This window comes from Pantherophis guttatus, chromosome 3, assembly GCF_059756535.1.
Source record: "Pantherophis guttatus breed Tessera chromosome 3, ASM5975653v1, whole genome shotgun sequence".
NCBI classification, from domain to species: domain Eukaryota; kingdom Metazoa; phylum Chordata; class Lepidosauria; order Squamata; family Colubridae; genus Pantherophis; species Pantherophis guttatus.
The window spans coordinates 155,958,234-156,030,322 of record NC_142065.1 but is presented as its reverse complement, the minus strand read 5'-3'; the positions used below and the strand labels follow the sequence as shown (position 1 = coordinate 156,030,322).

General features: G+C 37.6%; 1 long non-coding RNA gene across 1 annotated transcript; it reads left to right on the top strand.

Moving 5' to 3' along the window:
- Window positions 1-24,845: 24,845 nt before the first annotated feature.
- On the top strand, window positions 24,846-48,555 carry LOC117672360 (uncharacterized). The gene is made up of 3 exons (XR_004593194.2): window positions 24,846-24,993; window positions 27,654-27,700; window positions 47,055-48,555. It is a non-coding gene; the product is annotated as an uncharacterized LOC117672360 (long non-coding RNA).
- Window positions 48,556-72,089: the final 23,534 nt, after the last annotated feature.

The window sequence follows — 72,089 nt, the reverse complement described above, 5'->3', positions numbered from 1 at the left end:
AGATTTTCATCAGGTAGAACCTGATGAATAATATCCATTTTCAATTGCTGATCTCCAGTACCTGGTAATCCAAATTAAAGACAGACAAAGTTTTCAATATCTGAATTTAGAACAGAGAAACTTCAACTGAATTTATTTAAAGGATATTTGTGTAGAGGACTCATTCAGGACTAACTGTTAAGATTACTTCAAGTCACCTCTCCTTTTTCCCTGCCTGGAATTTATTTACACTGAAGAAATGATACATTCCAGGTTCTAATGCCTGAGATTTTGCTATAATGTTCACAGGAACTCCCCCAAATCTCAGATGGAGAACTTTTGTTATTGGATGGTGTATAAATCAGATGGCTAAATGGATGGCTGAATGGATCCATTTCGGTAATAATTCTATAGGGTGTTGGCTTCATCTCAAAATGTATCTGAAGGGATAATTTTGGAAATCCAATAGCCAGTACTCCCTTTTTTGGATTTTAACTTATTTCAAGACCCAAGAAAGTGTGCAAAGTGGTGGAGTTAACACTTTATATGGTAATCTAATTATTTTAAATTCTTTACCGGTGGCTATTACTTAACTTTGGCAGCACTTCCTTTCTCCCAGGAGCTTCTCAATCCTCACTTCATATTACTCAGGGATGCTTTCCAGAAATGTTTTGAAAGGCTCAGATGGGGAGAAAATAAACACTTTTCTCCTCCATAAGACTGCAGCCCCAATCATCAGTGGGATAGCATTCCACAAGTTATGTAACTTAGTACATTTGCCATTGAAAGAGGTTTTCAACCTCAGTGAGGGTAATGTAATATTTGGTCCACCTTTCTACAATAGCAGCCTCCAAGATCAACTATTCAAAATTCTGAAAACTTTTCAGTGGGAAATAGAGAGGAAAAGACCAAATAAAGGGCAACCTACAGCATAATAAAATTTTCTTCATCGACATGTAATTTTTCCAGAGATGTTTGGTGCAGACAAAGGCCAATTGCTGATGTTCTCTAGCTACTGGACAGCAGATTTTCTTAGCAATCGCATCAATCTTTCCCCTTTTGCTAAGTTTTCTGAAAATAGCGGTAACCAATAGGCACTTTTTGAACAATCATCAATGCTTTCTGCAAAGGTTTGGATAGTCCTTTGATAATTCTCTCAGGCACCTGACTGCCAGCAATGAAATTCGCGAACTGAACAAAATCAGGGTATAAGGTGGGTATACATGTCAGACTTTAAATTATTTGCCAGAGATGTGGAAAGGAATGATTTGACTCTGATTGACAAATTTAGAGAAGAACCTGCTGATGAACTGAGAGATAAATTGCTAAGATAAGACACCACAGATAATTTGGAAGAGCAGTTGCAAAGTTGCATTGTAACAAATGGCTGATTGGAAATGTTGAGATAGGAGAGAAATGTCAAGAGGAAGAGATTTTACAGATCTTTCTTCACTTATGACCTCTGCTGATGGTTTCTTTGGAATCTAGTGCCAGAGAACCCATGCATGTTGGAGCCATTAAAAGATCTTTGTTCTCAGGGGAGAAACAGAGAAGCAGAGAACTACATTTATTTGTTTTATTTTACTTATTTTTGTTTAGATAATTTATATGGCTACTTGAAATAAATGTCCAAATTCTGGAGACGAGACAATATCTCTTGTCTATTTAAGAGTTAGTCATCATAAAAGAATTTCTGGATAAAAATGTGAATAAAGGTTTATTCTTATATCTCCAATATCTGCACTCACAATATTCATCTATAAGAGGGATGAGATTCTGTCAGGACCATTCATGGTTATAGACTTCAAAGCCAGGAGCGACTTCTTAGAAGGTGATGTCCACTCAATACATTTGCACATAGACAACAACAATTTAGTTCTGCGGAAAGTGTAGTCCCTAACTCCTTGACAGTTCAGTTGGGCACATTTCCCCCCATTTTATCATATTTTCCTGGTTTACAGAACAAGCTTCCAGATGCTTTGTCATGTATACCTGAATACAATAGTCTTTGCTCAACTTCCTGGCCTCAACTGAACAAGAAGTCCTAATCAGGCAGAAAACACACATCTCTATGTTATAAAATATCATTTCTATTTCATATTTTTAAGCATGTATGTCACACCAAAAATTTATAAAGTGATTTTGTAAACTAAATTGACTGCTTATAGTAATCTTCAATATGACAGTTTCCCATTCCCAATAGAGAAGGTATAACAGCAACTTACTTTGATTAGTCTGAAAAATGAAGAATTGGATGGATGTTTTTTTTCCCCCCATACTGTGTTTATTATTTATATAATATGAAATAGGCTTCATCACTAATCTCCTGGTTTGGATAAATTTAATAAAGTTTATTCAGCTATGTACAATGCCTTATTTCCCATCAATCTATAGATAAATCAACATCCTTTGAATATTTTTATGCCTTCTTTCTACAGAACCAGTGATAATTCAGTTTACATCTCTGCTATAGAAACTAAAACAACTTTAAAAAAATCTAATATGAATTAACATCTCAAAAAAAAAATGACAGAAAATATTACGTGTGTATTAGGAGACCTTTATGTACTAAATTATATAATTTAGGAAGAATCACTATATTTTTAAAAAGTACATTAATGAAAAGTGCATGCAAAAGCATTTATACCTAGGAGAAATATGCCAAAAAGGTGTATAGATTTTCTTGTATGTTGCTTGAATTCACAGACTGAAGCAGAAACAGCTGAAGTGCTACAATCCAGAAAATGAGAAAGTGAATGATACTGAAATTGACAGATTTGTCTATCTCTAAGGATAAGATGCAATGTTGGTGTGATAAATTCCATGACACATCATATCTCCTTTTGTGCTTTGTGTCAGACCACAACTGCTTTGAGAGCACATCTGTGAACATCTAACTTTATGGTTGGAAGAGATACTTTAATTCAGGGGTGTCCAACCTTGGCAACTTTAAGACTTCTGGATTTCAACTCCCAAATTCCCCACTGGGAATTTTCCACTGAATTATCTGCTGAAGAGTTCTGGGAGTTGAAGTCCACAAGTTGTCAAGGTTGGACTTTCCTGCTTTAAATGCAAAACACTGAGTCATGTGGCATTCACTAAAGTATGCTAAATAAAATGTTTCTACATCAGTGAGGATTGAAGGAGAAAAAGAAAAAAATTGATTTTCTTGAAGTAGAAGGTCTCTATTTTAATCTCTTCTAATCTCCCAGGTGGTTAGAGTCTCATGGGCTGAGAGCAAAGTTGAACATGTTAGTTCTGCTGTTTTATCTCTGTCACACTGCTTTCCCATGAGCGTGAGCAGGTATATGAGTAGAAATTCTGTATATGTCATGATTCCAGGTCATGCAGGAAAATTACCAAGAAAAAAAGAGAGATTGCCTGTAGATCCTAAAGACAGGTGATGGGGATATTCATGAAGAGAAGGAGGTGGCAATATAACTGGAACACTTGTTTCTAAGAATAAAATTCTCAACTTGTGTGTGATCGTGTGTGTGTGTATGTGTGTGAGTGTGTGTGGTGGGGTGATCAGAACTACTGACTATAATCTGCAGTTTAAATGTTTCTCTTATTCCATAACTCACAACACCTAAAACAAAAATCCAGCTAAAGATGCTTGCTCCAGAAACAGAAATCAGTTCTTAGTCTAGTTTCAATAACAGTGTTTTGAGCTTAACCTAGACTTTTTTTTATTACCTAAATTATCACTGAAGACTCTTATCCAAGGATATTTTGTTTGAGATATTTATTCTTGCCCTCAATATTTCAGATAGGTCTAGCTAGATGTGAAAAAAATAAATAAATTAGAAATCATGTTACCACCACAAATGTTATGGGTTATTTTAATGGACATATTGCTTTCAACGGAGTTTTCACCATCTGTTCTACTCTTAATTTTGAATGTAGAATGAGTATATTTCATAATTACATCTGTATATAATTAGATAGGCATTTTAAATACACATATATGTTCTCATAGTGCAACAAGCATCTGGGATTTTTCCTCTCCCATACATTTCAAGCAGAAAATGAAAGGAGTCCCATGAAAGCCTCTGCTTTTATAAGGCAAATTTCTCTGCATTCCAGCAAGCATTTTCTAAACAAACAAGGGCTTCCGATAAATTCACTTTTGTATACCTAGGAGGAGTTGAAGCTTAGCTCAGTAAACGATATCAGAAAGTCATTTTTACTGTGTTTTCCTTGTCTTCATCCCAATTCTCCCCTAGCTTGAATGCCAGTTTGGCAAATGCAAGGTATTGGACAGATTTATTTTCAGTTCGATAGATAAGCTGCATAGGACAAGCTGCATTATTTTCTTCTTAGTTTATTGCTATCCTCTTATATTGTTTCTTAATTTGTTGCTTTCTCTAATTCTATTTGGGTGTACCTGACCCCAACCCACTCGGTTATTGTCCTAAGCCAACAGTGTCCAAGCTTGGAAAACTTTAAGACTTGTACACTTCAACTCCCAGAATTCCTCATGGCAGGCCACAAGTCTTAAAGTTGCCAAGTTTGGAGACCCCTGTTCTAAGCGATTCTGCTTTAAAAGTAGTCTTCTCCTACACCAGGGATGTCAAACTGGATTTCATTGAGGGCCGCATCAGGATTGTATTTGATTTCAGGGGGGCCAGGGTGGGCATGGCCAGCTCAACATCATCCGTGTTGGGGGCACCTTTGGTGGCCCGAGTGCTCTGCCAGTGAAAACAGGCTCCCAAGCTCTGTTTTCAGCTGCGACGGCTTCCTGCAACCCTCTGCCAGCAAAAACAGAGCATGGGAGGGCCATGTGAGCTCCGTTTTCAGCTGCAACAGTCTCCTGCAACTCTTTGCCAGTGAAAATGGAGGGGAGGCAGCCACAGCTCTCCCTGGCCATCCTGGAACATCCTGAATGACTGGCCGGGAAGGGTGGTCCTGTAAAAGATGACTGGCACTAAAGGCTGACTGGCAGCAAAGGAAGTGGAGGACCAGTCCTCCTTAAAAACTTACCGACAGCAGAGGAGGAGGAAAAAGAAGGCTGAAATTAAGGCGGATGCTGGCTTCTTCACATGTATGAAGCCAGGGTCATGTGGGAGGGTCCTGCACACGTGAGTGGGTAGATGGTGCTTATCGTTTAAAAGGTGGTGGGGAGCACGTGTGGTTAGCCTTAACAAGAAGTTCCTTTTGCAATTGTCAGTGAGTGCCAAAAAAAAGAAGTAAATCAGGCAGCAACAAACCAGGTTTGTGTTTGGCTGTGTTTCTTTCTTTTTCTTTTTTCTTTTTGGAACCTGACACTTCGCTGTTTACAGGGCAGCCGCATGGGCCAGATCTAAGCACCCCGCAGGCCAGATCCAGCCCCTGCAGGCCGGATCCAGCCCCTGGGCCTTAGTTTGACACCCCTGTCTGCACCAATCATGGAAGACATCAGATGTACTCCTATAAAAACTGTAGCCTCTCGCCTGCTAATCAGTTCCCCGTGTGATCTGGCCAGCATTGTTGAATTAGAGTTAGTAATATTTTAATACTTTACCAAACTGGCATTGAGTAATATAGAATTGTACTTGCTTAACAATTAAGCGCTTCTTGCAATTCTTGCTGCCTTGAATAATTACAGTTTGGTATTCCAGTTCTTACCAGTTTTGCTTCTTCTTTCTCCCTACTTCTGTGTAAATTGCATCCTTACCACTTCTATCCCTCTGCCCCCATCATCCACAATATTGTTGCTGAATTGTACTTATAGCTGGTCATTGATTGTGATAGAATTTCAAATTGAATTGAAATTTGAACATAGGGATTCTAGGGAGCTAGGGAGTTGAAACTAAGGAGAAGTGAGCCATTGCTTTAGTTTTCATTTTAATATAAGTCTACTTGATTTGCATTTCTTGAAACTGTTCAGGAATTGGAACACAGATCTAGGTAAAAATCTGTAGTGTGCTTAAATTAGGACATAATAATGTAATGTTAAGGATGAATATTAAATATATACTAATCTGTGTGTAAAGGGAAGATGCTCAAACCATGATATTAATGAAATTTTGCAATGGAAAATGAAAATGGGAATGTTATCTAATTGCATACAAAAATCTCTAGCAATAAATATACATGAACATATAACAAATATATGTCAGGATTTAGAAAAACTATAACAATGAGTCAAAAATCTTGAAGAAATATGGTAAATTAGAAATTGATTGAAACCAACCTGATATTAATAATATTGATTTTCCTCCCTCCCTCCCTTCCTTCTTCCCTCCCATCTGCCTTCCTTCCTTCCTTCCTTCCTTCCTTCCTTCCTTCGTTCCTTCCTTCCTTCCTTCCTTCCTTCCTTCCTTCCTTCCTTCCTTCCTTCCTTCCGCAACAGGGAGCAGCTAAGGCTGCAATGGTCAAAACATTAATATCACCAAGTGAATGAACAGAGATTTCAGATATTTGGGGAATAGGATTATGTGGAAAAGAGCCACATTTTCAGATATATTAAATGTAAATAAAGGTCTATATTTTCTGTTCCTTCCCACTGCAAACAGGCAATTGCACACTTACTTCTTGGTAATTTACAGCTATAATTTGGCAATTTGCAGTAGTGACAACAGTAAAGAATTCAGAGACTCATTTTATCACAGAGCTTAGCATTCTTTCTACTGATTGTGGTCAGGAAGTTAATAGATTTTCATCAGATAGAACCTGATGAATAATATCCATTTTCAATTGCTGATCTTCAGTACCTGGTAATCCAAATTAAAGACAGACAAAGTTTTCAATATCTGATTTAGATCAGATAAACCTCAACTGAATTAATTTAAAGGATATTTGTGTAGAGGACTCATTCAGGACTAACTGTTAAGATTACTTCAAGTCACCTCTCCTTTTTCCCTGCCTGGAATTTATTTACACTGAAGAAATGATACATTCCAGGTTCTAATGCCTGAGATTTTGCTATAATGTTCACAGGAACTCCCCCAAATCTCAGATGGAGAACTTTTGTTATTGGATGGTATATAAATCAGATGGCTAAATGGATGGCTGAATGGATCCATTTCGGTAATAATTCTATAGGGTGTTGGCTTCATCTCAAAATGTATCTGAAGGGATAATTTTGGAAATCCATAGCCAGTACTCCCTTTTTGGATTTTAACTTATTTCAAGACCCAAGAAAGTGTGCAAAGTGGTGGAGTTAACACTTTATATGGTAATCTAATTATTTTAAATTCTTTACCAGTGGCTATTACTTAACTTTGGCAGCACTTCCTTTCCCCCAGGAGCTTCTCAATCCTCACTTCATATTGCTCAGGGATGCTTTCCAGAAATGTTTTGAGAGGCTCAGATGGCTCTTGTGGAGAAGAAATAAGAACTTTTCTCCTCTGCAAGGCTGCAGCCCTAATCATCTGTGGGATAGCATTCCACAAGTCATGTAATGTACTATATGTCTATGGAGATTCTCAGTCATCCAGGTCATGGTTGTCCCAAAGGTGCTTTTTCAAGAGGCAATGGAACTTTCTGGTTTTTCTTTGAAGACATTTCACTTCTCATCCAAGAAGCTTCTTTGCTTGAAAAAACACCTTTGGGGTAATGTACGATATTTGCCATTGAAAGAGAATTTCAACTTCAGTGAGGAAAATTTAATATTTGGTCCATCTTTCTACAAGATAACAGAATAACAGAGTTGGAAGGGATCTTGAAGGTCTTCTAGTCCAACTCCCTTCTCCAAGACCAACTGTTGAAAAACTGGAAACTTTCATATAGGAATGCTAAGAAATTATCTATTAGGGGTTGAGTAGAGTGGGAGGATTTGGGGCCCAAAGAACCCAGATCAAGATAATATTTAGACTATTGTAATAGTATACAAATATAGGGGAGCAGGCTAATATAAAGTGATGGCTCAATTATACATTTCTCTCTTCTCTAAGTTCAGAATCCCAGACTGTAACAAACAGATAGTATAATAATACAGAGGAATTCCCTACTTAAAGTTTAAATTCATTTATATTACAGGTAGTCCTCGCTTAATAGCCATTTGTTCAAGTTATGGCAGCACTGAACAAATGCTACTTATGCTCAGTCCCTGAAATTATATCCATTGCAGTGTCACCATCATCACCTGATCAAGATTTAGGCACTTGTCATTTCTTTCCTTTTGGCTGCCCTGTATAGCAGTACATCTCAGTGATGGTACTACTAGAACTAAAGTATAGGCCTAGGGCCTTCAGCAGTTTCAATTGGCCGCCATTGCTCTGGGTCTCTACATCAGCGCCAGTGCAACAATAACTGAGGATTGCCATCTCAACCCCTGTGCTATGACCAGCCACCTCTGTGTCACAGTGTAAAGCCCCAGCAAAATACCTTTGCTATTTTCTATTGCTGACAGGGTGCACCCAGCCTGGCCCTATGCAAGGCAGCTGATGCTCATGCCAGGCCTTCTTTCTGAGGCTGCTCACACCATTCTCCAAATAGCACTTGTCCTCCAAATAATGTATGCCATCCTCACAATGCCTTGCAAAATCTTTGGAATGTTTCTGAAGTCTTCTGAAACCTCATGAGAAAGCCACACCCACAGTTCTCCAAATCGTGTGTACAGGGCATGGCTAGTCTAATGAAGAGAAGGACTAGGGGAGACATGATAGCAGTATTCCAATATTTGAGGGGCTGTCACTGAGAGGAGGGGATTAAGCTATTTTCCAAAGCACCTGAAGGCCAGGTAAGGAATAATGGATGGAAACAGAACAAGAAGAGGTTCAACCTGGAAATAAGGAGAAATTTTCTGATAGTGAGAACAATCAACCAAGGGAACAGATTGCCTTCAGAAGTTGTGAGAGCTTCATCACTGGAACTTTCAAGAAGAAACTGCCATCCATCAGAAATGATGTAGGGTCTCCTGCTTGGGTTGGGGGTTGGACTAGATGACTTACAAGATCCCTTCCAACTTTATTATTCAGTTAATTCTATTCTTGTTGTGATGCTTTGGAAAGCCACTGCTGAGGAGTGCCACTGTGTATGGCAGTCAAAAGGGCAGACATGGAAGTGGCAGAGATAAGCTGGGGTGAGGAGTTGAAGAGGAGTTGAAGAGTTCCCTTATCATACTAAGGCTCTGGGCTGGGATGAATTAAGCTGGAGTTGGCTGGAATGGGTACTCACCTAACAACCAGTGGAATTTGATTAACAAAGATAACAGGTACTACCAAGACTGTCATTGCTAAGCAGTGCAGTCATGTGACATCATACTTATGACTGCATTGGAATCCACTTAGTAATGAAAATTTCAATACAAATTAGGGTCATAAATTGAGGATTACTATAAAGCCCAAGTCTTTATGTTTCATCGTTCTCATATATTTTAATGACAAAGGACTTTGTTGAGATAAACAATTTTGTAAAGAAAACAGTAAATATAACTAGAGCTGATTCTTAGATTCGAAAATGCACATTATGTTTAATCAGTAAAAATGTGTATCAAAAACACTTAAAATCATTACTCTTCTTTGAACCAAATAATTGTTAATTTGTTCTAACTGATTCGGTGTAACAGACACCAGACAAAAATGGTTAAAAACATTCTTGCTTATATATTTTTTTCCATTAAATAAATGTAGAAGGTAAAGACAGACGGGGCAGCTTTAGGAAAGTCTGAAGCCATATGGACAATTGTATATTGATATTTTCCTTAGGGAACAATCTATTTTGAAATAAGTTCTGCTTAACAAATTATTCTATCCGTGCCATGTTGCAAATGAGGGAATGGTTTAGCATCTCATCAAACATGTACAACAGCCAGTCAAAATATAACTGTCTGGTTGGGTTATGTCACAAAAAGAAATAGCTGAAGGCACAGCAGTTTAGTCTATTTCAACATTCTGTGGGACCAACACAAGAGATCATTGTCAAACCAGTCAAAATGCCAGCGGATATCCTTACAAAGAAATGTGATATTACCAGCTCTGTTGGCATTGATGCACTAACTGATGGTTAAGAGAGATGCCAGTCATTTGCAAGAGTGGACTGAATGTGCCATCTAAACTACGAGCACCAGCAACTGTGTTGTGTCATAACCAATACACAATGAAAACCATGAATGCAAAATTGTGATGTGACACGGAGTTTGGCCCACAACTTGTTAACCTCTCCTGAAAGTCACTTAAAGTTGTTGCATCAGATGGAAAGATACCATGTGTTAATTAGCAGTTTGAAATTGTTCTTTTAAAAATTAAAATTAGTAAAAAAAAAAAAACCTATTAAACAATTAGAAACAAGTAAAGTACAGGGGTCTAAAAGGAAGACAAAGAATGTAAGAGAGACATGAACAAAGAAAAACATGAAAATTTATGGCCAAAAGGATTTTTCCTACATTTCTAGGTCTGATCTTTCAAGCTTCAAATCTTGGAATAGCTATGAAATAACCTGAATAAAATATAAACATTATAGTTAAGAATGGCTTTATTATAGTAGGTTTAAAGTGAATGGTAAGGGAAGCCACTGACTTTCCAGGTGGTGCCTGTGTCCACTGAAGAGCACATCTTTCCCATTCTCAAAAGAACGTATGAGTCTGATGTACAACAGCGCAAAAATTGATTTTTTTGTTGTTCCAAAAGGGACAACTTCAGAAGTGACAGCTGGTTTGTTGGTTTGCACCCATGAAGTTCATTGGTCAATCTAATTCCAGTTGCTGACGTTGTGTGAGCAGCATAGCCAAGAACAGCTCAGTGCATGCTCTGTGCATTAACCCATTAATGGCTATGGCTCACCTTTAAAAATAAATATTTGGATAGGACAAGGATCTATCAGTGGTGTGTTGGCCTGATTGCTTCTTGTAGTCAGAAAAAGAATAGAAGCAGAAACTGAGCCAGACCCTAAATCCTGCTTGTCAGGAAAGCAATGCAATAGAAATGATCTCCCAGTGGTAGGGCACTGCACCACACAGTAGATGATGTTACTCTGAAGAGCAACCAACTTCGCCTACAGATTCTGCAGCTCAGTGTTTGTAAGCCAATGAAGACAGAGTATTTCAAGGCAGCGATGAATTACTCTTCAGAGGGAAGAGAACAGCTGTACTCCTTAGTGGGAAACCTTCTGGCATATTTCCCATACCTATTTTCTGGGCTGTATCTAAGCTGGCATTAGCTTTCTTGGTAAAAGAAAGGGAATATAATAATGACATCCATTAAAAAAAAAATCAGGAGAGGGAGAGGTCAAAGGAATTAAAAACGGAAAGGAAATTGCACTCAAAAGAAATTGTAATTACAAATAAAAAATATAGAGAAAAGACAGTAGACAAGCAATTGGCAATGATACCTGGTGCAGTGCAAAATAATCTGTGCCATATGCAAGTTTACTGCTGAATTGGGAGTCACAATCAGGACTGCAAGAGTCTGGGGTAATTGCCTTAGTTTGCTAATTAAACAGGCATTCTGAGCATCTAATATAAGTATGTCATGCTACAACAGAAAGGAAAAAGAAATTGTCAGGGCAAATCCTTTGCTCAGCGAGACTGACACAGAAAGTAGATAGTCAAATAGACAGATATTATTCTGCTTATAAAAACCAAAACTAAAAACAGCAGTATGAATATTTTGACACTGGATCCAAATGGTTGTGGACCTTCATTGGACGTATTCATGCAAGGGCTTGATAGCCTAGGATTCTGTCAATTGTTTCCTGAACTTAGTAAGGGTAGGACATGATGGCTTTAGTGCCCTTTAACTACATGGCTTTATTTATATACTGGTGATCAAAATTCCCATGTAAACCTTTTTGAGTTCCTGGAGGGGAAAAAATATAAATTACATTTTAAAAATTAAATAAAATAATATATGTGGAACATCACATTTTATAACTGGAATAGTTCTTTAGTTTCCTTCCAATAGTTATTGCAAATGTACTTTAAGATAAGGAGGCACAATGGCTCAGTGGTTAAAAATGCTGGAAAGCTGACAGTGCAGGTTCAAGATCTGAGCACTGTGTGACAGGGTGAGTTCCCATGCCCCAGCTCCTGCCTATCTAGCAGTTCAAAAGCATGCAAATGCAAGTAGATAAATAGATACCACTTCAGTGGAAAGGTAACAATGTTCCATGTGCCTTTGGTGTGTAGTATGCTGGCACATGACCACAGAAGTGTCTTCAGAAAATGCTGGCTTCCTCAGTTATGAAATGGAGTTGGTTGGTTAAAATCTGGTTGGTTAAGATCTCTGGAGAGATAGCACATGTTTGGATCCAAGCAGTGATAAATCCATCCTTAAATGGCAGCTGTCCTTGCTTAAGGAGGTGATGGTCTGTTCCCCTTCCCAAAAAACCATTTCTGGGTCCAATGTATGGGACAATTTTACCCTGTCTCCAACTTTCCCTTTTGAGGTCTGGAAGGCAGGTGATGGTGTATTCATCCTTGCCATCCTTAATCTTTCAGCAGCCTTCTATATAATTGATTATGTTATCTTTCTGGGATGGCTTAGGATTTTAGGAGTGGAGGCACCATGGGGCGATTCCTCCAGGACCATTTCTAGACAGTGCTGGTAGAAAGATGAAAGTCTAACATCAAGGCCCTGTTTTATGAGGTTCCTCCCTCCCCACTCTTAATAATATCCACATGAAGTCATTGAAAGGTTATCCACTACTACAGAGTCTGATAGAGGTACAGTATGCTGCTATCACCCAATAATATGGTGCTCTCAATGTTCTTTCTCATCATCTGGAGGCTGGTGGGGAAGAAGATTTGGGTTTAGCCTTAACAAGACTGAGTAGCAATTCTCTTGAATGTAAAAGGAAGTGGCAGCTATAGCCAGGAGGGCCTTTGCACAAATTTATCTTGTGGGACACTTTTATCCATTCCTTATAGAGGAAGCTCTTTTCATACTCACTTACCTTCTGTTTGTAGTGTCTGGTATATAGGGCTGACCTTGAGGATCACTCAGAAGTTGTAACTAGTCCAGAATATGGCAGTGCAAGTGGTTATGGAGGCACCATGGTACATCAATGTAACACCACACTGGCACCCAAGAAGGCTTAATTCAAAGTGCTGGCTATCATTTACAAAGCTCTTAGTGAATTAGGACCAGACTATTTGTAGGATACTATTATTTCAACCTGTTCCACAGTCTGATAAACCGGACATAGTCCATTCTCTTTGATGGAATCCAGGAGAGATGCCTAGTCTTTTGAAGTGCTTGCCTTGTGAAATAGCAGGTCTGGATGGTCCTCATTCTGCCAGCCTTTCAAAAGGCATTAAAGACCCGATTCTTTACTCTAGCATTGGGCTGGTAATTTGTTTCATGATTATTGTATTACTGGAGAATTTATCTTACTATAATTGTACGTTGCTGGTTATAAGCTGCCTTAAGTCAAATGATTGAAGCAGAATAAAACATTCCTAATAAACAAATTTACTATCCAACTGGCTCTTAAAGTCTGAAAATCTTACCACTGAAAAAACCATCTATCTACTGTGAAAATTTGAAGCAAAGTCTTGGGGACTCAGTCTGCTCTACTGAACAAAATCATAGTCTTAAATAGCTTGTTTTTCAAAATTACCTTTTCCTGCATGATGCATATTTTCTTAGAGAAACTTCTTAACGTGTTATAAGATTTAACTTCTTCACATGGATTCAGACTATTTTCTTTCTTTTTAAAAAATATTTTTATTATACAGTTTTCTTAATTTTACATCTACAGTTTCAAACTATGCAACAGCGATATACCGGTATATATCCTCTTCTATTATATATTCTATTAAGTTCTTAATATACAGTATCATATTCGTTTTATTTTACATTTTTATAACATCCTATCTTAATATTATTTACAATAAATATTCTGTCTATCATTATACTTATATTTATTTCTAAGTTCTAGTCCGTTGATTGTCTTTCATTGTTTGATTCATTCAGACTATTTTCAAGAGCCCTGCTCCCTGTAGAGTAATAGTAGAGGTATACATTGTGAAAGCTGGTACTGTATCAAAGAACTGTAGTGTTTTACATAATTTTGCCTTTTGAATCCAAACTGCCTGAGCCTTTTTTTTTTTTAACTATCTCTCTAGGGAGTAACGGGAAAACTAATTTTGCTCATGCTCTTTGTGATTTTCCAAGGGGAACAATTACTGTCAACTTTAATTTCTTTAGGTGTAAACTTAGGATCATTTCTCCTTGTCACACAAGTAAAGAACTGTTAGATTTCCTTTATCCAATCCAAAATTCTGCCTATCAAAGTCACAGTTTGATGTAGAAAAACTGGGGTCTGCCCATCCCATGACAACTTTCTTAGTAATTTATCAAAAGAGAGTTTCCACAGTTCAGACTCCGCCCCTGGCGACTGCCCTTCAGTGATTGAGATTCATCATTAAAAGGGAACGAAAAATCTAGATAGATAGAATAGATAGAATTCTTTATTGACCAAGTATGATTGGACACAGAAGGAATTTGTCTCTGGTGCATAAGCTCTCAGTGTATATACAAGCGATAAATCATGATCATTACAAAACTAGCCCTTCATTTCAAAGCTTTATATGAGGTCATTTATTAAGTCCTATCATCACCAGCCAATGTCTTCAACTTTTGTAGCTTCTCCTTTTGCTTCTTCTTCTATGATGAAAAAAATGGGATACAAACAAGGATAGCAGATGCTGATCAGCAGGCTTGGAAAAAAGAACTGTAACTTTTTTTTTAAAAAAAATAAGGAAACAGAACAGAAAAGGGGTAAATTAAAAAAAGGGACAAAGGAACTTATAAGACCATATATATTTTCTTGCATTTTCACAAGATAAATGTCAGCTATGTCATGTAATGTTTACTTTTGCAATTGGATATTCAAATCTGTACATCCTGAAGAATTAGGGAACAAAAACTATGTCACACTCTTCATGATCATGAAATTCCTACATAATTTAATTTTACCAATTAATCATTTAGATATGTTCTTTTCAGAGCTGAAAAGACTGCATCCATTCCACAGTATTTGATACTAGGCGAGAGTTTAAAATATGTAAAAATTTATCCATGTTAAAAATTAATAGTAAAATATTACCTGCCAGTCTCTGATTATCAACTGACAGCCATTAGAATTATTTACCCCAGTTTTTTTAATTTAATATCCTCCAGTTATGAGTGAGTTTAATTCTCAATAATACAATCAGACTTACTGCCATTACGTTTAGTTTTTAAATAATCATAATGTAAGAAATATAGTCAACATATATTTCCAGTTTAACCTGAGGTAGAATTCTAAGAGAAAGTAGACAACCTGTGATTTATTGGGTTATCGTTTCAGAGATATCTTTTTTACCTAAACAGAGAAACAGAATGACTAAGGGCAAAAAAGCAGTGGGCATGGAAGCAAGTTCTAACTTCCTACCAACTTGACCATGCTTGACTGCCCACTAGCAGCTGAAGTAAGACCTGGTCTACCATGCCTCTGGAGGGCTAAGGTGAGACTCATCTACAGAACTTCTAAGTGGTGGCAACTTTGCTAAATGTCAATCTCATGACAGTCACGGATCCCGAATTTTCAATGGATTCTCTAAGTTAGCCCGTTTGAGGTTCCTTGATTCAAAAATTGTTGCCTTATGATGCACTGTTAAAGATTATAGATACAAAAGTTTTAGTAGTATGCAGATGAACTTAGAAACAAATGGAACCCAGAGACTAGTGTAATTGAATTCAAATTTTAAGAAGAGAAACTTCCATGATTAGGAAACTGTCCCTTGTGATCCAACTTTTGTAATTTAGAAGTGACCACTGGGGGGAAATCATCCTTTCAAATGTCTCTATAAATGAGTTAAAGTTTTAATATCTTAATATTCACATTCTCAACGGAGATTATATGTTTTTTAGTCTTATGACTAATTTTTTTGATTTTTTGTGACTGTGGCTAAATGCATTTTAATTTCTGTTCAACTATTTGTGGGTAAGTTTTATAGTGTGTAATTACCAAAACTGTGTTTTTATTAGATTTTGGGGTTTTAAATTAATGTTCATTGTTCAATCATTTTTTTGAAAGTGTTTTGTTATACAATGACTATAAAAATGCACTAATACGTACAGAAACAAATATTATCACTCAAAAACTTTTAAAAAAAATTTATTTGCAGTTATAAAATTGTAGAGCAAAATAAGAACATGTAATCTTTTAGCAATTCTTGACCTCCATTTCCCAAAATGTCTCCACTGGATGTGCTGGTTGGAGTAGTGGAGAATTATTCAGCAGCATCTGGTGTAGGGGAATATAGGTTCTCAAATCTATATACAGAAAAAAAAATATAAACCACCAAATTGTTGAGTCAGATCCTGCTATCCATTATAATTGTAGGAAAATTTATCACTGAATTGCACATTGGATAAAGAGACAATGTGTGTTTTACTGTAACTGCTATTAAAAAATAAAAGGATATTTGGGATTCTCATGGCTTTTCATCATTGAGACTCACTAAGTACAGGTCAGGATGTTGAGTAGTACTTGAAGAATAGCAGTTTAGAAGATTGAGATACATTAATTCTTCCATTCAGCACAATAAAGATCAAGAAGCTGAAGGACTGAACAACTCAGCAATAAGAGCTGATTAACTGAATGTTTAAACAGTGAATTGCTTTCTTTGCCATAAGATCCTTTGCCATTACTGTTGTCTGAAATCCAAATAAGCGTGCTTTTTAAAATTATTATTATTATTTTTTGTTGAATCACTATTAGAATTGGTTTCTGACTGAATCTTTGTGGTTTGGATCCACCTTTTAAATCAGAGGTGGAAAATGATGGTCCCTTTATGACTTGTGGATTTCAACTCCTGGAATTCCTGAGCCAGCATGGAGTTCAATATGAAATACTCTCAAATTCCTGCTCCTCTGAACCAAACAAATGACATTTTGATAAGCTGTGATTTATTTAAACTATGGTTTCTTGAATGAACCAAAGTCTCTAGCTTTCCATTTCATTTCCAGTCATATTGTGCTTTGTTTGGTTCTGGATTGGTGTGAATCAACATGTAAGGTTTCAATTAAAGGTGTGTTAAGCCAAATGCATAATCTTCTATCACTTTATCTTGACTCTGAGAGGAGATTTTGAACTTGGATATATTTTTCTATTTGTTTCTTTGTTTTTTATCCTGTTTTTCCTCTAGTTGCTCAGTGTAGTTTACCTGGCCAACTCCCTGAATGCATATGGCTACAGCATAAACCCCACAAAATGAGTTAGTCTGAATAAAAAATTATTGCCCAAATAGCAATAGCACTTAGACTTATATACCACTTCCTTGTGCTTTTACAGCCCTCTCTAAGTGGTTTACAGAGTCAGCATATTGCCCCCAACAATCTGAGCCCTCATTTTACCGACCTCGGAAGGATAGGAGGCTGAGTCAACTTTGAGCTGGTGGGATTTAAACTGCCGAACTGCAGCTAGCAGCCAGCTGAAGTAGCCTGCAGTGCTGCACTCTAACCACTGTGCGCTCTTGCTGCAACTTTCCATGATGCAACTTTCCATTGTTGCGGATAGATTTCAACTTGATCTCCCTATTCTAGACCAAGAGCTTAGCCCAGGGGTGTCAAACTTCCGTCGCGCTCTCAAGACCTTTCTATTTCATCAAGCTGGCCTGGTCTAATCTTTTCCCCTTTTTTCTTTTTAATGTAAATTTTAATCTGTTTTAAATTACTGGGGTGTTTTAAATCTGTCTTGGGCCAAATTGTTTAATTCGGTTTTATTCTGCTTTTAAATTTTTGTATTTATGTGTTTTATTTTGTGGCTGTTCACCGCCCTGAGTCCTTCGGGAGTAGGGCGGTATATAAATCCTAATATATATATATATATATATAACTCAATCCCATCGCAGGCCAGATTAGGATTCTGTTTGCCCTTGGGGAGGGGGGCATGGGGTGTGGCCAACGTTATCACAGCCAACTGGGTAGGCAGGGCCAGGGTGGGCCAGGGCAGCAAAGGCTGATCCCTTACTATCTCTGGGATGGCCCCACGGGACAACTCTGGGCTTATTGCAGGCTGTATCCGGCCACTTGTTTGACACCCCTGGTTTAGCACCTCTGGCTTTTTAGGTGTTGCATCATCCTTTATTAAACTGAATGCTCATCTACTGCATTTATCTGAGAGAGGGAAACAAACAAATGCCTAGTCAAGCAAGAATTTGTAAAAAGGAGGACAATTTATCTTCTACTGTGATCTTTAACATCTTTCACAGTGTTGTATATAGCTAAAGAACTAAGTTAATATAATAGTAGATACAATATTGGGTTCAGAACTCCCCTCATCTGTAAAGTCTGTGCAAATCTAGTTTGAGCGGAAAACAGTTCTGGATCTATTTGAAATAAACAAATTTTTGTCCAATTAATTGCCATGGTGACATTGATTCTGTTCCTATCACCACCATGTTTTCTTATTCTTTTGCTAAAAACAAACCATGATGTCCTCCCTACCTCTTCTGACAGCTGAGGGGATTGAAAAAATGATTGATACTTAAGTGACACACTTATTCTGGATTATGTGCTGCTGGAAAACAGAGGTGAGTCTGTTTAACAGAGTCAATCATATCCTGGGATGTCTGGCTGGCCAATTTGTAAAATGGTAGCATTCTTTTTTTTTCTTTTTTAAGTTACTCTTTCTTTATTTGTTATACTTCCCTGTGGTCATCAATATTGAACATTTTAACAATAAGTAGTTTAGACAACAGTCAGGGTTTGTGAAGTAAATATTCTAAAAAAATATATATCCAGAAATGCCAATAAATTATTTCCTAACACTATGAAACATTTTTCTGACTTTTTTAGAGTCACCTGTATCACAAATTTAGTAAGGGAATAAATTTATAACAATAGCTCATATTTGGCTTCAAGTTTTTGTTTCTCTCAGAATCAGAAGACTTAAGCATTTTTCCATTGCATGACATCCATTTAATCATGTTCTGCTCTGTATTAGTCTTGCAGGAAGCAGATGGTAGCATTCTTAAAACCAATGGCCCATTATTATTTGTCTTGAAGGTTATACTTTAAAATTATATTTTTCAGCATTCAACCCGGGTGGACAGTTTATGTTTAATGTTAATTTTAGTGATATATTTGCTATTTGTTGTACATTTTATTACTTTTATATTTTGGTTGTTTTGTTGTTTTGTTTGCCGTTAATGTCGTCTTCTTTTTTTTTCTTTTGTATTTTCACTTTGGAGATAAATTAAAAATTCATTAAAAAAAAAAGAAAAGAAAACCATACTTGCCATTATTTCTGCATAGAGAAGAACTTTTTTCCCTAAGAGGATTGCTATGTATGTGAAAAAAAAAATAATATTTTCTGCATTGCTAGTCAAAAACACAAAACATGGCGGGAATTCCAAAAGTACAGCTTTCTCTCCCCCTTTTCAAATATTGTCTCCAGTTTCAAGTCTTCCATCTATGCATGACTCAGAGATGCTGAAAGAAAAATTGCTCAGTTATGCCAGGAGAACATAAATATTATGTTTCACTTGGTATTATAATTAACTGCATGTTTCAAATATTTCTTGCTTGTTTGCTTTCACAATGTATAGTATAATTTACCAGTAATAGGATTAAGATGTCTGCTTTTGAAAAAATAAATAGTTGATTGGCTTGAGAATATTTTCTCTTTTTCTTACTGATACCTATTTACTAAATGCCCAATGTATTTCAGTATAGTGAATAATGAAAATAATAGCTAACTATAGATAATTTGTAAAGCTTAGAATATAAATTGCTTATTTTTCTCAACTTCTCCTTGCCGGGAATGTCGTAACTACCAACACATATGCAAGCAAGAGTGGATTTGAGAGATTGAGATATTTTTTTAAAATATATAAAAAGCTCTAACAGTTAAAATTATACCGTTTATTAAAATTCAGAGGAGGGTGTATTGCAGATTGATTACAGATCTCATACACTGGAGAACTGATGTTATTGAAAAAAAATCTTTTTTTCAAGTCATCTTTTTGAAATTTGGTAATAAACAGAAAGGGACTATCACTTTAAGATAAATCAGACTTAATATTTCGCCATATGCTTATTGCTGTGACACTCAAAGGCGACTGCAGAACGCATCCAACTTCAGCAACTTGTTAAAAATCACTGAACTTGTGAAACAATTTAAGAGGAGAGAGAGAGGGAGAGAGAGAGAGAGAGAGAGAGAATGAATGGGAATACAATGAGAAACTAAAACAAATCCTCATCATCACTGGCCAAAGTTTCACTAACTGCTAGAATGGCAAAGCCCATTAAAAATCAAGCAGATGTATGCAGCGGAGTATTCCTGCTATAGTGCTTCCCAAATGCTGGAGTTGGTCTTGTGCCAGATTTTTTTTCTCCCAGATTTGCATCTGGCCCGGCTTTGGGATGGCTCCCTCAGCTACAGCCATATGTTCCCTTCTCTTTCTCATTGATGTCACAAATTTTCTTCTGCTGTAGTAAGAGGAGGATAATAGAACAGGGGTGGCGGCTGTTATTTCCTGCATCCAGACATCCAAATAGCGTTGGGTAGGATGTGGGTGTATGTCTGCTTTTTTTTTTTTTTAAATAACTGCTGGAACCTACTGTTAATAAATCTTGAAGGTATCAAACTGGCCTTTGTAACACTGCCACAGACATTAAATAGGTTTGCTAATTTGGAGGGTGGGTGTTCTTTCTCTTGCATAATTATCTGCTGTACCTCTGTAGCATTTCAGAGAAGATACACTGGCCTTGGTGACATTGATTCTGTTCCTATCACCACCATGTTTTTCTTTTCTTTTGTTAAAAATAAATCAGGACAACCTCCCTACTTCTTCTCTTCCGGCAGCTGTATCTGTATCTACAGAGAAGATACACTGGGGAGTCCATTCCTTGCAAGTGACATTTCAGTTCCTCAGGTATGGATAACTAAATCGCTTGAACTGGCAGGACACAGAGCCTAACCTTCTCAGTTTTTGACCTGGTTCCATTCACGGGGAAATAATTGGGCAAGGGCATTATGGGATAAAGGATCAAATTATCCAGCAGATAGGAAGGCCTTGTGCTGTAACCCGGTCTGGAAATCTGGCAGTGATGCTTCAAGATATGTTGCTGTCTTCAGAGCAATGAAAATTCATCCCTCCCATTGAGCTCAACACTTTAACAAGTTTGTTCTCCTTCAAGGATTTGCTACGAAGGTCAATCTTGCTGAGACTTTAACCTGTAATATAGAACTGGGTGGGAACTTGCTGGAGGAAGGGTAGGCGTGACAGGAAGAAAGGGTGGCAAAACACATGCAGTGGAGCAGGCCACAATGTCTGGATGTGTTTAAATTGCTAACCGCACCATTCAGTTTATTGTATATATTAGAAGGGAAGTCTTCCAATCTTTCTTTTTCCTATTTTTACAATTCGTAGAAAATGTCACAACCATTTACATTTGCTATCATCCATAACATATGGAGATTTTGTACACATCTTCTAATTTACATAACTGTTTGGTCAAATTGCCCAAGAGATTTTTTAAAAATGCAAATGATCTTGCTTTCATTCATTAACATGTAAATGTCAGTGGTGTAGGCTTTTTTAAATGCAATTTTCCTAATGCAATTCTTAAATGTAATTACTACTGTTTGTATGCAACTTTCAATAGTATACTTTTTATATTGAGAAGTCTCTTTTTTTTCCCCCAAACAGATTTTTGGCTGGGAGACAGATTAATGTTGCTGCATTTTGATGCCAGTATGTAGTTTATTCTGGAATTTGAAGTGAGTCAAATACTTTTCCCAAATCTTTATCCAAAGGAATTCTTCCTAGAATGTTTATAGCTATATCTCCCAGCATAGGAGGAATTACAGTGACTGCTCCAACATGAACTTAGGGGAAAAGATCTATTTTATATTTCTCTATTTTTCCAATGCTGTTGTTTTTTTTTATACTGAGAAGAATAAAATTAATTAACTTTAAATAGTTATGCTACTGGAAGAATGCTTTTGTACTTCTATAACGTAAATGTGTGCATACCTAAAAACACACCTTGTTGTGTGGGTATCCTTGAAGTTATTTGTTAGTTTCTGAGAGCTGCTTGAAAGCAATGTGGTCTTCTCGCTGCAGCACAAAGAATTTGGCATAAACATTTGGATGTATTCACTTAACTGCTTTTCCATCTACTAAAGTTTCATTAGGGAGCCATGTGCCTTTGCAAGGGATGAATGGTTTCATTAGCACTGAGACTAATAAACTTATAAAAGTTAATAATGTGAATATGTTTGATTTGTAATTATGCACTCAGACATTAAAAACCACAAAAAATCTCTTTCATAATAACCCGCATTCTCTAGACTTGTTCAGGTAGGTGAGAGGGCGAATTGCTTGGAGAAATAATAGCTAGCAAAAGGCACCAATTTCTTTGTTTCTCAGTCTGTATTTCAGGACTTTTAATATTCAGAACAGATTTGAAAGCCAGAGATAGTCTATAAACTTTAACCATTTGCTAACTCACAATGTCACTGAGATTTGAAATTCAAGCCTTGGAAATATGACTCTCAGGGCTCATAATACTTGATTCAAATAACACATTAGAGTAAGCCTTGTGAAAACTACATTTCCCAGGGGTTGTTTTAGGCTGGTGTGCAACCATGCAGAGTAGCAAATCACACTGGGAAGGTGGATAGGAGACCTCCCTACCACTTCAACATTATGTTAGTACCACTAATGTCAGATCATCACACGCATTGGGGTGATCAGAGTAATAATTTCAGAGAAGAGAATAATTGATTTATACCACATCCAGATTTTTTTTTTTTTTAGAAATAGTAATCTTACTTCCAAACTGATCTGAAATTATTATAAGGGCAAAGAATTTCTGCTGTTGGAGTTCGTTGAATGGTTACTTCACCAATGTGAAGTAACACCCCCCCCTCCAATAAGGCAAAAAATAAGCAAAGGATTACAATCTATATTCATAGTTCCTAGGAAAAATAGTTTATTTATTTAGAGTACTTGTAGACTGTGTTCCAAAGCAGTTTTCCAAATAATAAATGCCTACTGTACATTTAAAAACATTAAACTCAGGAAAAGTATTAACCAGCAGCAATGGAATTGGTTCTAGCTATTTCTTTATAAACCACCAAGAATCTTTAGGGATTCAGTAGTATATAAATGTTATTTACAATAATAAAAAAACTCTATTCTGTTAGAGTATAATAATAAAATAATTCACACTAATTCCTCAATTTGAAAAAAAAAGTCCATATTTTATAGAAACTTTTCTTTAGCAAGCTTAATAGTGATATATTTCTATCTGGAATAGAGTTCTATATCTTTTTGGCTGCTATCAGTACAGCTTAATTATTTGTCCAGATGTGCATACCCACAGTGAGGAGATATGGATGGAGATTTCTTGGGTAAGAAATACAGAAAAATGTTTAATAAGTATGATCACATGATTTGACTGCTTATCTTATCCCTTGAGGATAATTCAAGTGGTTAGGTTTCCAGGCAGCTCCATTTTGAATCATGTGGATATCATTAATGCATAGATACCTCTTCCAGGTATCTTTACAGGTCTTGATGTTTGGAAGTTGGGTCATGGCAGCTAGACTTCTTTTCTTTTTGTTTGAAATGTTTCGCTACTTATCCAAGGAGCTTCTTCAGTCTGAGAAGCCTGATGACTAAGAATTTTCATCGACATCATCTCTTGATATGCTTACAGTTGGCATATCAGCTGAAGCTGGTAAGTTACTCCTAATCATTGTTACCAGTTGAGTTTCTTGGTTAGTATTGAATTCAGGAGAGCTGTATATCATCTATCAGAGAGAACAGAGCCTCATCAAAGATTCCTGTCCTCTCTGGTTAAGTTTTAGCTTGTTCATTCATCATCATCATCATTTATCCACAATGTGCCTCCAGGCATTGTTCCATTGCCTTCCTGGGATAAGTAGATGGGAATCTGAGACACAGCAGGGAACCATCTGCATGATGATTATCATAGTGATTTCATACAGATGTTATAAAGCATGAAGGACAAAACAGAACTTGTTAACAGCTAGATCATTAGTTGCTAGGGCTTCTTAAATCATGAAATCGAGCCAATTACTTTTTTAGAGAACTATTTCTGGGATATGTGATTATTCATCTATGTTTCTCTGGTTCATTTTGGTTCTTCTTAAGTTGTTTCACAATATTTTGGGCAAAGGTGGAATGCTGCCAGCTTAACAACCGGTTCGCTGAGCGTGCACTTTGTGCGTGCAAAGTGCTTGTGCTGAAAATGGAGTATTTAGAAGCTCAGCTGCTTACCTTCCGAGTCAGCAACAGTAAGTAGAAGAGCGAGGGGGGAGGAAATTAGCTGTGCCGCACAATTGAGATGAGCTACAAAGCAGGAAATAAAGGACAGGATAGAGCGGGGATGGGTGGGCGGTACCAACTGATTGTCGGTGCTATTCGAACTGGCTGAATACCACCTCTGATTTTGGGAGGACATGTCTATCAGCTGGTATGCTCTATTCTCTTACTTGGTTCACTGTCTACAGCAAAGGTTTCAAATAAATGTTTCCAAGCATCTATAAATATGAGCATGTGGGCCTCCATTTATTATCCCCATTGTCCATCACAGCTAAAGGAACCCTATATCTTTCAAGAAAAAAAGCTGCATTAGCTTCCTGAAAATTAGTGTTTTCCAATCTATTATTTGTCTTCTTCCTTGAAACTGTTTCTCTATAAACAAATAAGAGGGGTATTTCTACCCAACATCAAATTCTCAGCAAAACCAGATATTTTCATCTTCTACCATCTGTTCCCGAATGAGTCATCTTCTGCTAAAAGTATTTTCCAAGCCTTCCATCTCACAGGAATGCCCCTTACATCCAATGAGATAGTAAAGAGTTTTCTATAGCTACAGTTTGCATCCATCTTCTGAAAATTTGCTTCCACATTTTCTAAAAAAGATTATTTATAAGCTGCTATTTCATAATAATGCATCCTATACTCTATTAAGGTGCTCTAGAAAACTCCCATGGTCAATGATATTGCAAAATGCTGAGAAACATGGCAGAACCAATGGAATTACATTCTCATATTCAACTCTGGCATAAGTTATCTGCAACAGCTGTTTCTTTTCCTAAACTAGACCTGAAATCAGACTGGTATGTAACAGAAATAAAAATATCATCCGGCATCATCTAAAATTGAGAAGTCTTCACATGGTTCAATATATCACCAGAGAATGTAAAATATAAGCATTTTATAGAATAACTCTTTTCATTATTAAGTCAAATGTGTTAATTTGCCTGGGCCTTTGACCAGGCATTTTAAATTCGGTATACTGTATGTTCACTAAGCTTGCCTCCTAATGGCATTATGAATATTGTTTTATATGGTTAGCTTTATTTGTGTTAATTTTATATTGTTCTGGTGTCCCAGATTGATCAGATGAGCCAAGATTTCAATCTGCATCAAAGGGCTTATCCTAAATCCAATTTTTAGAATTAATCTTGCAGTTGAATTAATTTTAAAGAAACAGAGGTAGATATTGGCTTCTGAACAACTGACAACATATTTCAGAACAGTCTCTCATTGGCTCTATCCAGTAAGTTTCTGAAAGGATCTGATTGGCCCATAGATGACATAAAATGTTGAATTATGTTGGTCATTGATCTAATCCAGCAGGAGTTGTTGACAATTGTTCTCCAGAGACATTTGAGGTGGAACTTTTTAAAAGCTTCAAGCCCTCATTTGCTCTAGGATGGAATGTTTTCAGTTATTTTGTGAGAATAACTTAATATAGATAGTCCTTGACTTACGACCACAATTGAGCCCAAAATATCTGTTGCTAAGTGAGAAATGTTATGACCTTTCTTGCCACAGTTAAGCGAATCCCTGCAGTTGTTAAGTAATGAGCCATGGTGGCTCAGTGGTTAGAATGCAGTACTGCAGGCTACTCCTGCTGACTACTGGCTGTTTGCAATTTGGCAGTTCAAATCTCACCAGGTTCAAGGTTGACTCAGCCTTCCATCCTTCTGAGGTGGGTAAAATGAGGACCCAGATTGTTGGGGGCAATATGCTGACTCTGTAAACTGCTTAGAGAGGCCTGTAAAGCGCTATGAAGTGGTATATAAGTCTAAGTGCTAGTAACATGCTTTTGAAGTGAATCTGGCTTCCCCATTGACTTTGCTTGTCAGAAGATTGTAAAGATGATCACATGACCCTGGGGCACTGCAACCACCATAAATATGAACCCATGGTCAAGCATCCAAATGTAAATGACATGAGCGTGAGGATGCTGCAATGGTTATAAAGTATGAAAAATGATCATAAATCACTTTTTTTCAGTGCTGCTGTAACTTGGGATGGTCACTGTATGAAATGTTGTAAATCGAGGACTACCTGTAGGTAATTTGTAGTAATGTAGGTATAAATTCACTTTGGGAAGTTTCAAATGAAAAAAAGAATGCTTGCTGCGCCAAGTAAGTGTGTTTAAATAATAATCTCCTACAGATTGCTACTTCTACTACCTTTGTCTCCCTTTGTTAGGGATCCAGATTCTCAGTGGGATGCCTGCAATACAGGACAATATATCCCATTGTGATGGGGGGAAAATAGAAATCAGTTGTTTATATTATACACAATTGATCAGATATGCAAACACAAGCACACCTGTGCTAGTGAGAGGCAAGAGCTTGTTACAATTTAGAATGGATCAGATTTCATGGCAGTTCTGCAGCTGCAGAAAATAGGAATACAATTTGTTTCTTTGTTGCTGCAATGTCATATCAATTATTTCACATAAATCAGCGTTCATGTACCTGCAATTTCATTGCTAACAATACCAGATAACTAATATGAAGTGTATCTCTTGTAACGAAAGAAAGTATATTAACGGTGTGGAAATATACTTATGGAATAGTATAGTCTACTACAAGCCTAAACCTGTTTTATTATACAATTCACTTAACAAAGTATTCTGTGTAATTGCTTATATATCCAAAGCTCTTGAAAAAGTGATGGAGTAATTACTGAAATTTTAAACAGATAAAATAAAACTTATATAATTTATAGTCCAGCAAATTTGGGATATTAATAGGTAACAGGACTCAGCAGTAACTGAATTGCAAGTGGGATGACAAGGCTGTGGAATGAAAAATCAGCATCTTTTAAATGGTTTAAACATTGCATTTTGCTTAGAACTGTATGAGAGAATTTAAGAATGCAGGTAGATCTTGACTTACGATCATACATTTAACAATCATTTGAAATTATGATGGTGCTGATAAAAGTAATTTATGATGGTCCTCGCACTTACAACTGTTGCAGTACCCCAATGGTCAGATGATCAAAATTTAGGTGTTTAGCAACTGACATACTGCCAACAGCTGCAGCATCCTGGGATCCTGGGATCACCATTTGTAATCTTTCCCAGGAGCTTCCCACAAGCAAAGTCAATGAGGGAAGATTTGCCAGATTTGCTTAAGGAACATGGCAAAAAAAAAAAAAAAAGATTGTAAAATCAGGTACAATTCACTTAATGATCACATTGCTTAGCAATGGAAGTTCCAACCCTAGTTAAGTCAAAGACTACCTACAGCATAGTTATAATGTGTGATACTAGATATTTAAAGTATGGATATACATACTTATGTATAAGACAGCTTTCCCAAGTTTGGGGGGTGATGGAAGGTAAGAATTCCTAGAATGAAAACTACATTTTATTGCAAATAAACATGAACATAAAAATAACTTGCAGGTGCAAGCAACTAGAGCCACTCATAAATAGCTAAAGCAAGCAACTTTATTGTTCTCTACCTAGATTGCAAGAATCTTCATAGACTACTAGACTTCACCTAGGATCACCAGGTAAGACCTCATGGATCTTGGGGGAGGTCAAGGTTATGACTTTTGCAGTTCTGCAATGAGTCTAAGCTAAGCACTTGCTTGACCCCTCCCCCACCCTTCAGACTACCTGGCAGTTTCCCAACGTAACTGTAATGTATTGGCCAAACCTTTGCTTCTGTCATGGATTTTTAGGTGGTCAAGTATCTAAAGATAGACAACCTGCAATGTTCCTGGGACTTTGTTATAGTGTTACCTATAAAACTCTGTCCCTTTCTGATCTAATATCTATTATTTTGGAAATGGAATTCTACTGTATCTGAGTTTTTAGTTCGGAAACTAAAACACTTCACAAAAACAAATGTAGCTCCTTATTTTTTTTTTTTTTTAATGTTAAAGTAGGATTTATTATATAGTCTTTTTTTTTTTTAACATTTTATATTTTAAATTACTAACATTACAAACAACATGTACAATATTTCACCCTGTGCTATACATAAGAAAGAAACTCTGGTTTCTCTTCAGATCGTATAAATCTTTCGCCTTTTACCAAATGTAGCTCCTTAAAGTTAACAAGTGACAAGGAGAAATTGAAATTATTGAAATGTCTTATATGGTTACTGAGAGTTTCTGTAAGCCCAGATATACCATTCAGAATTATATGAATGCTTAGGTCTAAACAGGGCTACATTTCTGTTTTAGGAAATACTCATTGATGAGACAATTGCTATATTTATTTATTTAGAGTTCTCCTTTATTATTCTGATAAATAACTCAAGGCAGTGAACTACTAATATGCTTTCCTCCTTTTTGTTTCCCCATAACAACAACCCAGTGAGCTGAGAGAGAAGGACTATGGGCCTTAAATGGTTGCTGCAAAGATTAATAAGGCATCATATACAAAATGTTTCAAATCCTAAACATTTGTAAAGTTTATTGTGATCATTCTGTATGTCATAACCTTGATATCATCATATTAAGTACTTTCATACACAAAATATCCCTTTAAAGGTAGTGATAACATTTATAGCAATAGCACTTAGACTTATATACTGCTCCACAGTGCTTTACAGCCCTCTCTAAGTGGTTTACAGAGTCAGCATATTGCCCCCCAACAATCCTGGGTCCTCATTTTACCGACCTCGGAAGAATGGAAGGCTGAGTCAACCTTGAGCTGGTGAGAATCGAACTTCCGAACTACAGTCAGCAGAAGTAGCCTGCAGTACTGCACCCTAACCACTGTGCCACCAAACTGTTATATTTATCTCTTTCTTCCCAGCACAAATGTTCATCTTCTTGGAGTACCTCATGGTATATAACAGATTCTGATTATCTGTCTTTTCCCCTTAATAGGGGAAAAGACATAACAGAATGGATGTTTTATCCATATCTATCAAATAATAATAATAATAATAATAATAATAATAATAATAATAATAATAATCTAAGAACTGTTTGCCCTCTTCTCACTGACATGATGTAACTGGGGCAGCTAGAAGTAGTCCTAATAGACAATGTCTCTGTAAATCCACTGTAAAAAGCAAGTCAATAATTATTTAAAAAGTTAATCGTTTTATTTTGTCCAGGATACTTTAGCTATCACTGAATTAGCAACTCGTGAGAGAAATATTAATAAGGTGCCAAAGTAGGACATTGATGTCCTAACATTAAGACTGTAATAAATAAGCATAATATAGATGTCTCAGGGAATCAGACTCGCAAAGTTAAATACTCCAATGATTTAGATTTGAATATAAAATGCCAGAAAACAAGAAAATCTGTTTGGTGTACAGTAAAAAAAATATAGGGAAGAGCATTGGCATGATTCTGAAAAACAAGTCATCTGTAATAGTCAAATCATAGTAATGTTTACTGTATACCCTTGATGTTCTCATAATGGTTGAGCTGACATTCTGGAAAGACTGGAAATTATTTGCAGAAGAAAGTTAGCTAAACTAAAAATCTGTTTCTCTGGAGCCATGTAGCCAGAAGGGCTTTACAAACTTTGAAAACAATTCAGAATAAGTGCTTTGGATCTCTCATAAATGTGAAGAGATTGCTACTCATTATTTGTTAAAATACCCTGACTTTGCAAGCCTGGAAAAAAAATGCTTACTGCTCTAAGGAATTCACTCAAAAACATAACTCCCTGATTGCATTCCAAAATAATAACTGTTTAGGACAGGCTTTATAATTTTGTGTGCAGTAAAACACGATGGAGGAACTTTTGCGTTCTTGCCTTATCTTAATGTGGAAATGATGCAAAATTTAGTTATTATTTTTTTTTTTTTTACCAAAATGATCTCTCCATGTTCAGCAGAAGGTGAGTGTATTCCATAGTGATGTGAATTTTGCTCACATCTCTATGATGTGGAAAAATGTCTCTGTTGATTTCCACATTTTGGAGATGTCCCTGGAAAATTGCTATTTGGGGCTGGAGCTCACACCCATATGGCATCCATAAGTCAAAAAGATCACCTAAACTAGTACAGCTAGTCCTCGACTTACAACCACAATGGAGCCCAACATTTATGTTCTGTTAGGAATATGACTATGACCTAACTTGTTGGGGTAGCAATATATAAACCATCAATGTATGTTTGCATTGTATTGTATAGCTTTAAGACTGCTGTATTGCATCATACTGTGTACTGATTGGTTAGCTCTATTGCCAATGTCCTTAAGAGGGAGCTAGAAACATGGCTTGTTCTCTTTTTTGTTCTTGCTCTCTGATATCTCTATCTGACTTACTGTCTTAATGTTTGCAACTCTAGAAGAACTGGTTACTGGGTATGATTAATACGACTGGTATGAAGACTTTGTTTATTGGACTGTGTAAACTATAACACGACTCAGTGTATCTGTGTGATGACTGTGCTTATTCATAACTACTCTCAACCGCTTTCATGTGCACACCCTTGCTACCCAAGGGTTATTCCTTAACATGTTCTTAAGTGAGACATTTGTTAAGTGAATTTTGCCTCATTTTACGACCTCTCTTGCCACAGTTGTTAAGTGAATTGCTGCAGTTGATTAGTTAGTAACTCAGTTGTTAAGTGAATCTTGTTTCCTCATTGACTTTACTTGCCAGAAGGTCACAAAAGGGGATCACATGACCTTGGCACACAGCAACGGTCATAAGTATGAACCAGTTGCCAAGCATTTGAATGTTGATCATGTGATAATGGGGATGCTGCAAAGGTCATAACTGTGAAAAATGGTCATTAGCCACTTTTTTCAGTGCTTTTATAACTTTGAATGGGCACAAAATGAACTGTTGTAAGTCGAGGATTATCTATAATGCAAAAATTCTGTTTCTTCATGAGCTTCCTTAGACTTTTTACCAGGTGGGACATGAATCATTCAGAGGCTCAGTGATTTTAAGGATAAAGTGCTCAAGGCTAAGTTTAAGGCATTCATTTTGCTTCTTAAACTCCCCAAACTTTTTTTTAAAAAAAATCTGCACCCTGAATGTGAAAGCCACAATGGTGTCCAGAGGAGCAGCATGTGCCCTCTTAGCTGCATTTATTATACCTCAGATATACTGTGCAATTTTGGACCTTCCCAGTGTTTTTTCCAGAAGCAAAAACTAGAAGCAAACAAACAAACCCCACCCGCCCCAAAACAAACACTCTTCCTTTGCTGTATTAATTGCTGAGTTCCCAAATGGAACTCAAGGTGGGTGCTTGCATTGCATTTTTTGTGGTTTCCAGCATGCACGCTTGCATTGGCGCATGCATGCTCTTTGGGCACTCAGCACCCAAAAGGTTAACCATCACTGTCCTACTGGATAGCCCAGCTTCCCCTTCCCCAAAGAAGAATGATTCCTTGGTCAACCCTCTAGCGCATATTTTTATCGAAATGTGTTGCAAACCCAACTCTATCATACTAGTTCTTTAGCTTCTGAGAACTTGGATCATTGGCTTGCAAGATAGAATATGTTGTCCTGGTGATATCCTGGCCAGTTTGCATCTCTTCCAGTAGAAGACGATTGCATTCAATGGCTATTTAGCATGCCTGATTCTTAGGAAGACTCAGGAGGAGTGTAGTAGTGATGAGAAAGAGGCAGTTTGGTACTAACAAGATACCAACTCTCACTTTGCTCCCTCGAATGAGCTTGATGCTCAAAGGTTAGCCTACCTGCTAGCAATCACTTGTGTCTCTAAGTTAATTCTGCTCATCAGTTGTTGTTGTCTTTGTTTCCGATTGACACAGAACACTATTGCTGCATCCGTCACTTTGACTTCTCCCCAAGGATATTTACTTGCATCTTTACTGCCTTTTAAATTGCAGCACTTCCTTTTTCTGGGCTACATTTCCATATGTCATTTTCTGTTTCTGCCATTCTGGGAATTGCTGTACCTAGCTCTGTAAAGTATTAGATTTCTGTCCCTGTGAATTCTTTTGTGGCATTCGGCATGAGGGATGGTATATAAAAATCCACTATGTTGCATTGCATCTTCTTGGACTGGCATGTCCTTTACTTGGCTCATTCACATTGACAATATCTGAAGAAAATAATATTTTAGAAAAGCCACAGGAATTTTAAGAACTTGGGATAATGAATACATACAATACAAACATATTCATTCATTCCTCAGATGGGGAAACACCAGACATCCTGATGTTCATATTATGTCTTGCACTGAAAGATTGCTCCCCAACCCATCTCTCTTAACCTCTCCCACTTTTCTGCATTTGGCTTGCAAATGACCACTATCACTCTACTTACAGCAAAGCCCTGTAAAGTGCAAGGCAAAAGACAATGTTGTATTACCGTGGGGAAAATGAAACAATCCAAAAGCTTTCATATCCATCTATTTGGCATAGGGGGAAAATGTGAAGAGCTTTGTCTTGTAGCAACATCAGGAATGAAATCATTTCTTAGACTGGAAAAGTCAGGACAATCCCAGCAAAGACACACCAGAGGCAAGCTTTGAAGGGCAATGACCTATTAATACTAGGTGTTCAACCAGAACAAGGGTATATGCAGTTTTGATTAGGATCTGGAAATACTGTGTTTGGGATTCATATGTATTTGGTATTCTTTTGTTCTGCTTTGCTTTTTTACCCCACAAACTGGGGTTGCAAGGAATTTATTGAATTTACATCTTTACTGTATTTATAAGCCACCTCAATCAATAAGGACTCAATGAACAATGTAACTGAGGTACATAGTTAAAACCATAATATAAATTCCAAACAAAAATTAAATAGGAAAGAAACATCAAGACACACTAAGGACCAAATGCATGCCGGAATACCATGATTTTTAATTTTCCTCCTAATTATAAGAGAAAGGGGCTGTCCTAATCTCTGGTAGCAAAATGGTCCAAAGACAAAGAACCACTCTTTCAGAGTGAAAAGATTACCTGACAAGAGGATTTCAGTTCTGCATGGAGCTGAAATCCTTCAGCAGGCAACTCTTTTGTTCCATCCACTTAACAACTCTGGAGATTGCTTAACCACCACAATACGGGATGCCATGATTGTAGTCGTTGAGTGAGGCAGTAACATGGGCATCTTGCTTAATACCACTTTGTGCAATGACTGAGATTCCAATCCCAATTGTAATTGTTAAGTCGGTGCTGCGGTGCTGTTTTTGCTAGCCAAAAAAGTAGATTACCTCTGCTTTAAGTGCCAAACAGAGGAATTCAGCTTTTGGATGAATGACTGCCTGCCAATAAATAGTTAGATTGTATCCAATAATACACTGAATAACTTGATTCTTCCCTCTGTATTTTATTTTTCACTACAAAGTACTCAGAAAATACAGATAAAGTTTCTTTAGAAAAAAAACACATTTAAGTGAAAAATGATCAGAAGAAATATTTAAGCAATTTTCCCTCCCTATTTCTCCTGCCATGTAATAAAATCTTTCACTCAGTGGTTGCTAGTTCTGTTCAACGAAAAAGCATAAATCATCCAGATTTTTGTAGGCCAGATTTTATAGTTCTAATATTAGCTCCCCTTCTTGTTTTGGCCCAAAATTCTTTCAAGAATTTCAGTTAAATTTATCTTTTGCTTTACTTGCAATCACAGAATCACAGGCCTTTTGTCTAGATTACACATATTAAACCACGATAAAGAGAATGACTGGTAAATTCCTTTAGGCAATCAAAGTGGTATCATTCTTAATGGAATATGAGAATTTAACCATTTGCTCTGATTAGAATGGGTGTTTAATGTATTTAACCTGTTGAACTCCTTATTTCAAATAGTTAAGAATATTGGGGAAATGAAGCTTATGAAGAAAATTGTACATTTAAGAAGAGGAACTATTCATTTTCTCAATGATGGTGAAAATCTGCCTTTCTTGTATATTCCTTCAGCATAATGAAAGTTATATGACTGTCATCACAGTCTTGTTTTATTATCATATCATATGGAGGTCCTCATTCTAAAGCAACAATGAAACTGAATATCTATGTTTAACTTAACCAAAATGTGTGAGTGTGAATCCTCAGTCACACATCACCTCTATAATTGTTATTGAGTAATTAATCTATAATTCATTGTGCAACTGGCAAGCAAATGGGTTTAACAAAGGGATTTGTAGTAGCTGAGATGAATGTTGAAGAAGCAAGCCTAGAAAATGGTGAATGATTTATTATTTTACGTATAGCAGAAAGTAAATCACCCTAAAGCTGGCAATATGTTGCACAGTTGGAACTTAGTCTTACTTTTAAATGAAAATAAAGGCTCCTATCTTTTCTTTGAAAATGCCTGCTTCAGCTCAGAAGACAAAAACAAGGGAATGTTTAATTTTTAGTCTCTCCTTTTGAGCTCAATGCTTAAGAATCTATTGGGTCGCTGAAATATTTGAATGGGGTATGATTAGCATCAGAGTTTCCAGAATAATTTGTACAGAACAATGAGTGTGGCATTCTGAACATTATAGTGATATGCATATGGAAATATCCTTTGGAAATATTGTACTGTTCACTACAGTTTACAAAACATACTTTAGGCCCATCCTAGAATATTGTTCAACTGGTTGCAATCCTTATTACGTATTGGACAGAAGTACTTTACAAGAAATGTTTTGCATTCTTCTGTCCATAATAGAATACCCTGTGCTTGTTGTCGTGCCTGACCCATCATGACCCCATAGACAATATTCCTCCAGGCCTTCCTGTCCTCTACCATCCTCTGGAGCCCATTTAAGCTCACGCCTACTGCTTCAGTGATTCCATCCAGCCACCTTGTTCTCTGTCGTCCCCTTCTTCTTTTGCCCTCAATCTTTCCCAGCATTAGGCTCTTCTCCAATGAGTCCTTCATTCTCATTAGGTGGCCAAAGTATTTGAGTTTCATCTTCAGGATCTGGCCTTCTAAAGAGCAGTTAGGGTTGATCTCCTCTAGGAGTGACCAGTTTGATCGCCTTGCAGTCCAAGGGACTCACAGGAGTCTTCTCTAGCACCATAGTTCAAGGCCCTCAATTCTTTGGCACTCAGCCTTTATTTTTTACCCTATGCTATTAGGCTTAAAATTCTTGGTTTGGATAATTGAGAACTGTGACGTTTCCGGTCACATTTAGGTATTGCATACAAAATTGTACATAGTAACGTTTTATCTGTAAATGACTTTTTTAGTTTTAATTGTAATGTAACGTGTGTGAATAACCATTTGAAACTTAATGTAAAACACTTTAAACTCGATTGTAAAAAAAATCCATTTTTGTAATCAGTTGTCAAAGTCTGGCATATCTTACCCAATTCAGTTGTCTCAACTAGTAACTTTCATAATTTTAATTCTAACTTAACTTCTGTAGACCTCATCCCATATTTAAAAGATTCCTAAGGGACCATACCAATGGTGGGTTGCCCCCGGGTCGCATCAGTTCTATAGAACTGGTAGTAAAACTGCTGGGAGACTCCACCCACCGATCCTGATGTTATCCAAATGCTTCTGTGCATGCATAGAAGAGGTCGCGCATGCACGGCCCCATTGAGAACCGGTAGTAAAGGTAAGAAGAACCCACCCCTGGGTGGGTTCTACAGGGTCCCTATCGTCCCTGTCACAATTATTTTTTTTTTTTCATTTTGTTTGTTCAAATTTGTAATTTTTGTTTGATGAAATAAAACTTAAAAGTTCGAAACATCACAAGAAAAATCATATGGTCTGACCTTATCTATGTTTATTTGGAAGATAATCTCTGAATTCAAGATAGGGCTAATTTACTTTCTAGTAAATCCAGGCAAAACTTTTTTTGTTGCCCATATCGACTGACATAAAACATGCTAATATTTGGCAGGACTTTGGGAACATCTGGATCTATAGGAGATAGTGGTCTTGGGTCTGCCCTTGGATGAGGTGTAGTTCTTGCCAGATGCCTACTGCTACTAATTTAACACCAAACCTGGTTTTATGTTCACTGCAGGGGAGGGGGGGTAAGACCTATCCATTCAGTTATTCTTTATAACTGTGGGTATAAATCCTGGTTCCCTGAAGGATATTTCACATTTGATGAATTTTCCCTATAGATTTTCTGGATTTTTCCATGTGATGGGCCACCCAGATTATTGGAGGTATTTTGTGCAAAGGATGTATGGAGAAAATATATGTGTGTGTTTGTTACACTGTTTCTTGCCGGGCTGTATAAGAAATTAATCATAGATGAAGCATGCCTGAAGCTGCAGTAAAAACGAAGAAGGAAAAAGAGTATGAATATTTTTGAAGCAAATTTCCATGGACTTGAAGTACATTTCTACGTTTATTTGTATGAGATTCTAGCAGCAGAATTGTTCTTTTCTTCTCAGGGCCTTCAATGGTAGTTTAGCAATGTCAAGGAATATGTTGTTCCTGAGTGGTCTTACCTCCACTTTGCTACTGTCTATTTCAGTTTGCAGGAAGTCATTCAGAGACAGAGAAAAAAAAGGACAACCTCATTTTGGGGAAAGATAATCAGGAAGGCAGAATGAGTAGCAAGCCCAAGAGAAGACATCTACAAAGAGATGAAGGAGAAGTTTCAGGTCACCAGTGCTTTAAAACATATAAGTCCTGATTTTATGTTCCTATAGATAATGTATTTATTTATCTCACAAAATGTGACTCTGGCTGGCATACAAAACATAATAATAAACCCATAAAACACTCAAACTTAAATGAAGAAAAAAACAGAAAAAATCCAAGATTTTGGGAGAACAATGATCACTTGACCCAAATATGCTTTTTCAAGAGGCATCTGGGCTTTCTTTGCTTTTCCTTGAAGACATTTTGCTTCTCATTCAAGAAGCTTCTTCAGTTCTGAGAAAGTCCAGTTGCCTCTTGAAAAAGCACCTTTTGGACAACCATAATCCGGATGACTGAGAATCTCCATAGATAATCATCACTTGACATCATGCAGCCACCTTGCAAGCTCATCATGTGATCCTCAAGGTTGTTGGAAAGACCACATTTTGGGGGTGGGATGGGGCCAGCCTCAAGAGTGGACCCCAAAGCAAAAAAGGATGGAATTCCTTAGTAGTGGGCCCCAAAGCAGATCCAGATGGAATTCCTTAGTAGATGGGGCTCATAGTGTACCCCTCCTGCTTGATCTGATAGGATGAATAGAGGTGATTGGGAAGACATAGTCTTTCAGATAACTTGATCCCATGCCATGCAGGGCTAAACTGGCACGTAATGCAGTAGATGAAATAGAGGTGGAACAACATACTGATGATACCTCGCCCTACAGCAATGAAAGATCTCACCTAGTGACTTTATGTAGTTGTTAAATAGCAGTGGAGAGAGTACTAAACCCTGCATAACCCTACATAATAGTGGTTGATAATGAGACTCTTACTCCCAACAAACTGACTTTGGCATTTGTAATTGCTATAGAGTAGTGAGGGCTACACTACAACATTTCCCCTTCCCCTATTGACAATGGCTATTACTTTATAACAGAAGATGGGTTTCCAACTACAGACATCTATAGCAGAGAATAGGGCCAGGATGGTATGTTCAACCACAGTTCAATGCCCCACCATTTTCAAATATTGCATTCTTAATCCTCATTGTAGTCCTTAATAGATTCTGACTCTTAGAACAAAAGAACTGCCAACATTGTACCACAAATTTCCCATGGAATCCATAGTTCTTCATTAATGGTGGGAATTTGAAATTGAAGCTGAAAATTAGGATTTCAGCATGTTACCTAAATACCTAAAAGCCATTTCCACCAAAATGTATGGTTCCTTTCTTTCTTTCTTTGATAATTTAAATAATAATTTTATGAATTTAATTTCAAGTGTGCAACCCATAAACAGTATCATCACACCTTTTGAAATACTCAACAAACATTTATGGACAGAATAAATGAGAAATAGTAAAAGCTCCTATGATTCCAGGATTTGTGTAACTGAGCTTCAAGGTTCCTTAAAGGAAGAAAATTGGTTCCAGTCAGTTAGTGAGGTGTATAGGTCTTACAACACAGCTATAGAGGCTAGTAATAACTTACCTTCTATTTAATCAGCAGTGTAGCTGCAGAAAGGTACTTAAAATATCTGAAGACAAGTTTCATACTTTCTTTGATTGATTACACATCACCAAGTCAATGTTGATGCTTAGTGACTACATAGCTAGATCTTCTTCAGGATATTTTGTCCTCAGCTTGGCCCTTCAGATCTTCCAACAGTGCACTTACTGCCATTGTAATCAAGTCTATTCTCCTGTTCTTTTTCTTCTCTTATCTTTCCCAGCATTGTAAACATCTCCTGATAAGTAGGTGTCTGTATAACATGTCTCAAATATAATCATTGGAGCCTAGTCATTTAGGTTTCAAGTAAACACTTAGATTCAGTTATTCTAAAATTCATTTATTTGTTTTCTTGGGTATCCGTGGTATTTTCAGGAAACTTTTCCAACACCAGTGTACAAACACATCAATACTTTTTCTATCCTACTTCTTTAAAGTCCAATTTTTGCTTCCATAAAGTGTAAGAGGAGAAATAATCCACTGATCCACCCTTCCTTAATATATTTAGCATTTATTATTTAGTTTGAATAAAGGATAGATTCTACATTCTTGTTTCACTTCTTTGCTAACCTGGAGCTAGCTTGTTTTATCCCTGTTCCATGGACTGTGGCTTCCTGTCCTGCATATTTTTTCATGAGGACCATTAGAAGTTCTGGGTTTCCCATTGTCTTCATGACATTCCACAGTTCCACTTGACTGATACAGATGAAGGCCCCTATAACATTATGAAGCACATAATTGACTTCTTTTGGGGGGTTCTTTGGCTTTCTTAGTTATCGACTCTGCATTAGCAATAACATCTCTTGTTCCTTGGTCTTTTCTAAACTAAATTTAAACATCTGATATCTTCTTTTCATGTAGGGCTATAATCTGCATTTGATGATTCTAAATATTATTTTGTTAGCATATTTTGTTCTTATACAGAGACTGACTTCTTCCAAACAGGTGGCCACTGTATTGCTCATCAGCAGGGGTGAAATCCAGCAGGTTCTAACAAGTTCTGGAGAACTGGTAGCAGAAATTTTGAGTAGTTCAGAGAACTGGCAAATGCCACCTCTGGCTGACCCCAGAGTGGGGTGGGAATGGAGATTTTGCAATATCCTTCCCCTAGGAGTGGGAAGGGATGTGGATTTTTTTAAAAAATTTGATTTATATGCCGCCCTTCTCCGGTTCGAATCTTTCTTATTTATTTATTTATTTATTTATTTATTTATTTATTTATTTATTTATATAAATAAATAAATAAATAAATATTATTTATTTATTTTTTATATGCCGCCCTTCTCCGGAGACTCAGGGCGGCTTACAATGCGTTAAGCAATAGCTTTCATACTTTTGTATATTTTATACAAAGTCAGTTTATTGCCCCCACAAACTGGGTCCTCAATTTACCTACCTTAGAAAGGATGGAAGGCTGAGTCAACCTTGAGCCTGGCAAGATTCTGACAAGAGCCTGGCAAGAGCCTGAGTGGCGTAGGAGGCTAATGCCTCCTACTAAGGCAGCATTTAACATCCAGTTGCCTGCAATTACTGCGAGTTCAATTCTCACCAGGCTCAAAGTCGACTCAGCCTTCCATCCTTTCTAAGGTGGGTAAAATGAGGATCCGGTTTGTGGGGGCAATAAGCTGACTTTGTATAAAATATAAAAAAGTATAAAGGCTATTGCTTAACGCATTGTAAGCCGCCCTGAGTCTCCGGAGAAGGGCGGCATATTAAAAATAAATAAATAATATTTATTTATTTATTTATTTATTTATTTATTTATTTATTTATTTATTTATTTATTTGAATAAATAAATAAATAAATAAGATTTGAACATACTAATTGCAGACAGCTAGAGTTAAATTACAATGCATTAGTCCGCTGAGCTATCCAGGCTCCTTTTGCAGTATCCTTCCCCTGGAGTGGAGTGGGAAAGGAGATTTTGCAATATCCTTCCCCTGTCACGCCCACCATGCCACGCCCACAGAACCGGTAGAGAAAAAATTTGGATTTCACCTCTGCTCTTCAGATTTTCTAGCATTGTTTGATTAGATACTTCTTTTGTTGCTTCCCATATTTCTGTAGCCTTTTGACTTGGAAATGACCAGGGTGCTAATCTAACTCCATCAACTAGAAGGTCAGGTTTTTGTAAAAAGACAGTTAATCTTATAAATTAACCCAAATGTTGATATATCTACTATGCAGAGTTTTAGTATACCCCTTCCATCTATGTTTTATTATTGAACCAATGACAATGTACTCATTGATGTCCTTTAGCATACCAATTTGAATCTCTTTTTGAGTTTGGGGGACTTTTGGAAAACTTTGTATTTTTTGGTCTCTTCCCTCTTTGATGTCTTTACAAATATAAACATACCTTATTTGTGTGTTTGTGTTGAGTTGTAATAGTATGATTTTTCTCACTGCAAGTGTTCAATTCCAGTTCATTTCAATTCACTGCTACACCAAATGTCAGTGTGTAGTTCCGTAATGGCGAACCTATGGCACGCGTACCAGAGGTGGCAAGCAGCACTCCCTATGTGGGCATGTGAGCCGTTGCCCCAGTTCAGCTCCGCCATGCATGCGCATGCACTTCCCGCCGGCCAGCTGGTCTTCAGGTTTCTGTCATGCATGCACAGGAGGTGTGGCACATGCGGGGGGGCACATGCGCATGCACGGGTTGTGGCACATGTGGGGACCACACATGCATGTGTGGGGGGCAGGGGGCATGCACGGGGCCATGCGTGCATTGCATTTTGGGGGTTCGGGCTCACACAGGTGCACGCACGCTGGGCACTTCATCCAGAAAAGGCTAGCCATCACTGATGTAGTTGATTCATTTCATTTTCCATTGCAACTGAGTGTTCCTCATGCTACTTACTTTTCTCTTCCCAGTTAATTCCTTCTATATAGGCACCTGCTTGCCTTTAGCTGAACAGCTGGGATAATCTTGATACCTCGATTAACCCTGCTGGGAGTATATACTTTTGGTGAACATTCCCTGTACTCTTCATTTTCCTCTGCTAGGAATAAATCCCACTATACCACAACATGGTGAGGAGACAGAGCAGGACTTATGGGGACATGTATTATTCAGATTTTTAAAGTATGTCCATTGTTCAATCATTTGACTTAGAATGGAGTACAACTACTTTTTTAAACCTATCTTTTACTAAATAAGCAGCCTAGGGAGACAAGCAAATCTGCAAAGTTAATATCCTGATTTAGGAAAAGAGAATTATCCACAACAGTGGGCATCTGTATTCAGTCTACTACATTTAAATAAGGTTTGAGCTTCTTAACTTACCTTAGATACTTCAGAATCAGAAAAACAGTAGAGTAATTTAAAGTTTAAAAAGTACTACTTGTAGAGGCTATACTCACACAAAAAGAGCTATAATTACCTGTGCAATAAGAGGAAAATATTCTTAATTCTGACAACGATGCAAGTGCGAAAGATTGCAGTTTTCAATGCCTGATTTTAACCCCTGTTTTCCTTTTACTAAGACCTTTTCATTGTTTATGTTGTTTAAAAACATAAAATAAAAACATTACTGTGAGGAACTGGCACTCTTATAAAAAGCCAATCCACAACTCACACAAATTGAAATTCTAAGGACAATTGGCAGTGCAGATGCTAAACACATTTGCTTGAAAATCAATAGGACCTGTGTGAAATTAAATACATTTAAGATCAGTGGAAATCCTGTAATCAATAGCACCTGCTCCCTGAGGGGATGAGGTGGGGGTTGTCTTGCTTTCACCATGTGGCTTGGCTCACTTTCTTGGATAAAGAAGAAATCTGATTGAATAAAAAGATTTAGCGGCATATTCAATGAATAAGAAAAAAACAAGTGCATATATTTCATTTCTGTTATTTTCTCCTAAAATACTTTTTTTCTTTGGAAGAATTTTGTGCAGATATTATGGTGGTTTTTTTTTTATTATTAAGTAGATGTTTACACTTTGGGAATATTGAAAGGAAAAAAAATCTACGCAGCACATTGTATCTGGTGCTTGGCTAGTAATATCATATGATTTGCTAGGCCACTAGTCTGACTCTTTTAGCTATTATTTTTTTGTCTCATTTTGGCATTAATAAAGCAGTTGGAACAGATGCAGACACTCTTTATACAAGTGAGAAGATCTACATGGCAAGGGAAACTAAACTTTATGCCCAGATGTCATAACATAGGATCATTTAAATTCAAAGTCTATTTGACTGAAGCGCTGAACTGAATTGTCTACATAAAATCAGATGGCTGATTTAGATCAATTACTGATGTACTTGAATCAATTAAACAATGTGAAAGTCCTTCTCCACATGTGAAAAGGCCTCTTTTTCAAACTGATTGAAAAACTAATTAAAATTGATTTGGCAATCTTTACCAGATTGAATTGACAATTAGAACTGAATTGAAATTCAGACCGGATTAGATGTGGCTGCAGAGGACTGAACTCTTCAAATCTCTAGAGTCCCGATGATGGTATAACATCCTAAATGAGGTGCATGCTTGTTATATGCACACATTGACACAAAATGTATAGTCTCCACTGATGCACTCAAATTCTGCAAAGAAGCCATGTCCTGCTAGATTCATTTTTTGAGAATGTTAAGTTTGGAAAGCGCTAATGTGGTCTCCTTGTTCCACTGTCTCTTCCTTTGACTAGTCTAAAAACATCCATAGGGATGAATGTCAATCACTGAAGTTCCAAGAAAATACTAAGAACAGTCTTAAAATACAAAGGACCAAATGCGATGCAAGTTTATATGACCCATGTTGAAATCCCAAAAGCTCATGCTAGACTAGACCAAGAACAACTGAGCCCTGTGTTTGAAAAATGCCTATAATTTAATGTCAAGTATCTCCTTATAAATGAATGAGATTTGGCAGCTTTGGCAGATACTTGGTAGCGTTGGAACCAATTGTCACCAGGGCAATTCTTTTTCTTGGAAGATAGAAGAAATATTTGCTCATAAGTGTAAAAGAAGATCCACAACACACTATTTGTACAACTCTGAAATTGAGAAGGCAGCGAATCTGCCAGAATCTCATCTCATTAGTGTGTTTTGCAACAACTGTTTGGCTGAAATGATGTCAGCTGAATATAAAATCATGTCTTGAGGTGAAAGACCTGGCATAAAGATGATGCTGGGACAACTTTCTACCAAAATGATGTTGTAGGAATTCCCCAAATGGGGAAGGAAAGGAAGATTTATCTGCACCCGTGTTTTGATAGCGAGCTTGACAGGAAAGATATTTTCTCTCCAGTGAGATCTTTCTTTCAACTTCATTTTGGATTAGGGCAGAGCAGGAGCAGAACACTGGCCTGGACCTTGATTGGAAATGGTAATATAGCTAGCCTCCATTTTCTCAGGGGCACAAATTAAAAGTGCAGTGCCAGGGAACGGGTGAGAGTGGGCCCTAGCCAAATATATACTCTGTTGTAACAATTTGGGACAGCATTCTCTCCTTGTTCTTTCAGCCAGTTTCTTCACCCCACCCAAATCTTTTAGACTTGCTCTTTCTTTATAGACGTGGAAGATTTCATGTGCCATTCTTTGCAGCTAAAGAACGCAGCTCCAGCCTGACTTTTGACGTGTCCTCTCTGATCACATTTATCAGTGCAGTACACTTGAGTATTAAATGAATCTCCCACTATAGGGTCTGTCAGCCCTCTTTCTCCCACCCCTTCTCAAGTTTTAAATTCCCCCTGCTAGTGTAAAACTTAATGAAAGCCCTGGAGTATACAATAGCATTTTTGAAAACAGAAATCTGTAGCTGCTGTGAATCATCACTCACAGCAGGGACCCAGAAATGTGAATTGTGGGAGGAACAAACAGAGAGCCCTTCTCTTTTTTACTGGGAATTTATTACAGGCGTGTCATTATTTACAATGCACCATTCACATCCTCTAAAGAGCCAATAAACTGGCTGCTGAATATGCATTCTGCTCTGTGGTTGAACACAGATGTTTCCAGCTAATATCCATTTCATTTAATTTCTTTTCTTTCCTCCCTTCCCCCTCATTTTTAACATAATATCTATCTTGCTATTTCTGTAGCAGCTGGGTAACTATTCACCAGTCTTCTGTTTCCAAATCACTCTTTATCCTTATTCTGGTTGGTGCAATTCATGTTGTGGTACTTAAAAATCTGTTGGTATTTCCCATTATTTAGTGCTGTTTTTCAGACTTCAAAATTCATCTGGTAAAACACACTTTTGCAGAGAGAGAGAAAGAGAGAGGGAAGGAGGGAGAGGGAGGGAGAGATATTTGATTAAAATGATTAGCAATGGTTTGTGAATGAATCCACTTTTTTTTTTTACTTAGCTATAATTTAAAACATGGTTATATTACATAAATACAGAGCAATCAGAAATCACCAATTCCACTCACCATTGCCTATTATATGGAGTGCCATCTAGTTTCATGAAATTCAGTGGAAGTTTTGTAACTGATGGCAGTAGGAGATCAATTGCTCTCAAGAGATGCTAACTTGCTTATTCCGTAAAAATTGGAGTTAGGGGAAGCTAGAGTTGTGACCTTCCAGAAGTAATGCTGGTGCTTTTATGAATAGTGCTGGGAAACCTCCCCCAGTCTTCTGATAATGAGATCTGGGCAAGCTAAAACAATGATGTCACAACTCTAGTAACTTGAAACTGTGCATAGGCTCCATGGGATGGCATATGGCAAAATAGAATGTATTAAAAAATTTCCATCTTCAGATCATAGAGCTTTAGATAATGGCAGTTACTTGTTTGTAATTTGTGTGAAAGCTATCAGGAATCCTAGGAAAGCAAAATGGCCAAGATTGATAGCTGAAGTATGCATAGATCAGAATGAAGAGAGGGGGCAACCTCAAAGCACCTGAAGGAAGTACAAGAAGCAATTAATGGAAACTAACAAGAAGAAAACCAACCCAGAACTAAGAAGAAATTTCCTGACAGAGTGATTAATCAGTGGAATGACTTGCCTCCAGAAGTTGTGGGTGCCCCAACACTGGGGGTTTTAAAAAAGAAATTGGATAGCCAGTTGTCTGAAATGGTATAGGGTTTTGTGCTTGAGCAGACCTCCAAGGTCTCTTCCAACACTGTTATTCTGTTATTTACTTACAGGTCTGCCATATCTCAGCTGCAAAAATAAAAATAAAAAAAAATCGGGATGACAGTTTGGTTGCAGCAAAGAGTTAGAATTTTCAGTATGTCTTTGCTGCCAATTGTGATTGTATTTTCAGTCTATATATGGTAAACCTAGATTGGTGTTTCTCAACCTTGATGACTTTAAGATGTGAGAACTGCCTTTTGACTTTCTTTCTGGATGGGGAATTCTGGGAGTTGAAGTTCACACATTTTAAAGTTGCCAAGGTTGAGAAACACTGGGCTAGCTTTATGCTTATCAATTCATTTTTACTATTTTAGAATCATGTTATTTGCACATTCACAAAATGACAACTATAAAATACATTGTCTTGCTTCATAATGGTTGTCTTCATGGTTGCGGTCAATCAAAACCTACTTATCAGAAAGTGGTATTATTTCATCTCCATTCACTTCCATCCACCTAAGTACTATCTTCTACTATCCTAGAAACCTTTTTTCTGGACAGGTGGGTAGATGGCCAAATAAAGGAGAAAGTTGCTACCATCATCCGTTTTTATTTATTTATTTTATTTTTATTTTCTAAGAATGCCTGTGAGGCTCAGTTGCATTTGTGGAACTAAAGAGAATGCTGATGGTTGGCATTTTCCTTTGCCAGCACTCCATTATTATTGTTTTTTTTAATTAAAAGAATCAAAACAAACTGTCAAAGAGCCAGACTAGTCCTAAGAGAGATATTGGGCACATTGACACATTGGCATCCGTGGGCACCACATTACCTATGCCCACGAAGTATAATTACTACAGAAGAGAAGTGAGTCATTTTTCCATCTGGTATTCTCTGTAATAACAATGTAGTATCCAAATTAACCTTGAGTCCCACTGAAATAAAGGACCTAATTGCCAGGGAAATTTGGTCTGCCTACACTGCATGTACTATATAAGTAAGAACTTTGACTAGCACTCTAGTGACATAGTAAGTGACAAACTTTAACAGGCCATTCTAACATATTAACGTCCACTGGGTTTTTCAGTGGAACTGCTTAGTTATAGATTTTAATAATGATAAATGACCAGGTATGTGGGGAAATTAAATAGCGCACTTCTAACAATCCCCAAGACGTTATATGCATGATAATAAAAGTTTTAAAAGTCTCTTGGTTCTGATCTTAATATATTGGAACAATGTCTGTACATATGAAGGTCTACCAAGGCAGCATATTGCATATTTGGTAGTCTCCGAATTCTTCTTCTAGGCCATTTGTGTGTGTGTGTCTGTGTGCATTTGTGTGTGTTTTCTTCATGCAATATTCCTCACTCCTTCCTTCTCTTTCTCTAACACAAACAAAAAAGACTTTCTCTTTCTCTGTGGAAATACAGATGTCCCAAAAATGAAAATATAGTGTCTGTGACAGATTCACTCATCCTATAGATAAACTTCTCCCATAATATTTCATACCCGTATATAATGTTTGTTTTTTTAAAAAAAGTTCTATGAATCCATTTAAACCAATCTATTTAAGGAGAACTTGATGATCTATGTGTTTAAAAAAGTTTTATAAAACAATAACAATTGTCTGATATAGTTTCTATTTAGAAATTTTTTTAAAAGTCCCTGATGTATGAAATTGCAATATTTATCCAATATATACTGTATATTCAAGACTCGCTGAATATAATTATCACCAAAATCATTACACATTCAGAGAATGTAATAATTGCTCAAATAGCTTTATTACAAAAGAAGAGCAGACAATGAAAAATCCACTTCATCGGCAAATGAAGATGGAAGCAAAAATCTTTCATTCTCTCTCTCTCTTTTTTTTTCTTTTTCAGGAAAAGGCCACCTGTCATACCTGGGTTGTTTTTGCAAATGTTCATCTTGCCATGGAGTGAATTATCCAAACAAGTCATCAAAAAAAGAAAAAAGAAAAGAAAAAAAAAACTTGTTTACATTCTTATTGAAAAACATCTTCAGGTACACATACAATCAATTCACAAAAAGAATTTCTTCAGAGGTTCAAAAGGCAAAGTATAGTTGTATAAGTGCAGGCTGAATTGCCATTTTGTGTCACCCATGTGCAATTTTTCAATACAAGTTCCTTTTTGGGTATTACAGGAAATGTGATCAACTCAGCTAACAGATAATACAGCCAATAGTTTCTTCATCGTTTCTGAAGTGACCTTGCTGTAATAAAATTTTCTGAGTTTCGATCTTCACTTTTCCTGCTAAGCAACTTTATGGGAATTTTGGAAATAAAATAAGAGAAATATACTTCTGAATGCTTGGGTATAACAAAGTAATTTGCGTCAGCTGGAATATGCGTGAGGTGCCTCCTTGAATTTATATTTGGTTTCTCGAAGATCAGAAGTTATTAATGCTTTTGTGTACATACTTGCTACATACATGACAAACCACACATAACCTCACATGTAGGGCGAGTGTAAAGTCTGCATTTAAATGAGGTGCAAATTAGACCCCCTAAAAACGAGAAGCTGTTTGATCATCACCCCTATTATCGCAGAACTTCATCATTTTACATCGGATGATTTTCTTCCATGAACTTAAGAGTGTTAACAACACTTCATGTGAACACGTTCTGTCTCATTCTTTCCTTGAGGCCAATAATGTTGAATAATAAATCCAGAGCTACCACAGTTTAACCGGTATCCTCTAGCCTGGAAATTATATGATAGCTAATAATTTACAGGAGAACAGCAAAGGCCAGCAAGGCAAAGGTGGACAGGGAAGAGATTGTCACGACAACTATAGTTTGTGGCAGAGGGTCTGCGCGTAGTGTATATATACACCAAGGTCAGTAGACTGGATGCAGTTATCTGGCTGTCTCTTTGAAGCAGGATTGCCATGCTGAAACCCTAATTAAACCCAGGGTGTGAATCCCCAGGGAGCCATGACAGAAGGCTGTGTTTACTAACCCACTACCACAATCAATGCCATGTGACTATATTCTTCTGGCAGCTGCATACAAAGAGCTGCCTGTGCAATTTTGAGGACTTGGGTTTTCTCTGTCATGGCACTTGTCTTTTAGATGCTAGGTAGGAGTGTCAGAACCTCAGCTAAGTGGAACTTGTGATTATTTGAAGCACTGGCTAATTAACAGAAGCAAAAAGGAAGAGAAACTGCGGTTGATTTGCATGTAGCATCCCTCAATTGAGCCAGGGAGGAAGGAGATCAAGATATTATTTTTCTTTTAATTCATCAACCTATAGGAGGGGGGGGGACCAGACATCCCCAGAATCAGAGCAAAAAACACAAGAATGGTTTGTGAAAAATCAGTTTTAATAAAGCTCCGGCATAACCATGGATATAAAAGTATTCACACTGTTGGCTTCTGTATAAGATTATTTGTTAGACTTCCTTGTCTCCTTTTCTCTTAAGGAGGGGGAGGGGGGACCCTAAAATTAGACGAAACCAGAGATATAAATGCAGGGAATAGAATAAAGCAAAATAACTCCAGGGTGTTCATCTGCCATAGCAGTCATTTCATATCTCATTTGTTATATGAATGTGATAGCTACTTCCCTTTTTGATAGTATCATTATGTAGACTCTGCAGATTCAATTCCATTTACAAGTCAATGGTGTGAGATTTTATGACAATTCTTTTTACTGAGTTGATTCTGTGTGAACCTCAGCAGTACAAAAAAATTGCACACAAATGAGCAATTTTTTTGCCATAAGGCTCTGTTGAAGTGGATGCAGCTGACCATTGTTTTTTTTTTTCTCCATGCCAATTGTATTTTTTCCTTTTCTAGGTGCAGTATACACACCAGTGGTGGGTTTCAAATTTTTTTACTACTGGTTCTGTGGGTGTGGTTTGGTGGGCGTGGCATGGCTTGGTGGGCATGGCGGGGGAAGGATATTGTAAAATCTCCATTCCCTCCCCACTCCAGGGGAAGGTTACTGCAAAATCCCCATTTCCTCCTGATCAGATGGGACTCGGGAGGCAGAGAATAGGTGGGGGAGGCACCAGTCAGAATTTTTACTACCAGTTCTCCGAACTACTCAAAATTTCTGCTACCAGTTCTCCAGAACTGGTCAGAACCTGCTGAAACCCACCTCTGATACACACCCCATTTGCATACCTACAAATGAGTCAAAAAAAGAGTTCCTTCCAGATAAAAGGGCTGTGTCATTCAATCTATAAAACTTAGGTTGATGATGGAGGCATTGCTAAAATATTATTTGCCTGTTCTCCAGAAACTTTGCATAAGCAATTAAAGATTTAAGAACAAATTTATTATTTTTTTAAAATCAAACTGTGTTTTTGTATATATTTATAGAGAGTGATTAACCATTAGCTAAATTTCAAACTATTCAAAGAAGATGCTAGCTGGTGCATCTTCTTTTCTTTTACTTACTGTAAAATAAGTTCAGAAACCTTAATAAGGAGGGAACTTTGGGAGTTTTCTTCCTACTTTGTTCCCAAAGAATATATTCTATTTACTATGCTAAAGTGATCCATTTGCTTACGTGGATATCTTTCCTATTTTGTCAAAGGATTTAGATTCTGCTTTTTGTTTTTGTTTTTAAAGCATGGCTTGGCTTGAGAGAGAAGGAAGTTAATGGAGAATTAGTGGGATGGCATGCTTTAGGAAACATAAGTAAAGGACATGAACTTATTCAAATCTTTGAAGATGTAAAATGAAGTTTCTGAATGTAATATTTACATATTGGCTATTTTTCTTCCATGCCAAGCAGAACTAGAGGCTTTTAAAATTAATGCTAAAGCCAAAAAGTACAAGGATATGGTATGGCACTGCACTTCACTAATTCAATTTTCTTAAAGTTCTTAAAGTCTATAACTTCTTTCTAGGTGAAAAACAAATCTCTTTTGTTTGTGATGGGTTGCTTTGAATTGCTTCTTGCATATCAAACTTTTCAGAGGTCATTCTAATATGGATTGGGTGTTAAACCATGACATTTTAAGCCATTGGCACTTTGATTTAAATAATGCTTATTTAAAAAGGTTTCTAATAGAGATTTTGCCTCCTTTAAGTAGATAAACGAATACCAATCATAAAGCCATTTAATAAATGTATTGCTTGTTTGTTTGTTTTTTCAAATCATGTATCACTCTGATATACAGAACTGGCCACTCTTCCTCCTTTGTGTATATACTGTATAATCATTAGCAGGCCAGCCTTTCTGTTGGCTAGATTTCTGATCTATGCCCAAAATATTTGGAAACTTGAAGATTTAGGTCTCTGGAACTAAAAGAATATTGTTGACTGGAAGAAACAGATGCGTTTCTGTTTCTTTGGATTTGCTTATATTTAACACCAGAAATCTCTTTACTCAGTCATCTTGCTCTTTCTCCCTTCTTTATGTCTTCAGGGATTTTACAATATTGCTATCACTAAAGAAGATTCCTATCACTAGAAAAATGAAAAAGGTAATTATACACTCCTAGCCTAAAATGGAGACATTTCAGCACAGATAAACACATCTTGTGTAGCTTCGATGATCACTGGATCTCTTTTCCTGGTCCTTTCTCTGTTTCTCTAAAGTGTCCAATTGTGCAAGCTGAAAGGGTTTGGGGCAGAGCCTGGAAATATTACATAATCTGTGAATAGGAATTCCCCAAAGACCTGTACATTTCCATAGTTACTGGTTGTTCCAAGGTATCCCATAACGTGTTGGTGTTTCTGATAATGAAGGTGTCCTAGGCTAGATTTATTAGCTTTCTACCTGTTTCAGAAATGTCTTAACAACTCTGAAAGCAGTGTGTCATAGTGAAGCCCAAGGGTGTGATGCCAATTCCCAGAAATACAGCTGCATTCTGAAGGTTTTTACAGCATTTTTTGGGAGCTACAAGAATGCTATCATTTTGCAGCTTTAGGCCAATTCACTTGTGCGAGAAGATAATTCCCTGAATCTTGTACATGTTGGCATATTTTTTTTTCTGTGCAGGAGGTCTCTAAATTCTAAAAAGCTGACAAACTTTGGCCCTGCACTGTCCTTTGTTTCAATGTTGTTTAGGTGAACATCCTCACCCTACATAGCCAGGGTCTTTCTGCTAGGGTCAAAGTAAAAATGTAGGATTGAGTCTCCATTCAAGAAAAAAGAGAACAGAAGAATTCTTACAATTTCTATAACTGTCCAAATCAAAAATAAGACTTAACATTGATATCACTCCAAGGAAATCCATATGAGATACAGATTTATTAATAATGTTGTGCATATTTAGCTTGGCAATTTTCGCTTTGAAACTTGGTAGGACTTATTTCTGAAAAGATACACAAGATCTTAGTTCTATTATGCCAGGTCATGCTGTACACTCCTTTTATATGTTATGTTATGACAAATAAGAACATGTAAGAAATAAATAAATAAATTCAACTGCTTTTACTACCTAGCAAGTGTTATGGAACTGCAGCTATTATTCCTCAGGAAGTATTATTAATTCAGAGGAAGCCCATTTATAGACTTAGCTGTAGCATTTACCACTCTATGGTGCTTTACAGCCCTCTCTAAGCAGTTTACAAAGTCACTATATTGCCCCCAACAATCTGGGTCCTCATTTTACCAACCTCAGAGCTGAGTCAACCTTGAGCCAGTTAGGATTGACTCCTGGCTGTGGGCAGAGTTAGTTTGCAATACTGCATTCTAACCACTGCATCATCACAGTTCTTTCAGCCTGGGCATACAAACTGCATATAAATCAAATTATTACACAGCCCCTCCAAAAATAGGTGATTGGTTGTTTTTTTTAAAAAAATCACAGTTACATTGATTCCAGTCACTCTACTTTCACATTCAAGTCACTTTTCCTCTTATCCTACCAAGTCTTTGGCATTGCTTTATTTTTCTTCTGACAGTTCCTTCTCTGGCTGACTATTTGGAGAGTCAGTTGAAAAAAAGCTTCAACCTCTGTTAGACTGTTGCTTTTCTTCGCTCATTGCCACCTTCCAGGAGAGGTGGGCAGCATAAAAGTTGAATAAATAAATAAAATTGCTTTCCTTAGGGAAAAAATATTTTCTTCTGTCCCTCTTATAGCTGTCTCTGTTTCTCTTCTTTACTCCCCTGCTATACCTCTTCAAACTTCCATGCTTTCTTCCATGGACTTGAGTCTTCTTCTTTCCTTCCTTCCTTCCTTTTGATGAAATGGTTGTATCCAGACACAAGTGTTTGTTCCTGCTTCAGTGGCAAATCCCATCATCTGTTATTTCTGTCAGAGCTGTTTCTATGATAAGCTGGCTGCCAGGTGAATGTAGATAGTACAGAGACTCTTGCCACTTCTGTAACAATTGTGAATCTACCTGTCAGGGAAGAAATTGCACTTTCCAGAAGTTCTGCATTAGTTCCTGACCAAAACAAAACAAAACAAGCAAACAAATGGAAGGGGAAAAATTTGTTCTTTCCCAGCTTTTCAAAATCATGGGTTTTTTTGTAGATATAATGGAAAGGAAGAGATTGCAACTTCCACACTTTCTTATGCAACTTCCACACTTTCTTATGCAACTTCTTTCCATGCTGAGGAACAAAAAGAAGGAAGCTGCCAATCTCTGAGGATTAAACTTTTTTTTTTTTTACCATCTGTTTATGATGAGGTAGTCAAGGCCTACAGAAGCAAGTGATGTCTCCTTTCAGGTAATATTATATGTCTTAATGTTAATTTATTCCATAACTTTTGCTAATATAATAAAAGGAATACTTGAATCAAGTAAGGGCACACTTGGAATATTCCATTCAGTTTTGGTCACCATGATGTAAAAAAGATGTTGATACTCTAGAAAGAGTGCAGAGAAGAGCAACAAAGATGATTAGGGGACTGGAGGATAAAACATATGAAGAACGGTTGCAGGAACTGGGTATGTCTAGTTTAAAGAAAAGAAGGACTAGGGGAGACATGACAGCAGTATTCCAATATATCAGGGGCTGCCACAAAGAAGAGGGAGTCAAGCTATTCTCCAAAGCACCTGGGGGCAGGACAAGAAGCAATGGGTGGAAAGTAATCAAGGAGAGAAGCAACTTAGAATTAAGGAGACATTTCCTGACAGCTAGAACAATTAATCAGTGGAACAACTTGCCTCCAGAAGTTGTGAATGCTCCAGCACTGGAAGTTTTTAAGAAGATTTGGATAACCATTTATCTCAAGTGGTGTAGGGTTTCCTGCCTAAGCAGAGGGTTGGACTAGAAGACCTCCAAGGTCCCTTCCAACTCTGTTATTCTATTCTATTCTAACTTTCAGGATTTCATTGGATTGTGTTATGGAAGCCCCTAAATTAGTAACCGGTAACAAACTGGCTGGAAAGAATCCTGATTCTTATTCCTTTGGCAGTACTGGTAACTGAATCAAGAAATTGCATTGTCACTTCCAGTCTGATCTAAATGTGAGGCTATGAAGACAAATATTGTTTCTAGGATAGTACTTGGAAACTTAGAAAGACATCTTGACATCACTTTCAGTTCTTGGTTAGTAAAATTGCTGTAGTAAGCCCAGGGGTGGGTTCTAATTTTTTTTACTACCGGTTCTGTGGGCGTGGCTTATTTTGTGGGTGTGGCTTGGGGAATAATGTGACTGGGTGGGCGTGGCCAATTTTTTTTTTAACTTTTAAAAGCATTTTTTCTACAACCTTAAGCGGTTGCAGAAAAAAATGTTTTTGGAAGCTCTGATGATCAGGCAAGTCAGCTGGGATTGCCAGAGGCTTTTAAAGGGATTTTTTTCCCTACAACGTCTTCGGCTGAAAAGGTTGCAGAAAAAAATGCTTTTAGACACTTCTGATTATTGGGCAAATCTGCTGGGATCGCCAGCAGCTTTTAAAGGGATTTTTTTTCCTACAGCGTCTTCAACTGAAGAGGTTGCAGAAAAAAATGCTTTTAGAAGCTTCTGACAATCGGGCAAATCTGCTGGGATCACCAGAGGCTTTTAAAGGGATTTTTTTTTTTTGCAGAAAAAATACTTTCAGAAGCCTCTGACGATCCCAGCTGAGCCGCATGATCATCAGAGGCTTTTTAAAAAACTTTTAAAAGCATTTTTTCAGCCGAAGAGGTTGTAGAAAAAATGCTTTTAAAAGTAAAAATAAAAAGCCTCTGATGAGGTGGGCGGTGTAAGCGAGCGGTGACTGAGCTGGGGACCGGTTCAGGGGCATGGCCAGCCAATGTTATTACCGGTTCTCTGAACTACTAACATTTTTTACTACCGGTTCTTGCAAACCGGTGCGAACCAGGAGCAACCCACCACTGAGTAAACCAAAGAAAATGTTTAATTAAAGAGATTCAAAAATTAAAACTGGTTTGGTTTTGGAGTCTTAACTGTTGTGATCTGCCAGCAGCCTGTGGAGCTGGCAGCAGAGTTGGACAGTGAGGAGGCTAGGGAGGAACATGGCCAGTCCTGGAGTCTGAGTAAGGCTCAGACGAGGGCTCTGCATTGGAGGCAGAGATGGGGCCAAGGCCATCTGGGAGTTATGTGTGGACTCCGGAGAATCCAGAGTCAGACATCAGAGAGGCAGAGTAACAGGGGGAGCCTGTTCCTAGTACATGCATGCGCAGAGCTGCCAGAAGGCAAGAACAGTTAAAACAAAAGGGACAACTCAGGAGTAAGGCTTGGAAATGATTGGCCCTTCCGATAAGACAAAAAGGAATGGGAAAGGCACATGAGCCTTTGCAGGAAGCAACATTATGGATGGTGTCAGTTTGTACTTTGAAGCTCCGTTTTTGACTCTGTGTTTCCATGCTTTTTACTATATCAGGAAGCCTAGGTCAGAACATAAGCTTGCTTTCTATGGATATGGTTGGGTTAGAGTTGGCATAAATATAACTGCAGAAAATCCTAGTTTTAAATCTTAAATTAAATTAGATGATGGGAATCAGTAGAGTGGACCCCAGTAAATCCCACACAAAGAAAAGATACTGTTTAGACTAAATGGAACAAGGTCTGTCCTGGAACAAATGCTCCATTGTCTTGCTTTGTACTTTAGTTAGAGCACTAATAAGTAGAAGATAATGTGGAAATATATATAAAAAAATGCATGTTGTGGAAAATACAGACAAGTTCATTTCTTTCTTCTATTCCACAAATTTGGGGTGGTTATCGAAACTCAGTGTGAATAAGCGGCACGGTGGCCTAGACGTGGAGCTCTCGCCTCACAGTCAGGAGGCTGTGAGTTTGTTCCTAGGTAACGGTACATCTCTCTTTCTCTCTGGATGCAATGAGTAATTGTCTGCTGTGACCACTGCGTAGGTGTCAGAGAAGGCATCCAGCCAGTAAATACTCAGCTCCATTCAGTCATCCCAATTCCAACCTGATGCAAAGGATTACACAGTCATTAAAAGAAAAAAAAATTGAAACTCAATGTGAGGAAATTCAGGAGGGATAAAAAGAAAATGCTTCTTTATAAAGTTCAAAGTTAAACTATGACGTTTGCTGGTATCATGTGTGGTGGTGACTACAAGATGAAATGGCATTATAACTTCACCAAATGATTCATAAAAGAACAGAATTACATACTGCCTGAACCACATGTACCACATGCACCTTATCCTAAATACTGTACTGATTGGATAGATAAGGTCAAATCATGATGAGCTCTTCTTAAATTCTTAGGGTTTCAGGATTTGGCCAGTTATGTCCAGTACAAATTGAAAGTATATAACAAGCAAAATATAAGGTAAGTTTCAGCAACTTCCTTCTATATTGAACTATTTATAAGAAGCATTGAAATTATTATTATATTTAAGTCAGCATGAAATTTACTGTGTGCTAACTCCAACCTGTTTTATCAGGCACATGGTTAATTGAAAATTATATACTATAGTTTCCAATTGTCTGCAACATACTGCAATATTCATTACTGTTTTGGGTGGAATGTGTACATGTGACTATCCTTCTCGGGGTTGTATGTGTGAATTAACATGCATAGAAAAACAGCCATATACTTAGAACAAATTCATTTTCCAAGTATTGGTCTCTATATAGATTTTTTTTAAAAAGAATGTGATTTTATGTTGTATTTTCATTAAAAAATTTAGTCATTTTTGCAAGATTAAGAACAATGCAAATATTAGAAAAGAAATAAAGTAAGAAAGAATAGTGACCAAGTAAGAAAAAAATAGAAATAGTAACAGAAAAAAAAGTGTGGTCTTTATACAATTAAATGACACCCTGCCAGCAGATTTGAGGAAATTACAAGTGATGACAAATGTGAAGTTGAAATAGAAAAAAAAAATGGTTTGCAGTGGGAAAACATTATGGGAAATAAACTCCAAAAACACCCTAAAAGGCTGGTTGGATTGGCGAGAAAAAACAGAACAAACTCTTCTGGATCAGGATAAAACTGGTTTGTTTGAATTCTGGATAGGAACATTCACAACTGCAGTGTATTAATTTCTGTTTGTTTCCTTTCTAATAGAATAACTATCTGTACTTAACTGAGAACTAAACAAAACAAAACAAAAAAACCAGAAACCAGAAACCACTTCCATAACACTGCCAAGAAAACCACATGGATGTTTTTAATCCGACAATATTTTGATTTTACCAAGCTGTACCTTCCCCTGGAAGCTGCCACAAGTTTCTCCTGCCTTTCTTTGTCCCTATCAAGTGAACATTAGAAGTGTTCCTGGGCAGGGAAACACATTTTACTTAAAAGCAAACAAACAGCAGCCTTCCGATTCTTCATATATGGTCAAAGAGAACCTATAGCTTGCATTTCGTGAAGTTGATTTCATATGAACAATGCTTATTGTATGCTTTCTCTCTTAAGGCTTGATTGACTAGGCTACATCAATTACCGAAATGAGGGCTTTCAGATTTTGGATAGGACTTTCAAGTATATTGGATCTGGGTTTGGTGGTTTTGAAATAATTAAACATTAAGACAATTTTTTTTTTCAACACAAAAACAAATACAGTACAGTGCTCATTTTAATTTAACCAGGGCTGAACAGTTCCACTGAAGTGAATTAGTGCCTCCCAATGTATTATTATTATTATTGGACCTATTATAAAGGCAAGGGAAATCTGAGCTATACCAGATGTATGGAGTTTCTAGTCCTATTCATTCATTAACACCTGGCAGGAACAGCTCATGTGTGCATAGAGAACATGATTCTCCACCAGGCCATTGTTGGCTTAGTCACTTGCATACCTGGCTGAATCTCTATGCATGTTCAAAAAAGAATTGAGGGGGAAGTCAACTCTATTATGTCTTCACACTTGGGAGCAACCGTAAACCAGGCCTCCCAACTAGTGCGACAATTCACATAAGAAGGTTGAGTTCTTCTTTCAGAACTTTCCAGAACATTTAATTCTATTAGAATCCCCTACTATATTTCTATATATCCATTTGTGACTTTATCTGTGGCCATCAATAAATATATATAGAAAGTACTCCCACATGGGATCCAAGGGGGCACTTGCAGCTCTAGCAAGTTTGACTGGCTGAGGATTTTGGGGTCACATGGTTCTGAAGATCTTCCATTTTGATTCTGAATGGATTGTTTTGCCTCAAACAGAACTGCATGCTTTGGGGATTCTCCTCAGATTCATGGCTTCTGCTCAAAAAACAAGTAGAAGTGTTGGCTAGGGGGAAGCCAAATCAATTTTGTGTGGTCTAGTTGTGCCCATGCATGAATTGAGAGATCCTCCTTACAGGCCTTTGGAATTCTGTAATGTTCTTTTATAAAGGCTGCTCTTGAAGATTAGCAGGAATAATTAATTATAAGTGCACCTTGATTTGCCAATATATTATAACATGGACTGATCTAAGTGGGCTTCCAAGTGTTACTCGAGGTGTTGTTGATCACTCTAATAGTCTGGAGAGACTCTCAGTCATCCAGGTTATGGTTGTTCCAAAGGTACTTCTTCTGGAGGCAACTGGACTTCCTTTGTTTTTTCTTTGAAGACGTTTCTCTTCTCATCCAAGAAGTTTCTTCAGCTCTGACAGGATAGTGGGGAACGTCTTCAAAGAAAAAACAAAGGAAGTCCAGTTGCCTCCCGAAAAAGCACCTTTGGGATGATCACTCTAATGCTCTTCATGGCACAGAGCCCGATTATCTGAGGGACTGCCTGCCCCATGACTTCTGCTGATCAGATTTGGCGTGCTCTGAAGTAATGTCATCTTATGAACTCAGCAGTCATGCTTTCTTTGTTGTCATGCCTGCTCTTCGACACAAATCCTTACCACTCCCACCACCAATCTCACAAAGATACAGGTGGGCCTGATCCTGCCAGCCTTTCAAAATGTCTTGAAGACCTGACTCTTCCCCAGGCACTGGCCCAAGAGGTTATGTGATCTCATTTTAATTGTTGGAATGTATGTACCATTTTCCAATGTGCTGTGCTTTAAATTTTTGGTCTTAATTTTTTTGTTGTTAGCCATTCTGAGGCACGTGATGGATGTGTGGGCCATCTAAAATGAAAAATAAATGAATAATGAAATAAAGTGAGATGGGATAAGCAGGGAGAATCATTTGGCATCTCATTCCCCTGGTGTAAGCAGATTTTCCAGATAATTTCATTCTAACTACCATCTTAGCCAAAGGAGATAGTATTAAGATTAATAGAATGGACAAAATTATACCCACCCAACATTTGAAAACTCAGTTTATTACTTTACTTCTGCTTTTTCCACACTCACTAGTGACATACCACCACAGACCAAATGTTCACTGCAGTAAGAATGACAAGAGGATAAGTTATGCTGACCAACCCAGGATCTTTCTCATAGGTTGGTGTTTCATGCTTTTACATAGTTCCTCTATTCTCTGTTAACTAAAAGGCAACTGGACTTCCTTTGCTTTTGCTTGAAGATGTTTCGCTTCTCATCCAATAGATCTTCAGTTCTGACTGAATGGTGGAGAATAGAAGGATTTATATTCCTTGCAGATGTGCCATAAATCCTTCCGTTCTCCACATTCAGTCAGAACTGAAGAAGCTTCTTGGATGATAAGCGAAATGTCTTCAAGCAAAAACAAAGTAAGTCCAGTTGTATTTTGAAATAGCACCTTTGCGACAATCATGACCTGGATGACTGAGAATCTCCATGGACATTCTGTTAACCAAAGTGTGCTTAAAATGCAAGGAAAGGCAATCTTACGCAGTTCCGAAGTCACCTTACATATTTCTAAATGTGTGAGAAGTCCATTTGAATAGCTTTACTTTATAGAACTACTAAATACATGGCAGAGTCTCAAGAACGAATTGCATTCTTACACATTGATCACATTTCTTGCCACACCTATTAATTTGGATGCCATTATCCCTGCTCTGCTTTGATAGCCTTCGAAACATATTCTACAGTAATTTGAACATGTAATCTTGCACACCTGCAGAATTATAATGGTCCAGCTACACCTAGACGAAAACAACCAGTTGCTGACATTTGTAAGGAAACTATGATCAAAAGTTGGATTGATGCCATACAACATCTGGGCAGTGGTTTAAAGCAGTATATTTAGCAATTTTGCCTTCACTGTCAACAGGTAATATTCATAGCCTGGGACATCTTCCACATTTTCTTGTCTGAAAGGTATCTGCATTATACTTATCTATATCCTCAGCAATAAGACTGGCATGCTGTTCTCTTTAGGAAAAGACGTCCATATTTAGAAAATAAAGCCTCCTGCTTAATTAAACCACCATTGCTTACAGATTCCAGGGTATAGGAATAATTTTAATAATATTTGAATTTATGTTTGGCTCTAAATAGCTGAAGAGGCCACTTTGTCTTAAAATGTTCAGGCGAGGTTTAAAATATCCACTATATGTTATATATATACTATGGAAACAGCTTTCAATCTGTAGAACTATCCATAGAAATGTGACTGGTGCCAGCCTTGCATTCAGTCTGTGATCTTAAAGAGAACAAATGGCATAAAGAAAAGTGTTCTTTTGTCACCCAGGACAATGGGCATCGCATGATAGGTGTATTGTGGTATGTGTGAGCTATGAATGTTGCACCATGAAGTCAAGGAGAAGGTATTTTGTAATTGTGTAAGAGAAAGGAGACAAAAATTCTGGATTGTATGTGGAAGTTGGAAATTGCTGTTCTGGATTCCTAATCACAGAGGTTTAATTTAGAATCTTTCTCTGATTTCTAATTTATCTCTTTGTTACCTACATTGGTTACAACAGAAAGGAAAACCCTAACAGATTTGTGTCCTGAAATTATTTCTGATGTGCATAAATCTGCTCATATGTGATATGTGTTGCCTACTCTTTGAATATAAAATTATTGGGTGAGCCAAAGTGTGATTTACCCTCAAATCCCCTTATACTTCATTAAAAATAATTTCCAAACTTTACAACTGATCCAGTTTTATAAGTGTATATTATACCTACCATCAGGCATAAAAGCGTATCAGTCATAAATGAATATGTTAGCAAATGTCTTTCTGCTTTGTGTTTTTCAAGCTTGTCTCGTGTTATTAAGTATTTAACTGATACGATGAAAACCTAATCTATGATAACTGATCTATGATGTCAGTTTTATATGGTGAAACAGCCAAATAATAATATCACCTATCATGGGTGATATATCTATGAAATAATTGTTTCATGGGGGGGTCATTTGCTATGCATCTAATTTTGTTTGCATGGTTGTTGGAGGTTCGCCTTCTGTAGCCACAAAAGCCATTTGCAGATGTTGGACTTCACTTTCAAATTAATTTTCTCAATCTGATGCTCTCCAGATTTTTTGTGCTACAGTTCCCATCAGCCCTGACCATTTCCCTGCTCTTTGGCTACGCATGGATTCGTAGTGATTTAAAGGAAGCAAAGAAGCCAGAAATCTCCAGCAAAATTTTGTGTGTGCTATCAAGCCAGTATAATAATACTTTTGCACCAATTTAACTCTAAAGTGCAGGTACGTAGTTAACAAGGGCTTATCAATTCTACAGTAACTTGCTTGAAAGTCCTTAAGAGTAATCTCAAATTGGAATATTACATAGGCAGCTATATTTTTTTCTTCTTGTTCTAATCTATAGAGAAAAGGAAGATTTAAAGCATGGCCCAACTGCCTTTTTTCCCCACTTTGTACCTTATTAATGAAAGATTCCAGCTCAATCGTGAAACTGTGTGTGAATTTGCCCATTGTCCACTCTGGAATTCTCTTTTAGGGCAGCCAAAGTGGTTCTGCATATACTTTTCAGGTCTTTATGGTGAAGATAAATTGCATTAGTCTCAATGAAGCTGTCATTTCTGTGCCTTTGCAGTGATAGGAAAGAAACTGTAGAATGGTTTCTTGGTACATTTCAGAAAGTAGGAGAAAGGAAGAACAACTACTGTATCTACAATGGCAAATCAGAAAGTGAATGGTCCAAAATTCATCTTAGTGGAATGGCACAGCATCTGGTTTAATTAGCAGTAAGTGATGAGAGTGGCTAAGGACTCGCCCCTGACACTACAGGGATATAGCTTCATACTCTGCTTCTGACCATTTTTGCTTTCTTTGGCTGACATGTTGGCTGCTATAGCCTGGCTAGTTTATACTGTATACTCACTGGCACCTTGTGATGCTCAGTGCCAGGCATTCAGTCCTGACCAGTTCAAGGTTGACTCAACGTGCCATCTTTCCGAGGTTGGTAAAATGAGAACCCAGATTGTTGAGGGGCAATATCTATATACTGCTTAGAGAGTGCTGTAAAGTTTAAGTCTAAGTGCTATTGCTATTGCTAACAGACGCAAGCACAAAATCTTATGGCATCTGTCCAAGCTTGTAGAGCAAACAGGCCATTGCATTTCTTCACAAAACCTGCTGAGATATATAAGCGATCTTTTAGGCAAAAGAGCACAAGAAAGAGTGGGACCCACAGTGGCTAATAAGCCTTATGAGAAGGGTTCAGAGACTTAGAGGACAAATTGTTTACACATAAGATCCAAGAAGCTGTGCTTCCTCAGTCATTGACACACTCTATACTTCCTCTTTAATAATCATCTCCAGGAAGAACTAAGTTTTACACAATAAGCCATTTCTATCTCTCTGCATTAGTTAGGTCTAGGTAATAGAGGTACAGGTCTAGCCCCAGGTCAGGCGTCTGCAACCTTAAACACTCAAAGAGCCATTTGGACCCATTTCCCACAGAAAAGAAAACACCGGGAGCCACAAAACTCTTCCCTTGCCTGACTATTTCTTGAGCAGCCACAAAACTGGCATATGTAGTTGAATTAAACGTTCTGTTTTCTTCCGAAACTTTTCTTTTCTTGGATTTATCCATGGTTTGCCTACCGGAGGTTGAAAAGCTCAATAAATCATGTGCCAGTGGGTATCGCACATTGGCGGTTGTGACACATATTTTGAGTGACAGGGAGCCGCAGCAGAGGGGTGAAAGAGCCACATGCGGCTCCAGAGCCGCAGGTTGCTGACCCCTGCCCTGGGTAATACATAGTAATACATAGAGCACCAGTTTGGTGCAATGGTAAAGTATTGGTTTAGAAACCAGGAGACTGTAAGTTCTAGTCTTGCCTTACATATGAAAGCCAGCTGAAAGATTTTGAGCCAACCCACCTCACAGGATTGTCATTGTGGGGGAAATAGGAGATGGAAGGAGGATTATGTAGATTTGATGCCTTGAGTTACTTATAAAATAATACAAGTGAGATAAAAATCTAATATAATAATAATCATCAAGAATAGTAATCCAGAACCTTTCGTCTTAGTGGCCCGGTGCGAGATGGTGGTGAGAGGGGGTGGTTCCATGCGAGTGGCAGGCGTACGTGCATGAGCTTGCACAGCTCCATTTGTGTGAGCATTGCTTCACACATGGCTACAAGCGCCTGCTGCTATTGCCCAGTAGTGGGTCATGACAGGGGGTTGGGGACCTCAGGTCAAGAACATTGGAAAAGGAACCAGGAAGTAGGGACTTTGTCTTTAGGCAGGGTGTCAATGTTTCTACTACATGTCCATGCACAGGTTATTGGTAATCAGAGCTGGGTATTTGATCTAGGCCTAATGACCTTTAGCTTTGAGGAGGATAGGGTGTTGAAAGATTATTTAATAGACCAGGCATCAGTTTCTGCAAATGGAATGGGGAGACTGGATGTCCCTGTTCTTTTCTCTTTCCTCTGGTTCCTGAATGTCTCCAGTCTCCAGTGCATCTTGGAATCTGAGATCTTTCATTGTTTCTTTAAAGATTCAGCTTGGAAGACCGTTTTGCATTTTTTCTGTTTTCCTACACAAGCTGTTCGTATCTAGACTAGTTTCCAGGATGTGTCTAGCTTGAATTGTTAAATATGCTTGTGAAAGAAAACTGAAAATTAAGTGATACCACATAGTTTGTTTGCATTATGAAGGCTATGTCTCTTTGTTGATTTTACAAAATGTTTTGTAGATGTTTGGAAACACTGATTAAAACAAAGAGCCTTAGTAGAGGGGGGGAAAAAGCCTATAGAAATTGCTTCAATATATGACTAGTAAGTTTCTTAGGGTTTTGGCCAATGCTGTGGATATAAACAGAAACATTCAACACTGTCCCTTAGAGACAGTAAATGCCGACAATGAAAACAATTCGCCATCAAACAATTTATCTAACCATCCTTTAACAGCCATAATTCAGAAAATTTATTAAGATACCTACCCAGTTGTCCACTTAATCGAACTACTCTAGAAAACACCCAGCCACTGAAGTTGAATGAGAATGAGTGCATTATAACTTACATTACTGCCAGCCTAGCAGATGAAACAAGCTGCGATGAAATCGGGACCATTATAATATAGTGATCTTGTTGCAATTTTTTCCCCCCTATCAGAAAACCACACATAACTTTTGGAGATGCAAATTTGTAAAATGTCGTGCTTTATGTATTTCATTTTTGACATCTACTTTACTTTTTAAGAATGGATGTGGTCTAATTATGCAGTGCAGCTTTGCATGAGGAAAATATACTAAGTGTGCATTAAACAGACAACTTGAAATAATGGCACTTGTACTAAGAAGAGTATTTTCTGGCAAGCAACTAATTTATAATAGCCATAGATATATGCATTAGTGTATGAAATACTTGTCTTTATTTATTGATTTGGAGGCCCAGGGTTGTATTTTTGCATATGTCTTCTTTATTAGGCCTTGTTTCTCTCTCCAACAGGCCTGATTATATTTCACGGTTTAGGAAATTTGCAGTTTCTAAATGATGGTCAGGGAGAATAATTATATTCTACTTCTATAAAACAATAGAAAATGGCATTGTTTTTTTTTTTTTAAAGTTAAATGAGTAGAACTCTTTAAAGTCCGGCTTTATCTTTTCTTGTTCACTTTATTGTGTGAGTTTTGAAAGGTTCCCCTGCCCTCCCCACCCCCCCACCGTGCACATTGGAGGTAAAGAGAATTATATGAAGTGACCAAATTTACTGTGTTCCTACTGCGTAAACCACTACATTGGATCTCTCCGAGCCAATTTAATTTTTAGCTTTCTTCTTGGCTTAATGCAATGTTTTACTTCATTGCGCTTTTTGGATGTGCAGAAGCAAAGATAATGTGTTACACTACATTCACTTAATGTTTCATCAGATTTTTCTGGTGTATCTACCTTTTGCTTATTTTAAAATGGTTCATCCTTATCACTTCAGTCATGAAATGTCAATTCGTTAAATTACCATGCTAGGCTAGGCTCGATGCAGAAGCCTCGTTTGAAATGGAGTGCGGATTTATTCGTAAAGACGTATTTTTAAGACAGCTTTTATTTGTATTTATTTATTGCGTTTAGAGCCAAACTTTCTGAAGAGAGCTCCAGATGGTTACATGGGGGGGTCTTTCCTCTAATTTTGGCTTTAAGGCTTAAGTTTCTATTCTGAACTTGGATGGAGGCTCTCCAACTATATACACAAAGTGATACATGGATATGTTACTAAACATATTTAGGTTGCCTACTAATAATAACACCAAAAAGAGTTCATAGGAATTTTATCTAATTAACATTAGTGCAGTTGAATCTAGATCCGTGATGGCGAACCTATGGCACGTGTGCTAGAGATGGCATGTGGAGCCATATCTGTGGGCACGCGAGTATTGCCATAGCTCAATTCCAGCACACATGCGCGTGCTGGCCAGCTGATTTTCGGGCCTTCCGGGCCCACCGGAAGTCAGGAAATGTCCTCGTGTGTGTGTGTGTGGGAAGGCCATTTTCACCCTCCCCAGTCTCCTAGAAAGCGTCTGGAGCCTGGGGAGGGCGAAAACAGGCCTACCAGGCCCACCGTGCCATCACGTGCCAAAAGCGGGGGGAGTCACGCACGCATGCACAGGGGGTGGGGCGCATTGAATTATGGGTGTGGGCACGGGTGCACGTGACTCCCCCGCATTCCCCCTCTTTTGCCATGTGACGGCAAAAAGGTTAGCCATCACTGAACTAGATAGTCCTTGACTTATGACCACAACTGAGCCCTAAATTTTTCTTGTTAAGTGAGACAATTAAGTGGGTTTTGATCCGTTTTATGACCTTTCTTGCCTCAGTTGTTAAGTGAATCACTGCAGTCATTATGTTAGTAACCCAGTTGTTGAGTGAATCTGGCTTCCTCGTTGACTTTGCTTGTCAGAAGGTCGCAAAAATGGGACACAGCTGGGACTTGACAACCATAATAAATATGAGCCAGTTGCGAAGCATCCCAATTTTGATCACGTGACCGCAGGGATGCTGCAAAGGTCATACTGTGGAAAACGATCATAAATCACTTTTGTCAGTGCCATTGCAACTTTGAATGGTCCCTAAATGAACTGTTATAAATTGAGGACTCCCTGTAACATGTGTAATCTCCTGTTGTGCTGGCCCTTATTTTTGTTCACCTGATGCTTCCTCTGCTATTATTAGGAAAGGTAAGCTGATGCATTCTGGTATTTTAAAACCCAGAATCTAGCTATTTCTGTCAATATAGCCTGCACAAGGGATTGTGGGAATTGTACCATAAAGTATTTGGAAGGCATAAACTTATTTATGTTCCTTGATAAGTTGCCATGCACATCAATGGTCGTACTAAATTAATAAAGTCACTTATTAGAATGTTTTTTTTTCTTTAGTCATGACTGTCACATGATTGGAAGTACCCATTTCATTTGTCGATTCAATGAGTGTCTAGGAAGACATGACAGCCAAAATGCCCACTAAAACTATGACCTGTTCTTGCTTAATAAAGTGATTGCTTGTCCCTGTCAGAACAAAAGAGATATATATTCTAGTTTTGAACATTGTAAGACTGAGTTTGAAGTGGTACTGTGTACAAATGATGAACGTGTAATTGCCAAAATTTATAAAATTGTATTGACATTTGAAATAGAAGAACAAGTGAAAGAATACATGATGAAGTGAGCTAAACATTTTGGCTGTAATATACAGTTGGAAATATATGTGATTGAAATGATTGAAATTTATACCACGTTATAATCTTAAAGAAAATTTTATAAAATGATGTACCATTGGAATATGTCTGGATTTTCTCCCTGCTCAGAAAATACAATCAAGCTATATAAGTAGTGTTAAGACTGAAGTGGTCTGAGAAGGCAAGGCTTGTATGTTTTTAGCTATTTATTTCGGCATATTACAAAACACAAGAGTCAGTTTGATGTCGTGACTAAGGCATCAGGTTAGAAACCAGGAAACCATAAATTCTAGCTGCACCTTAGTCACAAAGTTCTATGGGTGACTTTGGATCAATTAATTTTTCTGAGTCTTGGAAGGAGGCAATGGAAAGCCATTTTTGAAAAAAACTCATCAAGAAAACTGCAAGGACTTGTTCAGGCAGTCTATGAGAATTGGGCAAGATTGAAGATTACTCAGTGTAGATACCACTTGAGCAGTGGTGGATTCCACATATTCTTACTACCAGTTCACTGTGCGGGCGCATGCCTTCCACGCATGGGCTTTGCTCACACGCACACCCTTGGTGGGTTGCCCCCAGTTCAGACCGGTTCGCAAGAACCGGTAGTAAAACCGGCAGGAGGCCCCGCCCACCACCCCAGATGTCATCATCGCCAATCTGTGCATGTGCAGAAGCTTCTGCACAGGTGCAGAAGCAAGGCTCTTGCACAGAAGCAAGGCGCATGCGCTCGCTTCACTCGTGCACACGCGCGATCCCGTTGCGAACCAGTAGTAAAGGTTCTATTCGCCTGAAATGATACGAACCGGCTGAATACCACCTCTGCACTTGAGGTAACAGATGGCAGCAGTGATGGCTCACTAGTCACTAATTTTGAGGATTTTGATAATTTCCTTCTTTGAGAGGGGTAGAACTGTGTTTGCACCTTAAATTGGGCCATTATCCTTACATCTATTGTAGTAGTGTTTCTTAAACTGGGCGACTTTGTGATACATCAGTTTTAACTTCCAGAATTCTCAAACCAATATGGACATTGATAAACATTCCGTCAGGTTATCAAGTTCTGGAAACTGAAATCGCACAAGTCAAAATTGTTCAGATTGGGAAACGGTGTGTTAGAAAATTCTTTTTGATTTTCAGTAATGAATAAGCTTCAGCTGTCAATTCAATTGGTCTCTGGTAGTGCAATTATGTCACCACCATTAGGTAGAGTAGACCCAATAACTCCACAGGAAGGCTAAAATAATTGTTATTAAGATTGGCTATAATAACAGAACATTGCTGAACAAATTATACTGTCCCTCCTTCTTACAGTTCAATGAATTACAAATTCAAACCATCCTGAAAAAAGGCCACTGAAAGTAATTGTAATATGGGTCATCTCCAGAGCTTGAGGTCCCTAAAGTTAACATGGAGATTAAGCAATATGTCTCGAATATCAATCTGCAAAAGATCTGAGTCAAATATCTTTCATTAACAATTTTGATGGCATCATGGAACATGTTGACTCAAATGTTTGTCCTATTGGAACGGTGTCACAGTAAGTACTCCCTCCTCCCTTGAATATAGACGGCAGGCCTTAAAATTGCTATGGACAATTTTCCCAGATACCAAGATGTGACAAGCCTACCTAATTTGTTAACCAATCTTTTAAACTAACATCTTAAGTTTAGATTTCCTTCTGTATCTTAATCAAAATAAATGTTTTTTTTTAACTTTGATCAGCAATTTCAAGTTTTGAAAACTTTTTTAAAAACCCAACTTTTCGAAACAGGTGAGAGCATCTCTGTGTTATGTCATAAGGTGTTCTGTCTCTTGCTTTTGCACGCATTGGACAGTCTGCAATATTCTGTATTCTTGCAGATACAGACCTAATGAGCAGTGGTGGAATGCTGCTGGTTTAACAACTGGTTCGGTGAGCGCGCGCTTTGCGTGCACGCACCTAAGGCACTTGCACGCAACACTGAAAATGGAGCATTTAGAAGCTCAGCTGCTTACTTTCCAAGTCAGCAATGGTAAGTAGAATGGGGGGAAGGAATCAGCTGTGCCATGTGATTGAGATGAGCTACAAAGCAGGAAATAAAGGACAGGATAGAGCGAGGGTGGGTGGGTGGGACCAACTGATCATCGGAGCTACTGGTTCATGTGAACCGGTCCAAAGCAGTTGAATACCACCTCTGCTAATGAGTGGGGGAGTGCTAAATTAGAATGGTCTTTGTGTGAAATTGGCTTAATGCAGAATATAAATCCAGACACTGTGGTTTGTAAACCATGTTTTATTACCTATTCATGATGTATGAACCAGACTATTAGGAATTCTGTGGCAACTGCCGCATAGTGAGATGTGAAAAAATGGGTCCTGAGGTAAATTGCACCTTGGTGGTGCAGCAGACTAAAGCACTGTTAAGATAACACCAGCTGCCTGCAATTATTGCAAGTTCAAATCTCACCAGGCTCAAGGTTGACTCAGCCTTCCATCCTTTCTAAGGTAGGTAAAATGAGGACCCAGATTGTGGGGGCAATAAACTGACTTTGTATAAAATATACAAAAGTATGAAGGCTATTGCTTAACACACTGTAAGCAATGCATTAGTCTTCAGAGAAGGGCGGCATATAAATCAAATCAAATCAAATAAAAAATAAATAAATAAATTATTGGGGTTGCTGATAATTGGGATGTATGCAGGGCTCATGACTGCAGAATCAAAGCCCCGCCCCTCTGGATATCCGTGTAACATGATTCACAATCAAAACCAGCAGCGCTCCAGTTGAATGGTTATGATTTCCATTTTTCCCCACCTTATGTAGTATTGCTGATTAATAAACAGATAATAATCAAAATGGTCTGATTTTAAACTCGGTGTGCAACCAAATCATTCTGCCTGGTATAGATATAAGAGCCTTGTGGCACAATACTTAAATTGCAGTATTGCAGGCAAATTCTGCCCTCAGCCTTGAGTTCGATCCTGAAGGTTGACTCAGCCTTCCATACTTCCAAGGTGGGTAAAATGAGAACCCAGGGGGCAATATGTAGACAATACTGCTACATTGTAAACCACCCAGAGAGTGCTGTAAAGTGCTATGGAGTGGTATATATGCCTAAATGCTATTCCTATTGCTATTGCCTAAATGAGACTGAAAGCAGAAAGAATGTTCCTTGTTACTGTTGTTCCATAAGCATTCTGTCCTTTGGCTAAAGCTTGGAGATGACTGTGTGTGGTTTATTCCAGTTTGTTAGTATTAATGCAATTTTACCTCATATTGCCTTTCAGTTCTCCAGTCACATACAATTACATGCAAGAAATATGTAGAAAGAAATACAAATGTGGACCCAGATTTTTAAAAAAAAAAAGCTATTTAGGGCAGCATTCCCATCAGAATTGTCTACAAAAGCAGTTTAACTGCAGTTAGTAAATGCTTAGTGTAATCTAATAAAAACCATTTTGCAATATTAAGCAAAAAACATCTGGTACCCAGAATTCCCTGATCATTTTTAACGAGATGCAATCTCTCTTCCCCAACCCTTTGTGTGCCTCTTACGGATATGTGAAAAAAGGATCCTTGTGCTAATAAATAAATAAAAAATCAGATGGAAAGCATAGAGGAAGAGTTTTGCAGTCTCCAGCAGCTCATTTGAGGCAGCTTCTCCAAGTTCCACAATAATAATCAGTGCTGGCCCAGTGCCGCTGGATTATTTTGTATATTCATGAAGCCGCTCATCAGCCGTCAGGAGAATGTGCAGTAATCCTTGGATGAAATAAGGCCAATCAGTGGAATAATGAGGAAGGTAATATCTCCCAAGAGGCTTGGAGTGGGTTTTCATCAAACCCTCTGTAGCTCTCCAACTATTTGCTTTACAAATGCAGCCTTTGATCTTTGATTTGGGGAGAAATGGGGGGAGGAGACAGCCCCAGTGAGAAAAGTCCAGCGTGAAAAGATAACAAGCTAGCATGGGGAAGAGGAGGAGAGGGAAGAAGGAGGAGAGAGGAGGAGAGGAAGGAGCCATGGCAGGATTTGGGAAGGAGAGAAGGCTAACAATGGGAGGCACTTGGCCTGTAAGCATCAATCAGTTCTGGTTAATGAGAACCTCATTGCTTTTTTAATGCACTGCTCTGGAATACACACACACACACACACACACACACACACACATATAATATATATATATATATATATATATATATATATATATATATATATATATATATATATATATTCACTTAGTCAGCCAGTTGCTAGCCAATTTTTTCAGGTACATATGCAGAATAGAACTCTCTTACCAGAAAACAGGGATTGTACAGTTCACGTCCTTCACCTTGATCCAGTCCTTTTCTTCTCCTTAAATTAATACAGAAATTAAATACACATATGCAGACTATGGAAGCTGCAGCGTATTGAAGTTTCAGCTGCATCCTCTTTTATCTTCAAATTCTCCAGATGCTTTTCTGGATAAAAAAAGAAAGAAAGAAAAGAAAGAAAGGTTACTTATGAGAAGTGTGATGGTATATATAGCTCACCAGCATTTAACATAATAAATATAATATAATTTCTTTTCGGGATTGTTCTCTGTATGTGTGTATGTATTTGTATATGCACCTAGCTAATTAGCTATCTAAAATCACACTACAAATAAAATTCAGTATAATGTAATTAGTGCCATAAATTAGAATGGGACAGTCATGCTGTATAATGCTGTACTTGAATGAATCTATAGAGCAAAAGGGCACTGGCTTGGAAATTGTGGGAGACAGAAGAAAATGAACTTTTCTCTAATAATCTTTGGATTAGCTTGTCCTCTTTGTCCTTTTCTACAATGCCCCGATGCTCCATGTGCGGAACATTGCCAGACACCTAAATATTTTGCGTCTGGTAGTTTGGGAATACCTTATGTCTAATTCTCCCAAGTATATATTTCAGCTATGCCCATGACAAAATGTCAGTAGCATAGCAAAGCGGTTCACGTAGAAATGTCAGTGATGTTTCAAATTGCCATGCAAGTCAGTAATTTCTACTTTTCAGTGCACCATATGGTTGTGCAAAGCATTTGGAGAGGTCCTTCATTCATGGCAACACTGTGTACCCAGGTTAAGTTAAGTTGACTGATTCCTTCCAAAGGTTTAGCATGGGAAGAGCCGTGGTGGCGCAGTGGTTAGAGTGCAGTACTACAGGCTACTTCTGCTGATCACCGGCTGCCAGCAGTTTGGCAGATTGAATCTCACCAGGCTCAAAGTTGACTCAGCCTTCCATCCTTCCAAGGTGGGTAAAATGAGGACCCAGATTGTTAGAGGCGATATGCTGACTCTGAAAACCGCTTAGAGAGGGCTATAAAGCACTGTCTCAGTGCTATTGCTATTGCTATGGCAGAAATGTCTTCTTTGGATGAAGACTCATGTAGAAATAGCTGGTAAAGCTTTTAAAGCAGTCGCATGAAGCTTTTGATGGAATATTAGCTACCTTAACTTGAATGACTAGCCTGTTCAGATGAACTGCACAGTCATAACAAATAGGCCTTTGTGAACACCCTTGATCTAAATTATTAATTTTATAGGCATTTTTTGAAACCAAGAACGGTATTGCAAATTTTTGGAAAGGGAAGAAGATGAAAA